At 42.0% G+C, this 72,089-nt stretch overlaps 1 protein-coding gene across 9 annotated transcripts; it reads right to left on the bottom strand.

Annotated features, from left to right (window-relative positions):
- Window positions 1-24,738: 24,738 nt before the first annotated feature.
- On the bottom strand, window positions 24,739-59,298 carry LOC147623182 (uncharacterized). Of its 9 annotated transcripts, XM_086821273.1 has the most exons (6): window positions 58,958-59,298; window positions 58,707-58,797; window positions 56,802-58,522; window positions 56,669-56,712; window positions 56,427-56,552; window positions 24,739-25,764 (listed from the first exon to the last, which is right to left on the bottom strand). In XM_086821273.1, exons 1-4 carry the CDS (start codon window positions 59,042-59,044, stop codon window positions 56,701-56,703), a joined length of 1,911 nt encoding a protein of 636 aa, XP_086677399.1. In that variant the 5' UTR covers window positions 59,045-59,298; the 3' UTR covers window positions 24,739-25,764; window positions 56,427-56,552; window positions 56,669-56,700. The 9 variants fall into 9 exon arrangements, with proteins under 9 accessions (XP_086677399.1, XP_086677394.1, XP_086677393.1 ...); XM_086821268.1 differs by having other exon boundaries at window positions 24,739-25,767; window positions 56,669-58,522; XM_086821267.1 differs by having other exon boundaries at window positions 56,669-58,522.
- Between the last annotated feature and the right edge of the window lie 12,791 nt (window positions 59,299-72,089).

The following is a 72,089-nucleotide window of genomic DNA, read 5'->3' as shown; positions in this document are numbered from 1 at the left end:
CATCACATCCATTCACATTCATCACATTCATTGTATCCCCATTCCATCACATACATTCTATCCACATTACATCACGTCCACATCTATCCACATCATATCTCATTCATTCCATCCACTTTACATCACATCCACATCTTATCTCATTCATACACATTCCATCTCATTCATCCACATCCACATCCACATCCACATCACATTCATATCTCATCCACATCCACATCCACATCCACATCACATCTCATCCACATCCACATCCACATCCACATCCACATCACATTCACATCCACATCTCTTTTCAGCACATCACATCTCATCCTCATCCATTTACACAACATTCTTTCACATACACATACACATCCACATCCATTTACATCACATTCTTTCACATACACATCTACATCCACATCACATCTCATCCACATCACATCTCATCCACATCCACATCCACATCACATTCACATCCACATCTCTTTTCAGCACATCACATCTCATCCTCATCCATTTACACCACATTCTTTCACATACACATACACATCCACATCCATTTACATCACATTCTTTCACATACACATCTACATCCATTTACATCACATTCTTTCCCATCTACATCCATTTACATCACATTCTTTCCCATACACATCCACATTCATTTTTTTCCCATCTCACCCTTTCACATATCCTCTCATCTCATTCTCATCTCATCATTGACATCCTCATCCATTTACTTCACATCTGTGATATGATATAAATTGGGATAGATGTGAGTGGATGTGATGTGATGTGAATCGGGATAGATGTGAATGGATGTGATGTGATGTGAATCGGGATAGATGTGAATGAATGAGATGTGATGTGATGTGATATGATGTAAATTGGGATAGATGTGAATGGATGTGATATGATGTGATGTGAATCAGAATAGATGTGAATGTATGAGATGTGATGTGAATGGATGAGATGTGATGGGATGTGAATTGGGATAGATGTGAATGAATGAGATGTGAGGTGAAATGGATGTGATGTGATGTGATGTGGATCGGGGTAGATATGAATGGATGAGATGTGAATGCATGTGATGTGATGAGATGAGATGTAGATATGGGTAGATGTAAATTGGGATAGATGTGAATGGATGTGATGTGATGTGAATCAGGATAGATGTGAATGAATGAGATGTGATATGATATGATGTAAATTGGGATAGATGTGAATGGATGATATGTGATGTGAATGGATGTGATGTGATGTGATGTGAATCGGGATAGATGTGAATGAATGAGATGTGATGTGAATGAACGAGATGTGATGTGAATGGATGAGATGTGATGGGATGTGAATTGGGATAGATATGAATGAATGAGATGTGAGGTGAAATGGATGTGATGTGATGTGATGTGATGTGGATCGGGGTAGATATGAATGGATGAGATGTGAATGAATATGATGTGATGAGATGTGGATATCGATAGATGCGAGTCGATGAGATGTGGATATGGATAGATGCGAGTCGATGAGATGTGATGAGTATAAATGTGAAAAGATGTGATGAGATGGAAAATGATGTGATTGAATGAGAATGGATGAAGGACGATGGGAATACATATGATTGGACTTGGATTAAGAAATGTGGATTGATGTGAAACAATGTGCAAAGACGAGAGTTCGTTATAGAAACTATATTTATGACCTGTTTTTAAATGACTGTTTCATGTCAAGAATGCTAGGGAAGCATTTTAACCGTCTTGTGAATGAGGTCGTGGAGACCTAAGTGATAAAGTTGCAGTAAATGGCGAGCTTCGGGTAGTACGGTGGATGAGGGACCAAGGAAGCGGCCTATGAGTGAAGCGCTAGGTGACCTGTGCAGGATCCTAGAGGGTGCTGACCATACGGTGCTCGGGCTCTGGGTCGCTGAAGATACCCACACGTGCATCGAGGAAGAAAGAGAAACAAGGAGTTAGAAATGTTTTCTAAAACCGGGCATGGATCTGGTTGATTGACCTTGCTGGTCCTCAACGGATGAGTCCATGGCTCTTTTATATGGATCTGTTGGTTGATCTTGCTGATCTTCAACAAAGAGTCCATCTGGATTTTTATCAGTAAATATATTATTGGGTACTATGAGTTAGGAACTATTCAAAAGGCCCCTAAGTGGATAGGTGGTGAGCGTTCTGGTTGCCAATGATGCCATAAGTACACGGATGAAGGATTGATTGGAAATTAGAATTCAACCAGATATTTTGGAGGATTATGATTAGTGATACTATGGTTTCATTAAAAGATTGTTTTAAACACAGCTGAATCTATGAAAAAGGCAATTTCATATTGGGTGTGTAAGTGGTGTGACTATCTTGAAGTTTGCATGAAGCGCCGGCTAGGGGCCCTGGGAACTCTTTTTCTTGGTACCCAAGACAAAACCTAACCAAGTTCCTAAATGGATCCCATCACTACAATGGTTTGGGCACTTGGCTATCCCATGGGAGTGGATGGGGTTAGGCTGGACTGATGGATCCCTAAAATGAGACTCAATTCTGTTATGGTACAATAGATGAAGTAAATCCCACACAGTTCTTGTTCTATCATGGAAAAGAATCAACGGTTGTGTCTCTCGATGAGAAATTACGGATTCGGTCGGATCAGTTTGGTTTATTGATGACCTTGACTACGTTAGAATAAAAATATCCTGGAGGAATCGCCCGTGCTTTCTGGGCGAGGGAAGTTTTTTCCAAGTTCGGTTTTGGAAGAACCGAGGGATTAGTCTCTTGTCCGGATATCCGTGGTGGGCGAGGCCCCGAGTGAGAGGCTCTGTCCCACGTAAGAAGTGCTACTTCCACTGCTAGCACCCCCGAATTCGTTGCGCAAAGGGGGCAGGGATCTTTCAGCTGGTATCAAAGCGAATTGGCTAAAGTGGATCAACCGAGAAGCCAAAAATGCCAAAAATTTATGAAATAGCAGTAAAAGGTTGTAATTGTGTGATGAATTTCATACAAATTGATATTCAGAATAAAAAAATTGAAAACCTCCATAACTGAAATTCTCATGGAAGAATGTTCAGATGAAATTTTCAGTATGATGGACCATTATTGTGTTAAGGATATGAATGAGATGATCTAAATGAATTATTCTCTGATAATGAGTTCTGTGTGTTCTTCTTGTAGAAGGGATGTTTATCCCAAGATTCTGTTGACCAGACTATAAGGAACCCCTCAATCAGTTAGATCTTAACGGAAAGAGTTTGTCCTCCAGCTCTGCGAGATGAGGATATCTCACTTTTCTTAAGTGGGGTAGGATGTAAGATTCCTCCCTCCAGCTTTTGAGGTGTAACGGTGTAAGAACCTCCCCTTCTGATTTTGTAATTATTCTTCCCCCTTCTGATCATGTTTTACCCTGTTTTGGCTCGGAGAGAAAAAATGTCTAGAGAGAGATAATCCAAAATTGAGATATTTTTGGATATAAAAATCCTCCTAGTGTCTAAAATGGTTTCCCTTGAAACAAAAATTCAAAAAGAACTTTCCAATGTGCAATTGGAATTAATTGAAAATGTGTATAAAGGACCTTAGCCTAAGGGTCTAGATTTTTAGAAATGTTTGGATTATGGTCCAATTGAGGTTTCTATGGGCCAATAGGATCAATCCATGTGTGGGGAGGAGATAAATCCAATGAATAAAAGAAAATACCCAAAAATAAGTAAATGCCTACATAAGATAAAAAGCTGACTCGGTACAAGGTTTATTAGTTAAAAACTATGAGATATTACTAAAAAAATGAGATATTTTAGTATAATGATACACTTTTGACACCTTGGTAAGGAGGGGGGAAGACTTCAAGGAGGCGCCTATTTCACACAGGTGTTGAGTTTTTTACTCAAAAAATTTGTGATATTTTTATCTATTCTCTCTCCTAGATCAAACCAAATCAAAAGAGACCCAAACTGGGTCCAAATCATGTCCAAATTCAGCCAAAGTGAACCTGAAAATTTCTAGAACCTAGTTCGACTTGGTTAGAGGCCTCCCTCACCTATAAATAGATCCTTAGTCTTTTGTTAAAAAATCTGTGAACTATACCATGCCAGTATTACATTAAAATAATGATATTTTTTATTATCCCTTTAAAATCCTCTACTTTTGGAAAGAGTGGAGCCTCTCTCTCTATTCAACCATCCTTGGAGCTTTCCTTTCAACACACTAACCAATTGATTGGTAAGGGGAAGCAAGCAAAAATAAGAGGTAAAGTGTAATTTTATGGTTTCTCTCTACTATTCTCAATGTTTTCACTTCTCAACCCCTCTCAAGCTTGAGAAGTTTCTAAATTAAGTGTTTATAATCCAAATCAAGTTTCTCTTAAGAGTTGTAATGAATAATCAAGAAAAGTTTACATTTATGCTTTATTAGGATTCTTTTTGTGTTTATCTCTGTCTCCCCCAAAGAATGGTCATTCCTATGACCAATTCTCTATTGAATTGATGCTTCTCATGGAGAAATTCTATTTTCACAAATCAAACTCTAGGCTTGTGAAGCTAGAGGTTAAGAAAATGGTTTTTTTTACTTATATGCTAATAAATTATGGTAATCTTATGAGTTAAATCCATAAATTGGATTTAAGGTTAAAAGATAGTTATACTATCATAATTACATTACTAAGTCTTATTCTTTTCAAAAATATTAAAAATTGTCAGTAATAGCAGCAGAGCTATGGCAAAATTTTTAAGAAATTGATACATAATTCATTCTTATGCATAACATGAAAAGAGGACTTCCTACCATATTCTAGGATGGAATATCCTAGGCTAAAAGAATGATTTTCATCACATTCAATAGAAAATAAATTTTTAAGGTTTATGTATAATTAAATAATTAGAAAAGAGAAAATTATGGTAATTTTATTTAAATGAAAAAAGAGAAATTCCCATGACATTTGGAATTCAATCATTTGAATAGTAAAAGTGGAATTCTTAGCATATTGAAATTAATGGATATTTTATATAAATTCGAAGAGAAATTTTAGATAAATTTATTTTATGCATGAGAAATATTTAAATGATAAAAGAGGAATTTTCATGACAATTGGAATTCAATCATTTAAATAGTAAAAGTGGAATTCTTAGCATATTGAAATTAATGGATATTTTATTTGAATTCGAAGAGAAATTTTATATAAATTTATTTTATGCATGAGAAATATTTAAATGATAAAAGAGAAATTTTTATGATATTTATAATTTAATCATTTAAATAGTAAAAGTAAAATTCTTGGCATACTGAATTAATGGATATTCTTATTAAAGAAAAGAGAACTTTTAGATAAATTTATTTGATGATAAAAGAGGAATTCCCATGACATTTAGAATTCAAGCAATTAAATGTAAAAAGAGAAATTTTCATGATATTTAAGATGCAAAAATAAAAAAATAAAAAAAAGAAAAATTTTTAGTATAATTCAATTTATAAATATTTATCAAAAGTGAAAATATGGATAGAATTGATTTTTGTAAATCCCATAAATTCTTTTATTCAAAAGAGGAATATTGAATATAATTCATTTGAGAAATTGAGAAAGAATATGGAAATAGTCGTCGTCGAGAAAAAGAACCTTTATCTAAGCCAAACAATTGGCAGAAATTTAGAAAAAGTCCCATTATTGATCGAAGTACTAAATGGAAATAAGATGTAAATGGGATGTGATAGAATGTGAATAGATGTGATAAGATGTAAATGGGATGCGATAAGATGTGAATGGGATGTGATAGGATGTGAATAGATGTGATAAGATGTAAATGGGATGTGATAGGATGTGAATAGATGTGATAAGATGTAAATGGGATGTGATAGGATGTGAAGAAATGTGATAAGATGTAAATGGGATGTGATAGGATGTGAATGGATGTGCTAAGATGTGAATGGGATGTGATAGGAAGGGATAGACTTCAAGGAGGCGCCTATTTCACACATGTGGTGGAGTTTTTAACTCAAAAAAATTGTGATATTTTTATCTCTCCTCTCTCCTAGATCAAACCAAATTAAAAGGGAGCCAAACTACGTCCAAATCTTGTCCAAATTCAGCCAAACTGAACCTGAAAAATTCTAGAACCTAGTTGAACTTGGTTAGAGGCCTCTCTCACCTATAAATAAATTCTAGAACCTAGTTGAACTTGGTTAGAGGCCTCTCTCGCCTATAAATAAATCCTTAGTCTTTTGTAAAAATATCTGTGAACTATAGAATGCTAGTATTACATTAAAATAATGATATTTTTTATTATCCCTTAAAAATCCTCTACTTTTGGAGAGAGTGGAGCCTCTCTCTCTCTTCACCCATCCTTGGAGCTTTCCTTTCAACACACTAACCAATTGATTTATTGGGGGCTTCTTCTAAGATAGAGAAGCAAGCAAAAATAAGAGGTAAAGTGTAATTTTATGGTTTTTCTCTACTATTCTCAATGTTTTCACTTCTCAACTCCTCTCAAGCTTCAGAAGTTTCTAAATTAAGTTTTTATAATGCAAATCAAGCTTTTCTTGAGAGTTATAATGAATAATTAAGAAAAGTTTATATTTATACTTAATTAGGATGCTTTTTATGTTTATCTCTCTCTCCTCCAAAGAATGGTCATTCCTATGACCAATTCTCTATTCAATTGATACTTCTCATGGAGAAATTCTCAATTCACAAATCAAACTCTAGGCTTGTGAGAAGCTAGAGGTTAAGAAAATGGTTTTTTATACTTATATGCTAGTAAATTATGGTAATCTTATGAGTTAAATTCATAAATTAGATTTAAGGTTAAAAGATAATTATACTATCAGAATTACATTACTAAGTCTTATTCTTTTCAAAAATATTAAAAATTGTCAGTAACAGCAGCGGAGCTATGACAAAAATTTTATGAAATTGATACATAATTCATTCTTATGCATAACATGAAAAGAGGACTTCCTACCATATTCTAGAATGAAATATCCTAGGCTAAAAAAATGATTTTCATCACATTCAATGAAAAACTAACTTTTAAGATTTATGTATAGTTAAATAATTAAGAAAAAAGAAAATTATGGTAATTTTATTTAAATGATAAAAGAGAAATTTTTATGACATTTGGAATTCAATCATTTAAATAGTAAAAGTGAAATTCTTAGCATATTGGAATTAATGGATATTTTATATAAATTCAAAGATAAATTTTAGATAAATTTATTTTATGCATGAGAAATATTTAAATGATAAAAGAGAAATTTTCATAACAATTGAAATTCAATAATTTAAATAGTAAAAGTGGAATTCTTAGCATATTAGAATTAATGGATATTTTATTTAAATTCAAAGAGAAATTTTAGATAAATTTATTTTATTCATAAGAAATATTTAAATGATAAAAGAGAAATTTCCATGACATTTGAAATTCAATCATTTAAATAGTAAAAGTGAAATTCTTGGCATACTGAATTAATGGATATTCTTATTAAAGAAAAGAGAAATTTTAGATAAATTTATTTGATGATAAAAGAGGAATTCCCATGACATTTAGAATTCAAGCAATTAAATGTAAAAAGAGGAATTCCCACGATATTTAAGATCCAAGAAATTAAATGGGATAAAGAAAAATTTTAAGTATAATTCAATTTATGAATATTTATCAAAAGTGGACATATGGGTAGAATTGATTTTTGTAAATCCCATGAATTCTTTTATTCAAAAAAGGAATATTTAATACAATTCATTTGAGAAATTGAGAAAGAATATGAAAATAGTCGTCGAGAAAAAGAACCTTATCTAAGCCAAACAATTGATAAAATTTTAAAAAAAGTCCCATTATCAGTATCGAAGTAGGAAAGCCTACTAAATGGAAATAAGATGTAAATGGGATGTAATAGAATGTGAATAGATGTGATAAGATGCAAATGGGATGCGGTGAGATGTGAATGGGATGTGATAGGATGTGAATAGATGTGATAAGATATAAATGGAACGTGATAGGATGTGATAAGATGTAAATGGGATGTGATAGGATGTGAATAGATGTGATAAGATGTAAATGGGATGCGATAGGATGGGTGTGAATGGATGTGATAAGATATGAATGGGATGTGATAGGATGTGGTGTGATGAAAATGAATGTGGATGAGATGTGAAGTAAATGGATGAGGATGTGAATGATAAGATGAGAAGATATGTGAAAGGGTTAGATAGGAAGTAAATGAATGTGGATGTGTATGGGAAAGAATGTGATGTAAATGGATGTGGATGTGTATGTGAAAGAATATAATGTAAATGGATGTGGATATGATTGTGAAAGAATGTGTATGTAAATGGATGTGGATGTGATTGTGAAAGAATGTGATGTAAATGGATGTGGGGATGAGATGTGATGTGCTGAAAAGAGATGTGGATGTGAATGTGATGTGGATGTGGATGTGGATGTGGATGTGGATGTGGATGAGATGTGATGTAATGTAAAGAGATGTGGATGTGAATGTGATGTGGATGTGGATGAGATGTGATGTGACGTAAAGAGATGTGGATGAAATGTTATGTGATGTGAATATATGTGGATGTGAAGTGATAGATGTGAATGTATGGATAGATGTGGATAGTCGTGTATGTGAATGATTGGATGGATATGGATGAATGAGATGGGATGTGTATGAATGAGATATGATGTGGATGTGATGTAAAGTGGATGGAATGAATGAGATATGATGTGGATAGATGTGGACGTCATGTAATGTGGATAGAATGTATGTGATGGAATGGGGATACAATGAATGTGATGAATGTGAATGGATGTGATGTGATGTGAGTCGGGATAAGTGTGAATGGGTGAGATGTGATGTGAATGGGTGAGATGTGATGTGAAATGGATGTGATGTGATATGATGTAAATTGGGATAGATGTGAATGGATAATGTGTGATGTAAATGGATGTGATGTGATGTGAATCGGGATAGATGTGAATGAATGACATGTGATGTGAAATGGATGTGATATGATATGATAAAATTGGGATAGATGTGAATGGATGATATGTGATGTGATGTGAATCGGGATAGATGTAAATAAATGAGATATGTGAATGGATGAGATGTGATGGGATGTGAATTGGGATAGATGTGAATGAATGAGATGTGAGGTGAAATGGATGGAGGTGGAGTAAACTTCTAAACCATCTTCAAAAAAAAGAAACTGGGAAGTTGTCTGAAGATGAGATTTTCTGGTATATTAAATGTTAAGAAGGGCTAAAGAGTGAAGATGAGAATTGTTCAAAGAGAGGGGACAATAGACAAATAGAAAATGTTCAACAACAAGAGGCAGACTGATAGGCACTTATTTAAGTTAACTGAGGGGAAGGGCTCTGAGGAGGTGATGGCAAAAATACTGGATGAGAATGGGTAAGAGATTGAGGGCATAGGTTTGATTGCCGAGAAGTGGGTGAAATTATTGGGAGCTACTCTTAGTTTAAAAGACAATTGGTCAGCCAAAAGGTATCAAGATGAGAATAAGCTAGTCAGTAATAAAATAGATCATGATAAGGCTAAATGGCTAGAAAGGTACATAGAGGTGGATGAATGCTGGGATGCCCTTAATAAATTGGGAAAGGAAAAATCACCAGGGTGGGATGGGTTATCTTTAGAATTTTTTATAGCCTTTTGGCCTTCTCTAAAGGATGTAGTTGGGAAAATATGCAGTGAAGCTTTCAGGACAGGTAACTTGGACAAAGACCTAAAGGAGGGGCTGGTAAAGCTTGTCCCTAAAGCAAGCTTCTTGTGAAAGGTTTAATCACTGGAGGCCCATTACATTGCTAACTGTCATCTACAAGGTCCTGGCCAACGTCATTGCTATTAGGATTACTCTTGTTTTGCAGGAGGTCATCTCTAAGAGACAATATGGCTTTATTAAGGGGAAATCTATATACGATAATATCTATGCTATAATGTTGGGCAGAGATCTGGCCTTGAGGACTAATTAGAAATGTATCCTTATGCAACTGAATTTGGAGAAAGCACTTTCAATCAGAATCCAAATCAACTCATCAATTCTCCACGAGAATTTTAAAATCATCTTTTACATGGAATAACTAGGTTTTGGTATGAGGATGGCTACTTGCATTTATACCCTTACATTTGGAGGTCACTCTAAATTACTTTTGAATGGCAGAGTGGTTGGGGGGTTTGATGTGAACAGGTCAATTAAACAAGGTTTCCCCCTTGCTCCCCTACTTTTTGCTATAGCCTCCCATCCCCTAATTACAGCATTGGAACATGCCACTGTTGAAGGGAAAGTAACTGGATTGAAGCTGGGTAATGGGAGGAGCAGTTGGTAATTCAATCCTTTGGTGATGACTCTCTCCTTTTCTTGCAAGCTCATAATGATAATGTGAGATTGGCTTTATGTATTATTCAGTATTTTGTTGATGCATCAGGGTCTAAATGCAATATACACAAGTCAAAAATTATAAGTAGGTCTGAGGATAATGATTTTGATTTAGGGAGATGGGGCTGTGAAGTTATCAAAAGAGGTCAAATAGTCAGACACTTCGGGGATCCTTTTGGTGTGGATGTTACTAATAAACAACCCACAGGCTGGGCTTTGGATAGGTTCTACTTTAAATTGAAGAAGTGGGAAGGTATCAGAGTTCCATTTCATGATATAGTGTCTTTATGCAACACAATGTTAAATGCTTACATTATGTTTCTATGCCCTGTGATAGAATTTGGCAAAGCTCATTGGTAGAAAATAATTAAACCCATAAGAGAACTCTTATGGAGGAATAGCACTTCTTTAAAAAAGGCCTTAGCCTGGCTGGCTGGCATGGGATAGATTGTCTCTCCCCAAGGAAGAGGGAGGTATTGGTATCTTGCATCTTCCCTCTCACACTAAGGCTAGGATGGCACTATTGCTTCCTAAGTGTCTTCATCAAGAGGAGATATGGACAAATATGTTGAGAGAATTAGTTGAAGGTGCTTGTGTATGCTTTGAAGGAAAATGGCATGACCTGGGATGGAAAGGTAAGATATTTTCTTATGCCCCCTGAAGGTTACAGGGTTATCTCTTGCAAGAATGTTGTGTAGTAATTGGAAAGAGGCTTTGGGGTTGATGCTTTGGGAGGGTTGTTCTAGAGTCTCAAGTGTTGAAATTACAGCAATGTGATGAGCTATGGTGGATCAAATACTAGAATCAACATCATTAACAAAGTGATTAGCAAATAATTAAGATGTGATTAGTGAGTAATTAACAAATAGATTAGTGTGAGTAATTAACAAATAGATTAATGTAGGCATGGATAATAAAAAAACCAGCAAATTCTCATTACGCCAATGCCTCAATTTATAGAGTTTACATCCAAGCATCTAATCCCACTGATTTCTCCTTGATTCACTCCACCTCTTTTGCTTGATTCTCTCCACCTCTCCCAGAATATCTCCACACTTCCTAAATTTTCTCATGCTACCCTTTATTCTCTCCCAGTAGATTATTCTCACCTTCTCACAGGTTCTTTCACATTTACACATTCTCTGTTACAGCCTCTAACCAAGGGCTTGTTCCCGCACACACCCTATTCACTTGTATATAGCACCTCCCCTCAAGTGAATACTCCTAGCACACCTCGACCCTATACCAAGTTTCCCTCTTACTTGATAATCCGTGACCAGTATCTAGCACACCTCCCCACAAGTTAACTTAGCACACCTGGACCCTGTACCAAGTTTCTCTCTTACTTGATAGCCCACGACCAGTGCCTCAAGTCCCTAATCTCATAGTCCTTGACATTCTCTCTCTCTATGTGTCCAAGGCTACTACAAGTGCCCGTGACCTTGACTAAAGTGCCCACACATACATCTACGACATGGCCTACATCATCGGTGGCTCAGAGGTGGTTTTACTTTGTTGGGGCAGGTTACATTGGGTTGTGGGGTCTCTCTCTCTCTCCCTCTCATAGATTTTTACATGGCTCCTCACTCTTTGGAGCCTCACATCTTCTCTTTGTTGAAAATACAAGTGAATAGTGTGTGTGCGCGAACAAGCCCTTGGTTAGAGGCTGTAAAAGAGGAGATGTAATTGTGAAAGAACCTATGAAAAGGTGAGAAGAATCTACTGGGAGAGAATAAAGGGTAGCATGAGAAGATTTAGGAAGTGTGGAGATATTCTAGGAAGTGTGGAGTTATTCTGGGAGATATTCAGGGAAAAGAGAAGAGGTGGAGAGAATCAAGCAAGAGGTGGAGATATTCTGGGAGTGAATCATGGAGAAATCAGTGGGATTTGATGCTTGATGTAAACTCTATAAATTGAGGCATAGCCCTAATGAGAATTTGCTGGTTTTTGAGTATCCATGCCTACATTAATCTATTTGTTAATTACTCACTATTACGTCTTAATTATTTGCTAATCACTTTATTAATGATGATGATTGTAGTGTTTGATCCACCATAGCTCATCATTATGCTCAAATTTCAACATGGTATCAGAGCCATGCCTAGAATCCATCAGGTTTATGAGCCCATTAGTTAATTAATTAGGATTAGTAGATAATTAGTCAATAATCAAAATTTTAGTTAGTGTTCACTTCACCCCTTCACTCCCAGCCAGTGGAGGACTCCATTCACCTTGCACACTCACAATTAGGGTAAGCCCTTCTAACACAAGCTAGCCAACTCACTTGGCTTCAAGCCCATCAAGACGGCGCAGCAAACCGCCAGCGCGAAGGAAGCAGAAATTGACGATTTGACCGGCGCATTTTTTCCTGAGTAATTTGCAGATTTCTCCTTCATCAAATCAAATGCTTCTAATTCCTCCTAGCCCAAGGTGTATTCAAGCATGCTCTACAAGCTAGTGAAGACAGAATTCAATTTCATCAAGTCTACATTGAGATCCAAGCTCTTCATCAAATCTGCAGGTGACTTTGGTAAAGCAAAGATTAAGCTTTCAATATTTGGTCAAATCTTGTGTTTCTTGGCTTAATCCTCTACTAGACTCATTGCTATTGATGCCTTTGAAAGCATTTGAGCTCATTTGAAGTGTAAGGCACCAGATCTAGGCTCCCCTCATACTCTGTTTTTTGCACACAAAACAGAGCATTAATTTGCTAATCAGTGATTAATCAATGCTAATCACTGTATTTTGGTACAATTGAGGGTTCAAATTAACCATTAGGTATCTGATACAGATCCCTATAGCTTCAGATTGAAAATCGGAGTTGGTTTGATACTCCAACCATCCCGTACAAATTGGTTACCCTTGATTTAGTGTAATTTCTGGTGATTTTATGCTGATAAATTTGTTGTAATCATCTATTAAACACCAGATTGAGTTGTAAAAGGGTAGACACTGCCCTTGAATCTTGAAATTGGATCAAGAGGTAAGACCCCCTTCACATCACAGGGATACAATGGGCAAAAGATCCATGGGATGAACTCAATAAATTATTTGGTACACAAGCAAAAAATTCAAAGATAAATCTGTTAATGCAATTCTACAAATTGGACATGAAGGAAAGTGAACCTTTAATCACACACTTGAACAAATATAAAAGCATTAAGCAACAGTTAGCTATTGGCAAAAAGGTAGAAGATGATGAAGCATTAGCTGTACTTCTGAAGAGTGTGGACAAAGGTGATTATGAAAACATTGTAGCAACACTAAAGAATGTACCTGAATTGAAGCTACAAGAGATAGAAGCAGCTCTACTAGAGCAAGAGAGCAAAGGCAAAGAGAAGAAAGGGCTCGACTCAACAGCAGGAGAAGAAAAAGCATTCTTCACCCGAGGAGGATTCTCTCAAGGACGAGGACGAGGAAGAGGCAGAGTAGGAGGAAGGACCTTCACTTGCCACAAATGTGGAAAGCCAGGACACATGGCGAGAGACTGCTAACAGCAAACCCAGTGAAGAAGGAACGACATCGGCAAACTTCATGGAGGCTCCAAAGGAAGTGGAGTCTGATCATCTTTTCTGAGAGAGAGAGAGAGAGACCCCACAACCCAATGTAACCTGCCCCAATAAAGTAAAAACCACCTCTGAGCCACCGATGATGTAGGCCACGTGGTAGATGTATGTGTGAGCACTTTAGTCAAGGTCGCGGGCACTTATAGTAGCCTTGGACACATTGAGAGAGAGAGTGTCAAGGACTATGGAGTTTAGGGACTTGAGGCACTGGTCGCGGGCTATCAAGTAAGAGGGAAACTTGATACAGGGTCCAGGTGTGCTAGGATTATTCACTTGAGGGGAGGTGTTGAAAATACAAGTGAATAGGGTGTGTGCGGGAACAAGCCCTTGGTTAGAGGCTGTAAAAGAGGAGATGTAATTGTGAAAGAACCTGTGAAAAGGTGAGAAGAATCTACTGGGAGAGAATAAAGGGTAGCATGAGAAGATTTAGGAAGTGTGGAGATATTCTAGGAAGTGTGGAGTTATTCCGGGAGATATTCAGGGAGGAAAAGAGAAGAGGTGGAGAGAATCAAGCAAGAGGTGGAGATATTCTGGGAGTGAATCATGGAGAAATCAGTGGGATTTGATGCTTGATGTAAACTCTATAAATTGAGGCATAGCCCTAATGAGAATTTGCTGGTTTTTGAGTATCCATGCCTACATTAATCTATTTGTTAATTACTCACTAATTACGTCTTAATTATTTGTTAATCACTTTGTTAATGATGTTAATTCTAGTGTTTGATCCACCATAGCTCATCATTATGCTCAAATTTCAACACTCTTGTCTTCAATCTTCTTGTCGTGGTGGCTTCTCTTCACGCTCCATGTCTTCCTCTTCTTTCAGTCTTCTTGTGGCAGCTTCTCTTCTCGTGTCCATGTCTTCCTTCAATTCTTCCTTTAGATCTTCTTCTCGGTGTGGATCCTCTTCTTGGAAAGAGATGTTCTTCTTCTTTCATGGCTGGGGTCATGAGCTTGTCCATCAGGTCTTCTTGCTCCATGTGAGCAACATATTTAAATGTTTTGTTGACAGTTCTTTTGGGCTTTTGATGTTTATCTTGTATCATTATGCAATGCAAATCCAAATTTATGCGGGAGGTCTTACCTCTTACCTTATTCTAGACAAGGGCAGTGTCTGATCCCATTTTTACACTGATGTAATGTGCCCAATACATAATGTTTAAAGCATACAAAACACATGTGAATAAGCCATAGAATCATAAAGAGCATAAGTAAAATTACAAAAAATATCTTACAATGAGCTTGCACATTCTTATGCACATTCCCAAATGCAACTCTGGCTGTGAATAATCGTGAATTTGAGTGAGATTTATAGGCAATAACTAAGGGTTAAATGCAAAATGATGATTATCACAAATTTATCTGCACAATTTTACCAGAAATTACATTAAATCAAGGGTAACCAATTTGTACGGAATGGTTGGAGTATCAAACCAACTCCGAATTGCAATCTGAAGTTATAGGGATCTGTATCAGATACCTAATGGTTAATTTGAACCCTCAATTGTACCAAAATACAGTGATTAGTACTGATTAATCACTGATTAGTAAATTAATCCTCTGTTTTGTGTGCAGAAACAGAGTATGCGGGGAGTCCAGATCTGGTGCCTTAGACTTTAAATGAGCTCAAATGTTATCAAGGCCATCAATAGCAATGAGTCTAGTAGAGGATTAAGCTAATAAACACAAGATTTGACCAAATATTGAATGCTTAATCTCTGTTTTACCAAAGTCACCTGCAGATTTGATGAAGAGCTTGGATCTCACCGTAGACTTGATCAAATTGAATTCTGACTTCACCAACTTATAGAGCATGCTTGAAAACCCGTGGAGCTATGAGGAATTAGAGCAAATTGATTAGATGAAGACAAGATCTGCAATCTTCTCAAAAAAAATAGTGCTTGATAAATCACAAATTTCTCCTGTGTCCGGCAGCGGTTTGCTGCGTTGTTTGAACTGGCTAGAGCACAAGGGTATTGGCTATTTGTGGCTAGAAGGGTTTGGCCTAATGTTGAGTGTGCAAGGAGTTAGAGCTCCTCCACCAGCTGGGGGTATAGAGGCTAGTTGAAAATAACTAAAATTTTTGATTATTTCCTACTAATCCTAAACTAGATAATGGGCTCATAAACTTGATGAATTCTAGGCTTGGCTCTGATACCATGTTGAAATTACAGCAATGTGATGAGCTATGGTGGATCAAATACTAGAATCAATATCATTAACAAAGTGATAGCAAATAATTAAGACGTGATTAGTGAGTAATTAACAAATAGCTTAATGTAGGCATGGATAATCAAAAACCAGCAAATTCTCATTAGGCCAATGCCTCAATTTATAGAGTTTACATCCAAGCATCTAATCCCACTGATTTCTCCTTGATTCTCTCCACCTCTCCCAGAATATCTCCACACTTCCCAAAATATCTCCACACTTCCTAAATCTTCTCATGCTACCCTTTATTCTCTCCCAGTAGATTCTTCTCACCTTTTCATAGGTTCTTTCACATTTACACATTCTCTTTTACAGCCTCTAACCAAGGGCTTGTTCCCGCACACACCCTATTCACTTGTATATTTCAACATCAGGGAATTCTTTACTTTGTTTAGGAATCTGGTGGTCACATAAATTTAATCCCCCCTTGTCTCTTCAGGACCCCAAAACTGCTAAAAACTTGAATAATAAAGGTTTTAAGAAACTAACTGACTATTGAGACGGGGCTTTGCTAGGGTGGAAGAATCCTTAACAACTTGATGAGGAGTTCAATCTAAACTTTAGGAAGGGACAACTAGTTAGGGTTGTGTTGGTAGAGGTGTAAAAAGATTGGTTTTCCACTGTATATGATGAATCCTATTGGATAAAAGATTGGGTTTGCCCAAATTGGATAGAGGGACTACTAAGGAGTTGTACATGAAATTAAGAAGGACTGAGGAGAATGTGATCTATTGCAACAAGATTTGGAGGACAAGTTGGGGCCCAATACTTGGAGGAAGAGATGGAAGACCATATGGAAACTGGAAATTCCTACCAAGTCTCAAGTATTTCTTTGGAGAGTATGTATGGATGCTCTTCCTTTAGGGAGAAAATTGGTGCATAGGAATTTTACTAATGGGTACTGTCCCAAATGCAAAACATCTCTGGAAGATGGGAAACATGCTTTTTGGGATTTCCCAGCTATCAAAAGCACTTGGACCAGAATTAGCAAATGGATATATAGTTGTAATGGTGTGGAGGGGCATTGGGAGGACTGGTTGCTAGGTAAATGGACAACCAGTGAAGGAGAATGTTGATTCTATTTTTAACATAGTTCGATTTTGTTGTCTTTGGGAAATATGGACCACCAAAAATTGTATTTTATTTCAAAAACCAGTTGATATAGGGATGGATGCTGCAGGATTGATGTACAAATGTGTGCATATGTGTTGGTCTATACATTTGGTTAATAAATTGAATAAATATGAAATGATGCAGATGATTCCGGTATTGCAGGCAGCCATCTCTTGACTCTCTCTTTGGAAGGGGATACTTTCAAGCATACTAGGCTGAGCCTAACCATCTTTTTGTTGTGTATTTAGGTAGTTTCAGAGCTTAAGCCAAAGGAGCAGACCTGTGAAGTTTAGTCCAAGGACCAAAAGATAGTATAAAAAAGTTAAACAAGTGGACCATACTTTTGTGGCCTTTATTGAGAACACACCTAGCACTAGACGAGTGGTTAAAGTGTGGTCAAAAAAGGGGGATGTCTTGGAGAAGCAAACACCTAAAGGATGCACATCTGAGGTCTTGATTGAAGATTGTATTCAGCTGGGATTTCAGATATCATGGAAAAATTCCTCTTTTGTATTTGAAGATGAGAGGTGGACTCTGATATGTAACTTGTTGAATGGGGTTTGATGGTTGCCAAGTTAGGATTTAAGATGTAATTGCTTTTTGGTATATAAATATATATATATTGGTTCCAAGAAAAATTTATTGAAATTAAAAGTTGTTAGGTGATCATAATACTTAACCTCCTGCAAAATATAAGTAGCTAGATCAACAACCAGTAACATGCAAACATTTAATGCTTAAGCATGAATGCCTATGTGTTCACGCATTCCCAAAATAGCATTCAATGCAAGTTTATCAAGCAACTTAATATGCATGTACCTAAGGTTAATACCATCCGTTCAATACACTTTGTATCCATCTATACTCTCCCCCATAAAGGTAAGAATGCATACTTCATCATGCTTATGAAGCATGTCTAATCACACTTCCCCACTTAGGGATGGAAGTATGTCCATGGCCAATCATTCTTCCCCACTCAGGGATGGAAGCAGGGCCAATCATACTTCCCCGCTTAGGGATGGAAGCATGACCATTCATGGGTTCCTCCAAAAGAAGAACTCATGTCTAAACATGAAGCCTTCCATGCTATGTCAGACAACAAGTCCAAGTTATATTTATAATCAAGATTCTTGATACAAGATTCCATGTACATGGTTAGGGTTTCCTACAAACACAGGTGGGTGACTACCTCCCCCCTATGTTGCAGTTGTCCTCAACTGAAAGGCATTCAAATAAGGGTTCAATACGTCTGGATAATCTTCAAGGTCTTCTGGATCCATCCACTGAGCATCCAAGGGTGGATATTTCTTAAACCTTACCAGAAATTTCCTAATAAGCTTTCCTTTGGGTCCTTTCCATTCCTTGTGATAGAAAATTTGTTCAGGTTGTTATACCTCTATAGTCTGCTCATGTACTTTAGGTGGATCTTCCATGACTAGAGAAGTAGCCACCTCTCCATGATATGGCTTTAATAAACTTACATGAAAAGCATTATGAATTTGCCAATGAGAGGGCAATTCAAGGCAAACAACTACATCATTAATCATTTGTTTGATTTTGGGTCCATAATACCTATTTGAGAGTTTAATAAATTGACTCTCTTTCCCTTTCTTCTTCTTCAAGCGTGCTTTCTCGAACTTGAGAAGCACCCACTGACCTTCTTTATAATCAGTGTCTCTTCTATGTTTGTTGGCAGCTTTCTTCTATTTGGCTTGAGATCTCTCTATGGCATGGTGCGCTTGACTTGAGTGAGCATCTGATCCATGTCTTCGACAAACTTATCAGCTGCAAAGATCTTCTCTTTGGTTTGCATTATGGGCAGCAAATGCGGCCGTCCATAGACTACTTCCAATGGTTTCCTGTAGAAGAATGTACAGTGTTGTTGTATGCAAATTAAACAAGCGGCAAAATACTTTTCCCAAGTTTCCTTCTTTTCAATACAAAAGCATTTCAAAAGATCCAAGATCTATAAGTTGACATTCTCACTTTGCCCATCTGTTTGGTGGTGATAAGAAGAAGAAAAATCAAGCTTAGTTCCATTCTCAAAGAGGGCTCTCCAAAACATGCTAGTAGTCCTTGGATCTCTATCTCCCACTATGGTCTTTGGAAGTCCATGATGTTTGAAAATTTGGGCCAAATATGTAGTAGCCATCTATTCAGCCCCCATTGTCTTCTTCACTGGAATAAAGTGAGCCATTTTACTGAATCTATCCACAATTGTCCAAATGGCATCATTCCCCTTTAGAGTCTTCGGAAATCCTGTAATGAAGTCCATGGCAATGCTTTCCGATGGCTTTTCTGGAATAGGCAAAGGTTGCACTACGCCTTATGACCTACCTCGATCAAACTTCACCTTTTGGCATGTGATTCATTCATGAACAAATGCCTCAATGTCCTTCCTCATAGAAAGCCAATAGAAATATCTTTCTAACGTTTGTGTGGTAGGAAGAATACCCCTATGTCGAACAAAAGGAGGTGCATGTCCATGACCCTTTGTGTTAATTCCTTCAATATGCAAAGCTGATCCGTTATCATTAAGAAACCTTCCCTTATTGAGAAAGGCGTCTTAATGTTTCCTTGTTGTAAACAGCACCATACTTAGGTAAAATCTGCATCTGTAGCATATAAATCATGCATTACCCCCGTGAAGTCGATATGGTATCCAATAGTAGTGACGGCACCAACTTCAAGTCTTCTAGACAAAGCATCAGCACCAAGTTTTATTTTCCCTTCATGCTCTCCATTGTGTTCAAAGTGAAACATGGACAAGAAGTTCTCCCATCTCATTTGCATAGGTGACAACTTCTTTTGGGGGTAAGAAAGTACTTCAAACTTTGGTGATTAGTCCTGACCACAAAAGTAGTGCCCAAGAGAGAATGCTCCCAGATGGTCAAGGCATGGACCAATGCAAGCAATTTCTTTTGATAGGTGGATTAGTTCTTCTCACCTTCATGTAACTTCTGGCTTTCATAGGCAACCGGTCTTCCTTCTTGCATCAAAACAACACATGAAATCAGCAAGAGGAGGAGCAATTAAACCATAACATCATAGCATAAATCAAGAGCATGAATCAAAAGCATGAAAGATCAAGAACATGAGACTGGGTACAATCTCCCTCCCCCCAACGTGAGTCGCTTCCTCGCATGGATATTTGTGATATATTCTAAAAGTAGGCTTTGAGCCAAAAATAAAGTACACATCTATATTTGGACTTTGCCATTTAATCAGCCTTTGTCCTCAAGCCTTCTCAGATTTGCACAATTTTCTAATACAATAATCTAACTTGTGCACATATGCACATTATAAAATAAATCAACTAGTGCTCGCATACACACTGTACAATAAATTGACGCATGCGCACACATCACAATGATGTCAAAATAATATCAAACGCCATCATACGACCACAAAATATTTAATGAGATATGTCCACACGCCATGGCTCAATCCACCATCCGTGCGACACCTAAATCGGTACATTCGCACTGTTAACACCTAAGTCAGTACCCTTGCACACCTCATCGCCTAAACTCATAAACATAAACCACGTCAGTAACAATCAATTAACATCGCATCAATCAATCCTAATGCGTTCATGAGAAATAAGCATCATCATAAAAAATATAAATCAAATACCAAAATATCACCAAATACACGTGGGAGCCCACCCACACATGGAAATCCATCCATTACTAAGTAGTAAAAATACTCGGACGTCCCCGTCAAATAATAAATGAGCATGACTATCGTCCATCAAATAACATGGATCATAAAATTGTCTTCAATTACCAACAAGATAAGGAAGATAACATCGCTCTGATACCAACCCCAGTTGCATAACAAACTATTCACTGCTAATCACACTTAGCTAGCTTTAATCATTACTGAATTTTGAAGCAAACCACTCAGAATTTTAACAATCGCGAGAGAGAGAGAGAGAGAGAGAGAGAGAGAGAGAGAGAGAGAGAGAGATAAGAATGGAAGAGAGAAAGCCGACAGAACATAGACCCGAAAAGACCAAACCCCTTCTTAGGAATATATATTATTCCTCCGAAATCTTTTACAAAGTGTGTTGGCTGATTAAATTCAGCATGGTATCACCATCAAAACAAGATTGAAAACAAATGCTTTGGAATCTCCTAATTTGTACATGATGGCTTACCATACACGCACAAGAGTTCGAGAAACTCACCTATCTGTGGACCACCCCAATGGCTACCAATGGGTCACACAACTGGTTGTCTTCTCTTGTGTTCTGGATGTACACAAGAGTGTAGTCCTTCAAAGAATAATTCAATGAGCTTTTCTTCAAGGGCTTTGAAACACTTTCTCGCGTACACTTTCGACATCACCTCTGCCACGATGTGATGGTCTTCTCTTTGCAAAGGAATCTCCACACTTGATAGAGTAGTTTTAGCCTCCTTGTCTTCTTGCTCTCAAGCTCTAAGTGTTGTTTCTCCTTGTCACAAAAATGATTATGAAGTTCTTTCTTCTTAAATCTACATAAATGACTTTCTTACCTCTCCTCACATATGCATAATGAGGATAGCTAGCCTCTTTTTATAGTGAAATTCTTTTGCCTTTTTACAAAAATAGAAAGGGATGGTCTAAAAGTGCATCTCCCTCTTGAAAATAGAAAGAGATGGTTTATAAAAGTGCATCTTCCTCTTGAAAATAGAAAGAGATGGTCTAATCTTCTTTTCTTAAAATAAAAAGAGATGGTGACCCTCTCTCTCACTTAAAAATAGAAAGTTATGGCTCTACACAAGTAACTTTCCCCCTTGAAGAAATATAAAGAGATGCTATGAAATATAAAGAGACTGATAACTAAACTTCTAAAATGAGTTTGCATGTTCAGCTGAAGGGAAAGTTGCTGAGCTAGCATGGGCAAGAAGATTCATCGCCATGTCATCATTTTTTTGTGTTGAATTAGGGGGTTTTCGATTGTTCTTATTCTGATTTTCGACTTCTGTTTGCTCAAAAGATGAAGGGAAAGCCCTTAAATCAGATTCCAATCCTAAAAGTTAATATATCTTTAAAATTTGTTGAAATTAAAAGTTGTCAGGTGATAATAAGAATACTTAACCTTCTGCAACATATAAGTAGATAGATCAACAACCATTAACCTGCAAACATTTGATGCTTAAGGATGAATGCCTACATGTTCACGCATTCCCAAAATAGCATTCGATGTAAGTTCATCAAGCAACTTAATGTGCATGTGCCTAAGGTGAATACCATCCGTTCAATACACTTTGTATCCATCTATACTCACCCCCATAAAGGTAAGAGTGCATCGTTCATCATGCTTATGAAGCATGTGTAATCACACTTCCCCACTTAGGGATGGAAGTATGTCCATGGCCAATCATACTTCCCTACTCAGGGATGGAAATAGGGCCAATCATACTTCCCTGCTTAGGGATGGAAGCATGACCATTCATGGGTTCCTCGGAATAAGAACTCATGTCTAATAATGAAGCCTACCATGCTAGGTCAAACAACACATCCAAGTTATATTTATCTTCAAGATTCTTAATACAAGATTCCATGCACATGGTTAGGGTTTCCTACAAACACAAGTGGGTGACATATGGCAAGCCATGATGCTTAAATATTTCAACCATGAATATCTTCGCCATATGCTCTGGCTTAATATTCTTACGTACAGATAAAGTGTGCTTGCTTACTGAACTTGTCAACAATAGTGCATATCACATCATTCCCTCCTTTTGTTTTAGGCAAATCCATGGTAATAGACTCCCAAAGCTATTCAGTATGGACAAGGGCTGAAGTAACCCTCATGTCTTATGATGATCAAACTTGATCTTCTGACACACAAGACACTGTCTCACGTGCTTATGCGTCTCTGGCCAAAAGAAATATCTCTCAATTCTTGGATTGAGGGGAGGTGGATGATTTCTAGGATCTAGGCACCTCTTCCTTGGAGGCCTATAAATCAAGGTTATCATCACACTCTAATAAGTGTATGCCACATGGCACACTCATCTTATCCGTTTATAAGAATATGTCCACACACACTACTAGAACAATAACTCTTTTAAGGAGTGTTCACACACACACACACACACACAAACAAAGATTCACACACACGACATGACACACACGAGACCCTAAATCCAAATAAACCTCCCTTCAAAACAAAGGTGGAGATGCTTGATAAGATGTTCAACAACCATGGTGATTTGAGCTCTCAACTACAACACGTGATACAAAAGAACACAATGTGCCAACAATTGAAACCCTCCGATCAAGCCTACTAGAAGAGCTTCACCACACAACATCAACTTACCAAGACATCCCCCTTGTTCTAAGCATGGTGTGACACAAAATGATGGAGCTTCTTATAAGATTCAAGGCTTATTTCAAAGATAGAACACATACGAAAGACACACTCACACAACAATTATTGCAATCATTTTTGGGAAACTCCTTGAGGAGAGGACCCATGACTCAAACTTAACAGGAATTAGTACATTTTTGAATTTTTGAAAAACACCTGATGATGTACCAATGAAGATTTGCCATTTTGCATCAGCGTTGCCAAGCGGTTGATGCTTAGGCTCCCGAGTCAATACAAAGGACGCAAAATGGCTTTCATTCGAAGTAAGAGGCTCCAATTTAAAAAAACCCCAAATTTTGGATATTGCTTGAAGCCTTAATTTGATGCAAAGGACTCGATTTTTTCAAAGCCCCAAATATCTATTTCTGCATAAGCTCTACTTTGATGAATTTTACCGTATTTTTGAAAAGCCCTAATTTTTGTTAATAAGGCTTTCCAGGTTAGGTGGTGGTTGTGGACACTGACATGGGCGCTAACGCGGTGGAGGAGATAGCGGCGACGACTGCGGTCAACCAGTGGGGGGCAGGCAACAACGTGCTGATGACGTGTTGAGGCTAGGCGCTGACGTGGACAATGACTATGATAAGCGACGAGCGCGTTGGTGTGGTTTGCAAGTCACAACCAGTGGGTTGGAGATCGCTACCGGTGGACAATAGGTCGAGGAGAAGCAGAAGCCACATTCTGCTGAGATGGAGGTGAAAGGCGACTCAAGTTTTCATGCTGCTAACGCTGAAACTGGAGCACAAGGCAACGGAGTGGTGCATGCAAGCGGCACAAAGAGTCCATGTGGCAACGCGATGGTGATAACTACTGTTGTGCGTATGCGTCAAGCTCCAAGGCAACGCGGCCAATAGCTTCTACATGGACAGGGTTGTGCGAGGCTCTAATACGAATTGCAGGTCTAGGTTTTGCTCAAGTACCAGGCCTAGCTATGGGAGGTCCAAGAGATCCACGATGTGTGTGCAAAGAGAGAGAGAGAGAGAGTGTGTTATTAAACGTCTTCAAAAGACCCAATGTGTCTATGAGACGAAAAGTGATACAAATAGTGTCCATGTATAGTACAAACGAAGAGAGAGAGAGAGAGAGAGAGAGAGAGAGAGAGAGAGAATGTGAAAGCTCAAGTGTATATTTCACGAATCAATGATGGTTGCTTAATTGATAGGAGAGTTGTTCACTCACCAAGTATAATGCTTTTGTAGGCTTGCAGCCTTATCTTTTGACCCATACAAATCTCTCTCTAATGAGTGTATGACATGTGGCACACTTATCCACTTATAGAATGTGATCACACACTACTAGAACAATAACCCTTTTAGGGGATGTTCACACACACATACGGACAACAAACAAGGATTCACACACACAAGGGGACACACACATGAGATTCCCAACCCCAACAAAGAAGAATGGCACATTGAAGCCCAACCAAGGAGGAGCCAAGTAATACTGCCGAAGTGGAATTGAAGTTCTTTGTAGCAATTGAGAAAATTTGTGCAAAGACAGACCATTCTTCAACCCTTGACGGTTCATGGATCATCAATAGTGGCATCCCAACACATGACTAATTATAAGGATTGGTATACATTTCTGCGGCTAGCAGAAGATGCCATCCTTGCAGCGTGAGAATAATGTCAAATGCCTAGTTTAAGGCACAGGCACTATTTCTTTTGTTTTGAGCAATGGTGATACTAAAGAGCTTTTGGATGCTCTCTATGTACCAGATATCAAGAGGAATATGCTCTCCGTCACAGCCATCACTTACCATGACATGAGAGTTTACTTTGATCAAACTGGTGTAATCATCTTGGATGCAAGCGGCACTATATTGGAAGAGAAACCAAGCGAAATAACCTCTGAGTTGTCAGTGTCAACGATCAAGGCTTCCAACCACACCAATAAGCCCCCCGTGTCCCATGCCTCTTGGACCTTCTCCAAAGGACCATCGAAACAGCAGGTGCCCAAAGCTGCCAGGTATACCACAGCTGCTGCTGGCTTAACTGTACCTGTTGTACCAGCTGCCACATCATCATTAAAGCCTGCAAAAGCTGTTTGTACAGCCAAACCAGTTTAATACATGGCTGTACCTCCTGCTGAATGTGGTCGATCAGCTCCTGTGAAGCCCAGGGTGCCCATGAGCACCGCAAAGACCAATACCTGCTGGAGAAAAGCATTTCAAGTGAAGAATTATACCACAAACAACATTTAAATGCAAGGTAAGTGATGAAACACCTTAAGAAGGGGTAGGGGCAGGGAAGGGGGGGGTTGGTTCCCTTAGTGCAACTGTTAAGGTCTTGAGATTATGTGGTTTCATCTTTCATGCTCAAGTGTGTTTAGTTAAATCAATGGTTAATCCTCCCAAGATCTACGCTCCCTGCTACAAATTGCATGGAACAAGGACAGGGCTCTCAAGTTGAAGCCAATGAAGAAGCTAACGCAAGAGGATGAGTTTTCAAAGTCATGGGCTTTATGAAACAAAAAGTTGATGGCACCCATTCCACACGCTAGGAACAAGTGTGTGGGTAGCATTCATCTTTAAATTCTATGAAGATTGAAAAGATGTTCCCAATATATGCTGTCACAGGCTTGATGAAGGCTAGAGGTGGACCAGAACCCTGTTGGCCAGGTGTTGGAGGTCGTGTATTTCCAGTCTGCAGCATCAATATTTATGAGTGTCCATCAAGCTCGCCGACAGCAAGTCGGCCAATTGATTAATTCCTCCAAGAGCCTATAAAAGGCATACTATTGCTCATTGTTAGTTATCTCTCCCCCCTATGGAGATTGGTCATTAGATAGACTTTTGGGGTTGCTAAGGCAACCAGAGATTAATGTACTTTTTGTATCATATGAATATATTGAATACACAGCCATCTCTCTCTATTCTCTGTCGTTCTTGCATCAAGAATTCCTATGCAGTGCTTAGGGCTAAAAAGAAGACTCCCAAAGCTTCCATATGTGACACCAATGTCACATGCTGAAAGAAGACTCCCAAGCTTCCACATGTGACATTGGTGTCACATGCGGAAGCTCTGGGAGTCCTCTTTTAGCTCTACGCACTGCATAGGAACTCTTGATGCAAGAACAATCAACATGGACAAAGAAGAGAGAGAGAGAGAGAGAGAGAGAGAGAGAGAGATGGACCAAAACCCTGTCGGCCAAGGGTTGGAGGTCGTGTACTTCCAGTCGGCAGCATCAATATATATACGAGTGTGTCCATCGAGCTCACCGACAGCAGGTTGGCCAGTTGATTAATAGAAGACTCCCAGAGCTTCCGCATGTAACACCAATGTCACATGCCGAAAGAAGACTCCCAAAGCTTCCGCGTGTGACGGTTGTCACACGCGGAAGCTTTGGGAGTCTTCTTTCGGCATGTGACATTGGTGTTACATGCGGAAGCTCTGGGAGTCTTCTATTAATCAACTGGCCAAGGTTGTCACACGCGGAAGCTTTGGGAGTCTTCTTTCGGCATGTGACATTGGTGTTACATGCGGAAGCTCTGGGAGTCTTCTATTAATCAACTGGCCAACCTGCTGCTGTCGGCAACCCTAAGCACTACATAGGAACTCTTGATGCAAGAACAATCAGCATAGATAAAGAATAGATAGAAAGAAAGTTGTATTAACGTCTACAAAAGGCCAAAATAACCTATGAGACCAAAAGGTTACATCCTATCCATGAAATACATCATAATGGGTACTAAAAATAAAAATCAAAGAAAGTAATAAGAGCTAAAATGTCATATCTGATCCCAAAACAAAGTGTCCAACTTTCATATCACCCTAAAATATCCCGCATAGGACACTGCAACATGGCACCCAATGTAGTAGAGCTGGGCTGGCGGGAGAAAGTCCTGTGGTGGTAGGAGATGATGGCTCTGATCCTCCAGTAGTGATGCGAACATGAGCGGGGACCACGAGGCCGAGGGCGTCATGGCTATGCATAGCTCAATGGCTCTGTCTAGTGTCACTCCTCTTGGCCGAGCTCCCGCATCAACCTGAAGGTCGGGTGTAGTGGGTGAATCTGCCCTCGTCACTCTGGTCTAGAAGAAGTCAGTGAGAGCTCTCTGTACTAGTCCTGTGACGGGTACCGCACATTGGGCTTTGATGCATTTGCATTATCACATTGCTTCCTGTTTGGGCATGCATTTGCAATATGCTCAATGCTACCATAAGTAGAGCATTTCCCCTCGCTCATATATTGCTTTTTCTGCTCCGAAGTGAGACCATAGTCTCTCACTTGGAAGGGACGCTTCTTGGTAGACTTATTTTCAACCTTTGGACCATTTTTATCTTGGTTTTGGCCTTTTTTAGGTGGCTGTCCATTATTTTGCATGTTTTGGACAACCCTCTCTTTGCCTTGAAATGAGGGTTTAGCCTTATTGGATTGACTCAACTTGAGTTCCAATTGCTCCGTGGCAATGGCGGCTGTGATTAGTTGGTGTAAGGTGTGACCAAGATACATTTGTAGTCCCGCTTTGTACACGGGTTACAATCCTGATTGAAACATTCTCTTCCTTTTCGCCTCGGTGAACCGTGACATGCATAAATGGAGACACCTCCAAAAGCACTTTCCAAAACATTTGCATATATGCATTCACTGTTTCTCTCTCATTTTGCTTCACCCAATCCCACTTCATTGTTATCTCATTCAATGCATTGGGAGGCAAGAATTGGGCATAGAACCTCTGCTTGAACTCTTCCCATGATCTAACAAGATTCGGTGAGAGCTTCTCCGTGAACCACCAATGGGCAGTAGTGCCTTTCATGAATATGCTTATATATTGGATCATGGATTTTTGAGTGAAATCCTCATCACTAAAAGAAACATCAAATTGGGTAATAAAAGCAAATGTCTTTAATGCATCATATTCCCCATGATATGCGTCAACTTCACGGATTTGTCTCTGGCTTTGAAGCCACGAGACTTGATGCATTGCTTGCATCTCAACATGTTTTCCCGCATGTTTTTCCATTGGGACAACCCTTGTGACTGGCATGAAACAAAAGGTAATGCATTAGGCATAGATACATGTGTCCTATAAGCATGAGGCATGGCTGGCACTTTAACACACATTGGTGCATTTTCACCCATAGCTTCCCCCTCACGAGCACACTAGAAGGCATGAGTGGCATGAGAGATACGCATAACACCTGCACCAACAAAAAATTGCAGCCCATGTTGCATGTATTGTGCATGCACATTTTCAACCGGCAATGCCATAATCATATATCCTTCACGGGCTACATAAAGTACTCCTGCATGGCGTGAAGTTACCGATGGTTCCTCTCCAATAGCATGACGATTCATCCTCTTAGACATAAGTTCTTGTTCGAGCACCTGTGGGATGGTTGCCTTTTCTGCATAGGCATCCTAGGTACAAGCCAAGTATGAACGTGCTACATCCCTCGATTGCATGTGCAACTATTGAGCAATCATTGCCATTGCATGCTCCATATAAGATTCAGCTTTTTTGACCTTCAAACGATCATGAACCAATGGATCCTCGCGACGGTAGAGCTTCAATTCTTCTTGTTGTGCATAAAGAAGAGCCTGCATACAAGTAAGTTCAGCCCTTAAGACTATGGACTCTTCTTCCTGCATTTTCTCTTTGCCACGAGACAACTGTCCCACATATTCATGTTCCCTAATGTGCACCACATGAGTTTGCTCAAATTGTAAAGCATTGGAAGCATGCATTTCATTGTCCCCGTCTCTAGTGTTAGCATCTCCAACATTCACTGTATGGCTGTCCATAGTGTTCTAAGTATAGAGCCAACTAGTGTTCGCGGTGATCATCTTTCACGATAGACGTGAAAGAGAACCGTATGCTCTGATACCAATGTAATAACTTGGTTGAACATAATGCTAATCAATACACTTAAATACACCAAGATTTAATGGACAATATGCTCAATACAAAAAGTAATTTACTGAATTAACAAGAGACACACAATGAGCCGGAACGGCCAGCCCCTCCCTCAAATAAAGTATATTGATCTTGAGAGAATCAAGTAAACAATATCATGGGCATTTCTGACCACATTTCCATACCAATGCATATAATACAGTATTGCAAACAATGTAGTTGTCGATGTAGACTTGCAGCTCACACTATCCTCTCAAGTGCCCATGTTCCCTTCCATCTGCTCTCTATTGTTCCACCAACACATGGTAGCAACACTCTGCACGAGAGCACGTAGGACAAGAGAACATTACACAGGGATGTGATCATGGAGTCCGGTTACTCCTTCCTGCTACTTGCATCCATATAGCGGAAGTCTTCGCGATGGAAGCGTTTGGAGTGTTGAAATCTTTGATTTGTTGCGATTCTTCGCGACATAAGTCTTCAAGAGGATGAAGGGAACTAGGAAAGCTTCCCCTATGGTTCAACTTGAAAAAGGAAGGCTGAAATTAGGGTATCAAAAATTACAGCAAAAATAAGAGCTGTTTTGTTGAATTTCACTCATTGGTAGTGTGTGGGAGAGTGAACATGTCACCAATTGGCCGACCATTTGGTCCATCTCCAGTTTTTGTGTCTCGTTCACTTGAGGCTAGGCCGGTGTCTCATGTGAAGAGGCCAGTATTTTGCTGACATGGACGGGAGCCAGACTGGTGCCACCCGTGTGTTAACAGGAAGGTGTCATATGGACGGGAGCCAAACTGGTGCCACCCGTGTATGACCTGGACTGTGTTCGACCCATGGGATTGTCACGCCATAGAAGAGCCAGTATTCGTGCCATGTCTTACCTATGGGACTGTCACTCCATAGGGAGGCTCGTGCCTGGAACTGTGTCTTACCTATGGGACTGTCACTCCACAGGAAGACCAGGATTTATGTTTTACGTCGTGCCCTTTTTGTGCCGACACATATTTTGTACTTGTTCCATGAACGGGAGATATGTCCATGATACTGTTTGCACATGCACTCATGTTTTGCATGTTTGAAACCGTTTTCGCATGACTTGTATTTTTGTGTTTGCCTGTTTGACGTGTCACTTATTGAGCGGGGACGCCTGCCAGTGAGTCGTGAAGTTTGCTCTGTCTTCTGACGAGTTTTGATGCATGTGAACAGGTGGTAAGTATATTGCACATGTTGATTTAATAGTTTAATTTCTAACCTTTCATTTTATAAGGTTATTTGTTCACACTCACTTAAAAGTGGACACCCCCTTTGGGCACCCACTTAGGGGCCAAGGTGGGGAGCCACACTTGACTTGTGTGTGTGTGGGGGGTGGGTGCATGGTCACCTACCCCCACACCACCTTGGAACTGGCCGCCCACATGTAAACGTGGGGAGCCAACCAACTCTATTCATGCAACTCCCTCTCCAACCCTTACAAAAGGAAGCCACCACCTCCATCGTACGATATCAGCGATCGTTTCCACCATCTATACCGGCGATCGTTTTCATCATCAATCCGGCAACCATCTCTGCGCTTCTGCTCCCAGGCAGCTGCTGAATTGTCTGCGCTGCTCCTCTGCAGGCGACTGGCCGCCACTCCAGCAGGCTGCGCATGCTGCCACCCTTAGCAGGTTTCGCTGCTTTCTCTGCAGGCAGCTATGCGCATGTTCTCCAGTCATCTGCGTTTCTGCATACTGGCAATGGCTGAGCCCAAACTAACCACTACAGCCAGTCAGTGTACACTAGCAGCAGGCGGCCTTTCCCTTTAGGCTGTGTTCCATCCTCCATACAGGCTGTGCAAGCTACGTGACTGTGCTCCTGCAGGCGGCTGACCAATAGACTTCTCCTATTCTGCAGGCGATGGCTGTACCCTGTTTACAAACAGCTCTTGCTTCTTCTCCCTCAGGCGACTGTACCTTCCACGCGTGGCTGCTGCTCTTCAGTTGGTAGCTGTATTCCTACAGCCAGGCGATACCTCTCCTAAGGCGGCTGCTCCATCTCCTTTTTGCAAGAGGTTGCACTTCCTTTCCATAGGCGGCGTCTTCCTTCTTCAAGTGGCTACATCTTGGTGTCTCTCTCAAGTAACTGCATACTGACACCATGAATTTTGGTCTTCCATCTACCATCCACAAGTAAGTGAATTTCAGATTTAAGTAAAGTACTTTGTGATAAATCTGATAAGGGATTCTCTCCACGTCAACACCCGTTCGGTGCCGAGTAGTCCAAGCTCTTGGAGAACCACGGTCCAAAGGTGCTGAGATCGGGAGAGCCAGGCATTAGTACGAGAGTGCCTGTTTGTGCGTGGTCTCAGAACACCAGTGGGGCGCTCTCCGCGGAGTCCAGTGAAAGCACAGGACCGTAGAGACTGGACCACGCTAGTGGTCATTCTACTTCAAACATCTACTTCGAGCCTTTTGTTTGGTACTGTATTCATTTGTACATGGACATCATCTGGTTCTTGGAACCCATGGAGCATTGTATTTGTTAAATACTCCCAATAAATATATCATATATTGAGGGGGGGGTCGGCCCGTTCCGGCCCCAATGCTGGTGTCCATCTATCTCATTTCATTTCAATTCAATTTCAAGTTGTTATTAAGTTGTCAATTTCAAATTGTGGTATTAAGTTGTGCTATTACGCGTGTGGGTGTCCAACGGAGTCTTTCCCACTTGACGGGATCGGTTTCATTGGTATCAGAGCACGGTTGTTTCCCTCTTCCTAGTGGGGAAACAAACCTGTGCAGTGTGTACTGGACACCCCGCTTCTAGCACACTTAACACAATGGACAGCCAAGGCAACCCTTTGAAAGTGCCTAATTCGAGGGGTCCATCTAGTGCCTCCCGTGGTTCTGATGCTCTGCGAGGAAGGCACAAGCCCCTTGAAAGAGTAAATGATAGTGAATCAAAGGAACAACTGTCTGGAGGAAAGACAGTCATGCTAGAACAAGAGCCTGATGCAATGAGAGCTGAAATGGCACATACGAGAAAACTTTTCCAGGCACAAGAGCAAGAGTTAAAATTTTTGCATGAAGATCCCCATGTGCAAAGTGCCATTGAAGCTAGGAAAGCTGATGCAATGGTAGATGTAACTTTTGAGTCCATGGCAAGGGAAGTGGGCAAGAAGGCAAGGGAGTTGGCACTTGCCTATCTCCTCCGCAAAGGTGATATCAAAGAGGGGGACGACGCAGAGCTGAAATTCAGAAATCCACCTCGCTTGAAGCATGGAGATCCCGCATCTCAAAGGCTGAAGTCTTTTATGCAAAAGGAAGAGGTGACAATCACCTCTCGTCATGCGTCTTCCCCACAAGGCACAAAGCCAGACAGATATATGTACGCTAGTGCTCATGGAGGGCATGAAAGTCACATGCATTCAAGACATGTATCTCATGGTAAGAGTGACAGATCTCCCACTAGAAGAATTTTGCCTTTTGAGTTGTCTCATGAAGACACAATGCCTTATGCAAGAAAGTCACATGCATCTGAGTTTAAGGTTCGTGGAGCACATGCCACCGTGCCTCATGAAACTTCTATGACGGCCCATGGAGCCCATGCAGATAGGGCTGCACCGTTGGATAAGGGGAAAAGAAAAAGAGAAGACCATGAGCCTCATGTGCCAGAAAGCTCAAAGAATTTAAAGCAGGTGACAAATCTGAAACCGATCCCGTCAAGTGGGAAAGACTCCGTTGGAAACCCACACGCTTAATAGCACAACTTTAAAAACACAAATTTGAAATGGACAACTTAATACAACTTGAAATTTAAATGAAATGAAATGGAAAGATGGACACCAGCACTGGGGCCGGAACGGGCCGACCCCCCCCTCAATATATGATATATTTATTGGGAGTATTTAATGAATACAATGCTCCATGGGTTCCAAGAACCAGATGATGTCCATGTACATATGAAAACAGTACCAAACAAATATGCTCGAAGTCGAAACTTGATGTAGAAGCTCGAAGCAGAACGACCACTAGTGTGGTCCAATCTCTACGGTCCTGTGCCTTCACTGGACTCCGCGGAGAGCGCCTCACTGGTGTTCCGAGACCACGCACAAACAGGCGCTCTCGTACTAACGCCTGGCTCTCCCGATCTCAGCACCTTTGGACCGAGGTTCTCCAATAGAGCTTGGACAACCCGGCACCGAACGGGTGTTGGCCGAGCGGGATGAATCCCTTCTCAGATTTAAACATAAAATACTTTACTTAAATCTGAAATTCACTTACTTGTAGATGGTTGATAGAAAACAAATACTCGTGGTATGATGAAGCCACCCAAGAGATGCGAAGTCCCCTTGATGAAGACTCAGTCGCCTCGTGGTGAACCAACAAGGCAAGTACCACCGCAAGAAAACCACAGCCGCCTGCTGTGAGAGAAGAAGCATCCACTTGCAAGGAAGAAGATGCTTGGTTGCAGTGTGGAGGAGCTCAAGCAAAGTCGCCTGAGGGTAGTGTTCTACTGGCTGGAGCACAAACGCACAGCCATAGCCGCCTGTAGGGACATGCGTAGCTTGGAGAGGTGCAGCCAGTAGAAGATGGGCAGCAGCCTGCAGCCGGTAGAGGATGGGCAGCCTGCAAGTACTGTCGCCTGGGAGAGTAGCCGCCTGTAGGAAAGGAGATGAAAGGAGAGAACACCCGCAGCTGCCTGCAAGAGAAGGCAGCGCAGCCTGCAAGGAGTAGCAGCCAGTCGCCTGCCGAGAGGAGCTCACCTGGTTGCAACCAGTTCTGGCCGCCTGTAGAGGATCACATCCGCCTGGTTATTCAGAGACGCAGCCAGCAGCCTGGTTGCTGTAGGAGCAGAGGTACATAAAAATTCAGCAGCAGCCGCCTGGGAGCATGTTTGGTTGCAGCCAGTAGTGCAGGGGAAACAGTCGCCTGCAACAATACTCAGCCACCTGTAGAGAGGCAGGCGCAGCCAGCAGCAAAGGGTACTGCAGCAATCGCCTTCATGAAAAGCATGCGCCAGAGGAAGAGGTGGTCGCCGGTTCTCACGTAAGATGGAAGCGATGATGATCCACGCTTGAAGGAGAGAGTCGATTTAATAAAATTAGAGTGGAGTTTACTTTGGTGATTCCCATGTTTGCATGTGGGTGGGGAGTACTGGTAGGTGACCATGCCCACCCCCACACTCACTTAAGTGGGGCTCCCCACCTTGGCCCCTAAGTGGGTGCCCAAAGGGGGTGCCCACATTTAAGTGAATGTGAACACCTAACCTTATAAAATAAAAGGTTAAAATAAAATATAAAAAATTACATGTGCAACATACTTACCACCTGTTCACATGCACTAAAACTTGTCAGAATACAGAGCAGACTTCACGACTCACTGGCAGGCGTCCCCGCTCAGTAACACGTCAAGCAGGCAAACACACAAATACATGTCATGCGAAAACAGTTTCAAACATGCAGAATATGTGTGCATGTGCAAATAGTAACATGGACATATCTCCCGTTCATGGAACAAGTACAAAATATCTGTCGGCACAAAACTGGCACGACATAAAAACATAAAAACCTGCTCTTCCTATGGAGTGACAGTCCCATAGGTAAGACACAGTTCCAGGTACGAGTCTCCCTATGGTGTGACAGTCCCATAGGCAAAACACGGCACGAATACTGGCTCTTCCATGGCGTGACAGTCCCATGGGTCGAACACAGTCCAGGTCATACACGGGTGGCACTGGTCTGGCTCCCGTCCATACGACACCATCCTGCTAACACACGGGTGGCACCAGTCTGGCTCCCGTCCATGTCAGCAAAATACTAGCCTCTTCACACGAGACACCGGCCTGGCCTCAAGTGAACGAGACGCAAAAACTGGAGATGGACCAAATGGTCGGCCAATTGGTGACATCCCCCCGGGCTTCTAAAGAGTTGACCTCAACTGAAAAGCCTCAAGATATGCCTGCAACAATTGCGGATAATCTGCAAAATAATCCTCATTTACCCACTTGGCATCAATAGGCAAATAATTCTTAAACTTCACAAGGTATCTCCTGGAAAGCTTTCCTGCAGGTAGCTTTCTCTCCTTGTGAAAAACAATCTGTTCTGGCTGGAGGATCTCCTCAAGCTCTTCAATCTCTGGCGGATCTTCTGTGACAGGCTCATCAGGATCTGGCCCCACATATTTCCGAAATAGACTCACATGAAAAGCATTGTGAATCTTCCAATGACTAGGTAAAGCAAGCCTGTAGGACACTTCATTGATCTTGTGAATCACCTTGAAGGGTCCATAATAGCGAGGAGAAAGCTTAGGATATGATCCTTCTCGTCCTGGCCTCTTCCGAAGCCTAGCCTTCTCAAATTTCAGCAATACCCAATCACCTTCTTTAACTTCCATGTCCCTTCTATGCTTGTCAGCAACCATTTTATGCTTATCCTGAGATCTTGCTATGGCTGTCCGCACCTGACCAAAGGCAACATCCAAGTCACGAACATATTCATCAGCTGCAAAAATCTCATCCTTAGTACGAAGGATGGGTGGCAAGACCACTCTGCCATAAATAACCTCAAACGGAGCCTTTCCCGTGGAAGCATGGATCGTATTGTTGTAGGCAAACTCAACAAGTGGAAGATACTTCTCCCATGCACTCTTTTGATCTGCCACATAACACTTCAACAAATCCAAGACGGCTGAATTTGCAGCTTCACTTTGGCCATCCGTTTGGGGATGATAAGCTGATGAAAACTCAAGCTTAGTAACCATATTATCAAACAAAGCCCTCCAAAATAGGCTTGTAGTCCTGGGATCTCTATCCCCAACAATGGAAGGCATACCATGATGCTTGAAAATATTAGCAAGAAAAAGCTTTACCATATGATCAGCTTTGATGGTTTTCTTGACGGGCAAGAAATGAGCTTGCTTGCTAAACCTGTCCACAATAGTCCAAATAGCATCATTCCCATGCTGGGATCTAGGCAAATCCATAATAAAATCCATCGTGATACTTTCCCAAGGTTGCGAGGGAATAGGCAATGGCTGAAGCAAACCTGGAGGCTTTTGCCTGTCAAATTTCACCTTTTGGCAAGTAATACATGCACGCACATAAGCCTCAATGTCTTTACGCATGCTTGGCCAAAAGAAGTAAGTTTCATGATTTCTTCTTGTTGTGCAGCACTCACTCGGTATGCGGGTTTGTTAGGTGGAGAACTACCTGGCCCAAGATCTATACGGTGATCTTCGGGTCTTTGGGGAGGTAATTCACCTGGCAACGAGTCAGCAAAACATTCGTTGAATGCATTAAGAAAATTCAGCCTATCATTAGACATAGCATCCACATTTTGATGATTTGGCACAAGACTATCACGAACAAAAACCAAGTACGCTGAAAGACTCTTTTTCATTGCTTTATTAATTTGGATGTGTGATACAAGTGGGATAGAATCCCCTTCTTTGCCAACATCAATAAAGTGCATGCGGCCTTTATGCATAAAAGAAATCATATTGGACTTGTAGTCTTTGCGGGGCTCAAGCCTATGGTGCCACGGCTTGCCCAACAATACATCACATCCATTCAGTGGAGCAACTAAGAAATGCTCATTATCAAGGTAGCCCTGGATATGGATGCGCAACTTCCCTATCAAAGGGATAACCTGCACCTCTTTACCAATAAATGCAGCTTCAGCTTCAATCTGAGGTCCCATGTTTTCAACCTCAATACCCAATGCAGCTGCCATTTGCATAGAGATGAAATTGTCAGTTGCACAGTCATCAAACATGAAGAGTGCGGGCTGATCCTTGATTTGCCCCCAAGCCTTGCAAACCATACGCTCTTTTGCATCATGACCTGTATTTCCTTGCACATCAGGAACTGCATGTACATTAGCTTTGGTGTGCTTATCCTCGTGCTTTGATTTGCGATCTGGGCATTGCCGAAACATGTGGTCTTTGCTACCACAAGAAAAGCATTTTCCATCCTTAGCATATTGCTCTCTTTGCTCCGGAGTTAAGCCGAATTTGTTCTTTCTTGGGCCCTGTTGTTTAGATGTGTTATTTTCAGCTTTACCTCCCTTGTAAGGCTCCCGGAAGTTCTTTTTAGGTGGCTGCCCACCCTTTTGCTGATTTGGGACAACCTTGTCCTTCCCCTTTGAGCCTCCTTGATCCTGCTTAATCTTAAGCACCAATTGCTCCGTAGCAAGGGCAGAAGCTGTGAGCTGTTGCAACGTACGTTTCGGGTGCAATTCAATACCCGATCTATATGCTGGTTGCAATCCAGAACGAAACTTCCTTTTTCTTTCATCCTCAGTGATTTGCATGAAGGGAGTCACTTCCAGCAACACTTTCTAGAATTTGTTAACATACTGTTGCACACTCTCATTATCTTTTTGTTCCAGCCTGTCCCACTTTTGAGTGAGAGTTTGCTCTGCATTGGGTGGCAAGAACTGAGCATAAAATCTATCCTTGAATTCCTTCCAAGTAGAAATGGGATCCTTGGTGATCTTTTCAGTGATCCACCAATGAGCAGCAGTCCCTTTCAAAAACATGCTAGCATGGCGCACCTTTGACTTTTCTGTGAAATCCTCATCGCTAAAAGCAATGTCGAACTGTGCCACAAATGCTAACACCTTAGAAGCATCATGTTCACCATGAAAAACATCAAATTTGACAGATTTATCACCTGCTTTGAATTCCTTGAGCTTCCTGGCATGAGGCTCATGGTCTTCTCTTTTTCTTTTCCCCTTATCCAACGGGGCAGCCCTATCTGCATGGGCTCCATGGGCCGTCATAGAAGCTTCATGGAGCACGGTGGCATGTGCTCCACGAACTCGAAACTCAGATGCATGTGACTTACCTGCATATGGCATGGTCTCTCCATGAGACAACTCAGAAGGCAAAATTTTTCTGGAAGCAGACCTGTCACCATGAGATACATGTCTTGCATGCATGTGACTTTCATGCCCTCCATGAGCACTGGCATACATATATCTGTCAGGCTTAGTGCCTTGGGGAGAAGATGCATGTCGAGAGGTGACAGTCACCTCTTCCTTTTGCATAAAAGATTTCAGCCTTTGGGATGCGGGATCTCCATGCTTCAAACGAGGTGGATTTCTGAATTTCAGCTCTCCGTCATCCCCCTCTTTGATATCACCTTTGCGAAGGAGATAGGCAAGTGCCAACTCCCTTGGTTTCTTGCCCACTTCACAAGCCATTGATTCAAAAGTTACATCAACCATAGCATCAGCCTTCCTGGCTTCAATAGCACTTTGCAGATGTGGATCTTCATGTAAAAACTTTAACTCTTGCTCTTGAGCCTGCAAAAGTTTTCTCATATGTTCCATTTCAGCCCTCATAGCATCAGGCTCTTGTTCAAGCATAACTGTCTTTCCTGGAGACAGTTGACCCTTGGATTCACTATCAATAACCCTTTCAAGGGGCTTGTGCCTACCACGCAGGGCATCAGACCCACGAGAGGCACTAGATGGACCCCTCGAATTTGGCACTTCCAAAGGGTTGCCTTGGCTGTCCATTGTGTTTTAAGTTTGCTAAAAGCGGGATGTCCAGTACACAAGTTCGTTTCCCCACTAGGAAGAGGGAAACAACCGTGCTCTGATACCAATGAAACCGATCCCGTCAAGTGGGAAAGACTCCGTTGGACACCCACACGCTTAATAGCACAACTTTAAAACCACAAATTTGAAATGGACAACTTAATACAACTTGAAATTTAAATGAAATGAAATGGAAAGATGGACACCAGCACTGGGGCCGGAACGGGCCGACCCCCCCCCCTCAATATATGATATATTTATTGGGAGTATTTAATGAATACAATGCTCCATGGGTTCCAAGAACCAGATGATGTCCATGTACATATGAAAACAGTACCAAACAAATATGCTCGAAGTCGAAACTTGATGTAGAAGCTCGAAGCAGAACGACCACTAGTGTGGTCCAATCTCTACGGTCCTATGCCTTCACTGGACTCCGCAGAGAGCGCCTCACTGGTGTTCCGAGACCACGCACAAACAGGCGCTCTCGTACTAACGCCTGGCTCTCCCGATCTCAGCACCTTTGGACCGAGGTTCTCCAATAGAGCTTGGACAACCCGGCACCGAACGGGTGTTGGCCAAGCGGGATGAATCCCTTATCAGATTTAAAACATAAAATACTTTACTTAAATCTGAAATTCACTTACTTGTAGATGGTTGATAGAAAACAAATACTCGTGGTATGATGAAGCCACCCAGGAGATGCGAAGTCCCCTTGATGAAGACTCAGTCGCCTCGTGGTGAACCAACAAGGCAAGTACCACCGCAAGAAAACCACAGCCGCCTGCTGTGAGAGAAGAAGCATCCACTTGCAAGGAAGAAGATGCTTGGTTGCAGTGTGGAGGAGCTCAAGCAAAGTCGCCTGAGGGTAGTGTTCTACTGGCTGGAGCACAAGCGCACAGCCATAGCCGCCTGTAGGGACATGCGTAGCTTGGAGAGGTGCAGCCAGTAGAAGATGGGCAGCAGCCTGCAGCAGCTGCCTGCAAGAGAAGGCAGTGCAGCCTGCAAGGAGTAGCAGCCAGTCGCCTGCCGAGAGGAGCTCACCTGGTTGCAACCAGTTCTGGCCGCCTGTAGAGGATCACATCCGCCTGGTTATTCAGAGATGCAGCCAGCAGCCTGGTTGCTATAGGAGCAGAGGTACATAAAAATTCAGCAACAGCCATTGAGGAGGCCAACACCATGGTCTCCTTTGTCCTCAACCATCAAAGACTTCGGCATGAGTTCAACAAGAGGTCCTGTCTCTCTCTCCTCAAATATTCCGACACCCGGTTTGCCTACAACTTTGTCATGTTGGGCTGATTGAAGGATTGTAGCGGTGCTTTGAGGGGGCTTTTCCTTAGCAACGAGTTTGTCGCCATGCAAGAGACCCATACAAACACTGGCCAAGAGTGTAGGCTACGGGCGGATGACGCCTCTTGGTGAGACCGTGTGAAGACCACAGATGCTATGGTGAGGCCCATAGTCCACCTATTGAGGATTGTAGACGCTATGCAACCATGCATAGGCAAGGTCTACGAGGCCATGGATCGCATGATAGAGAACTTGAAAGACTTCGTGCCTGACGAAGACAAATACGAGGAGATCCATGCCTTGTGTCTAGGAAGGTGGAATTCCTACTACTCTCCATTGCATGCAGCAGCTTATGTGGTGGACCCAGAAATCCAAGGCAACAAGCAGGAGAGCGACCGGGATGTGAGCGCTGGATGGAGGATCATCTTGGATCGTCTTGTGCCTGATGCATCAGGGACCAGCTTTCGATGTACAGGTCATTTCATGGCTCCTATGGCTGTCATGATGCACAGGTTGACCGCTCCAAAGTTGGTGCTGCTCTATGGTGGGAGGACTTTGGTTCAGATGGACCGGAGCCGCAGCAGCTTGCCATCCGCATACTTAGCCAGGCCGTCAGCTCCTCTTGCTTGGAGCAACTTTGGAGTACCTACAGCCACATTGCCTCTAGGAAGAGGAACCGACTCGGGGTAGAGCGTATTCCTTCACCGAGTGGGAGATGAGTCAACAAGAAGAGCAACAAGAGGATGAGGTGCAGGAGCAGCATGCCAGTGAGGATGAGACTGAGAATGAGCTTGATGCTTCTTTGGCACAAGCTACCTATGACCATGAGGCAAGCACTTCACGTGGATGATCATTCATGGATCATGATTCATGGGCCTTACTACTTAGCTCTAGCCTCTAACCTCTAGTCTTCAGCACTTTTTTGTCATTGACTCATTTGAGTCCGTCCATGTATTTTGCCTCCTTAAGGCTTAGTCCTGACTCCTGAGTCCTGACTCTTGAGTCATGACTCATTTTGTATCTACTTAATTATTAATATGACTCAAAAGCTTACCATTTTAGTGTAAATTTGTGCTCATTTTGATATACTTCCAAAGTAGAATAAGTGTAGAGTAGAAAAATTAAAAAAAATGTATTTTTTGAGTGTCGTTCCCTCCCCCGTCCCCGTTCCCTACTTATGGCCATCCCCCGTCCCGTCCCCGTCACCGTCCCCCGTCCCTTGTGACTATGTAATTTCCAAGCATGGGCCCTCAAGTTTAAAGGAGGTCGAGTGACAACTTTGAAGTTTGAACGCTCAATCCAAAATCGCATGGAGGGGACTGCCAACAGCAAACACATTCCTGTAGTAGCCCGTTTTTTTCGTTATGTTGAGAAAAGTGCCGTTTAAATGTACTTTGGTACCTTACCTAATCTATTAGGTACCTTAGGTTACCTGTAAAGTTTCCTCTGACTGACGAACACAAGAACTACCAACATCTGTACTAGAAAGTTCCTACCAACTACTACCATCAACTGGCAAGTGATCCACCATCTAGTCCGGGAAAGCCTGCACCTGCAGCGTATCCACACTTAAGTGGCCATTACCAGACTACCACTCATCACAAAACTGAGGACCTGGGAGAGAGAGTGCTAAAAGTTTGTAAACTCCATTCTCCACTCCGCCTTCCCAAACTACCTGGCCTGTTGCCTTGTCTCGGAGTGCAACAAAATGCTCATCAAACTCCATCCGTATGCCAGTTTTGCAAACCTGATGCACTGACAATTAATGAAAACCAAGTGATGAAACATACAGCACTTGGGAGGAATGTTGCCCCCCTCTGCCATCGAGAACTATCTCCAACCTGCGCTCACTATGAACTGGGATAGTGGATGTATCCCCAGTAAGGATGTGACCAGAATACCTGCAAAGATCCTCTAAAGCCGAACAGGAAGGAGTCATGTACCTGGAAGCACCACTGTCGAGAATCCACTCCCGAGTATCCGTAGCGGAGAGTCCTCCAACCTCCTCCTTGCATGAAGAAAATGAAACATCGATGTCCATAACCTCCAGGTGAACAAAAACTGGAGTCTTCACGGTTGCTGCTGAGGATTCTGCACCCTTCTTGGTGCTCCGCTTGGGACACTGCCTCCAATAGTGGCCTTTCTCGCCACAATCATTATAGGTCCTCTCTGCCTTCAGTTTCTCGCGGTTTGAGTCGGACTTCTTCTCAAAAGACTTCTCCGGTGAAGCCTTCCCTTTGCCCTTGTTGTTACGGCCTTTCAACCGTTGGCCAGTTAAGGCCTCCAAACCTCCGCCCTATGGAGGGTTCGTGAATCTTTCCTCCTGGTCCAAGACCATGGGCACAAGCTCCTCCCATGTGATGGTGCTGAGCCTGCCACTGGTAATCAACGAAGAGTAAAATGCTGAGTACTGAGAGGGCAAATGTGACAGCAACGTTATGGCCATATCCTCCAATGATATCGCTTTCCCAGCCTGGAGAACTTCCTGCTGAAAAGCCTGCAGTTTGTTGATGTGCTCCTGTATCGTCGACGACTTTGCAGGATTAATCACCCGCACCTGAAGTTCCCGGAGATCCTCTTCATGGGCGATACCCTGTTATAGAGAGAAGCCAAATGCTGCCATATACCTCTAGCCAGCGTCATATGCTTGATATGATTGATTACCTGTGGTGTGCAATTGAGGAAAATGAAAGAACGGACTCTGGCATTGACACGATCCCATAACTGTGCCTGTGCCTCATGTTCCTTCCCAATCGAGGGTAACTCCCCTTTCTCTAACTCCGGCCGTGGAACCCCAACAACAATGAAATCAGCAGGTCGTAAGACTCCAAAACAAATTCCATCATTAACTTCCATATGCCGTGGTTATTCCCATCCAACTGACGGTCCACTGGGAACGTGGGGAGTGTCGCGATCTTCACGTGCTTCTCAGCCATCTCAAGTAAATTTGCCATTACGAAGGTGTAACTGAAAAGGGTGAGTGGGTGGGAAAAAATGAGGAACTAAACCTGCAAGTGGCTGTCCAGTAAATCAGCCCACCTTCCTCTTGCTTCTTCTCTTGCCGTACGGTCCAAACCAATCGACCAATCAGCAACAAAACAGCCCCCCTCTTGCTCACACAGTTCCCAAGATCTTCCAAGAGCCTAGAGCTCTGATACCATGTCAGAATATGCAGCGGAGATGAAGACAAGATCTGAAAACACAAGAGCAAGTGCACTGCAGAAAAACACAGCAATAGAGAGGAAGAGAGAGAGGCGTGTAACTCTGCTATATACACTAGGAAATCCCAAAATACTGAATACAATGTGTGGAGGGCCAAGGTGCCATTTTATATGGCCCCTACAGCCAATCGGTCTGTTGTAAAGACAGCCGACAGCACTCTGAAGGTACCCGACCAGCAACACTCCTAGTCGGCTGCTATAAACCCTGTCGGCCAGCAACAACTGAGTCGGCCAGCTCTAACAGTCATGTTGGATACCACACAGAGGCAGGCGGGCAGCCGACAGCCGTCCACACAACAGGAAAAAATAGGGAAAAATATGGAGTGGGGAAAAATGAGAAAACACCTAAATCGGGCGGACACACCCACAACAGAGGCCCTGGTGTAAATATGCATACAGGAGATGACTGCTAACATGTACTTGTTGTACCAACCACTATACCAACTGTACCAACCACTATAAATGCTGTACCGACAAAATGGAGCATTGTACTTCCTGTACCAACTCTATTGCATGAAGACCTGTGGTTTTTGGGAAAGAATGAGCACCCACATGGAGGTATATGGATTATATTATTGGCTCGGCATTTCTACAACCTACGTTCCGGCTTGGTTGCCTCGTGTTGGGCTGTGTTATGGCATTTGTATATGGATAATCCGGCATCTCTCGTGGGGAGAGTAAGGCCCTCAAAGCTTGTACATGATATTATTCTCCTTGGGTAATAAAATACTCCAAGGGGGGAGTCGGCCCATTCCGGCCTCTATGTGGTGTCACATGTGCAAGCTCCATTTTCAGCATTTGTGGATGTTTTGTCCAGCTTATATATTTTATGCAAAGTGATGATGGATATGTGTTAAGGCTGTGGCCATGTTTAAGTGTTTTAATATGCATTGATGGTATCTACAAGTGTGTCAAAGGCCCTAGTCCCCCGCGCGCCACCGCGAGTTACATTGGTATCAATGCATAGGCTTTCTTGGAAGCGGAGGCTTCCTTCTATCAATAAAGAAGAGAAAAGATTTCAAGTGGGGACCACACTTACCAGGTATTATGGAGACTTATTTAGTCTCACCCATTTCTTTGGGACATGGATTCTTCAGTTATATTAGATTTTTGAGATTGTCTTGTCTCGCCCACTTGATGGGACATGATTATATCTTGAATATACGGCTTGAAGCTTAAAGTTGCGCACAACTTTTAAGAAGCTGGGGAGGATGTCACCAACCTGGACGTTTTCCAATATGAAAGGGGTCTGGTGGACTCTAGGATGTCTAAATATTTGGAAAGTATAAGCTTTGGGAGTGCGGGATTATCCTAGAATACTAAGGACCACTGTCATGGCCCTGTGAAAATGGAACAGCACAAGTGTGGGCATGGTGGTTGCAGAGTCAGAATATTGAATGATTCACATGGGGGGTGCCCGGACAGAGTTAAAGATGTGTGGACATCCCTAGGTGTGAAGGGGGGAACTAGAACATTAAACTTTTAATGTTTATTAAAGTTGCCCCTAGGCCTTAGTGGCCCCTAGGGACTTTTAAAGTTTGGGGGCCCTAGGATTTTTATGGGGAGGAGGGCCACTCCACTTTTGGAGTGTGCTTCTCTCTCCTCCCTCTCTCTCTTCTTTTTGGGAAAAGGAGTCGTGGAGCATCCATGCGTTTGTTCTCAAGCGTGGAAAAGCAAGGGAAGCTTTGGTCGACTGCTGAAGGGTGCTACTGCTGAATTCTTTGTGCTGGAGCAGGCCGTACAGCAGCCGTACAGTGCTGTACGACAGCAGGTACTGCTGTGGACAGAGGCGGTGCAGGCGACCAGCATCAAAATCAGCAGGCGGCCACTTCTGAATACTGCAGAATACAGTCAGTACAGGCTGTACGACTGCAAGTACAGTTCTGTATTAATGCAGGTACACTGTACGGCCAGATCTGGTGCAAGTACAGGTACTGGGCAACACTGTTGAAGGCGGCGCAGGGACCAGCAGCAAATCAGCAGGCGGCTACTACTGGCTGCGCAGGTACAGGTGTGTACAAGTGCTGGCTGCAGGCAAGGATAGCACCTGGCACGTATCCCGAGGTAGTACAGACGGGTACGGGGCTGTTTTTCAGATCTGTACAGTCAAGACAGCATAGAAGTGAACACAAGGAGGAGGGTACAGACAAGTACATGCATGCGTGTGAAGCAAGGTTGTGGAAACAAGTGCCTGCAAGTACAGATTGGTACCGTTGCTTCCTCCATTGCTGTTTCACGAGCTGATTTTGGTAAGCTCCTCATCTGTTCATCTATCTCTCTTTCTATTGCTTGATGTCTGTTGCAGATATGAGCTATCTGGCCCCTTGTGAGAGGAGGGGTATGGCAGATTGACAAGGGTTGAGACAGAGTTTGGACAGTACATGTATGTATGAGCTGAGATGTTGAATCATGTACTTGAGTTATGCCAGATGTATGCTCATGGCTGCCCTGCCTAGTGGTCTTGGCTGATCAGAGGGAGGCACAATGTGTTATTTGGAGACACAGATCTATGTGCATAGATCCTCTGTGCTAAGAGGTGTTGTGGGCCGTCAGATTGGACATACAGGTGTAATCTCTTGGCTGATTTTTGTTGTACTCAGCCATTCATATTTTTGGAATTGAATAAAGGGCACCAAGCTTTGGGGCCAACAGGTGTCGCCTTGTTTTCAGATTTGGGCACTCTAGCTCCAATCTGTTTTGTTTTCATATCTAGACTACAAGTGGACGGGTGACTGCTAGTCTACCGCACTCTGGTTTTTATCAGAGGCCGGTTTCAAGGTTCCGTCCCCGGGACCAATCATCAACTTTCTGAAGGGGGTGAGCTCGTGGTTGCTTTGAAGAAAGCCATCGCTGAAAATTCAGCAAACATGTCTGATACAGAGGATGAGTACTTCTATCATGAAGAAGAAGAACAAGAGACTTCTCCTGAGAGAGATGTATCTGAGGATATTTTTGCAGGAGAACAGGCTGCAGATGTTGAGCCTTATGAGGATGTAACACAGCCAGAAGATGTGCATGGTAAAGAGGATGATGATGCTCGGTTCAAAGATTGTTTGGCTAGTGTTATGGATACTTTTATGCAGCTCACACAGAGAGAGAGATTTGCTGAATTTATGAGATCCCGCACAGAGCCCCGCACAGAGCCCGAGAAAAAGAAGAAGAAGGTTCGTTCTAAGAATCTTCTACAGGGTCATAGTGGTGCCATTCCACAAGAACCATCTTTTGGCCAGTTTCCGAACATGCAGCATGCTTATAGAGCAAACTCTCAGAGTTCCTTCTATGGACAGCCACCTATTCCTCAGCAGAATATGCATCCATATGATAATCTAACGTCTATGGGAAAGGCGAAGGATTACAAGGAAGGGGGAGCTGCAGTGAAGTTTGATACATTCAGTGGGGCCAAGGATAAACTTAAAGCACTTACCTTTTTACAGCAGTTTGATGCTGCTTTTTCTGGTGGGAATTACACAGAGTCCTCTAAGGTGAGGAAAGCTGCCACTTTTCTCAAGGGCAATGCTTTGCAGTGGTGGTCTACTCTTCTTTTGCAGGGCATAGCACCCACCACATGGGTTCAATTTAAACAGGTTTTCTCTTCCGTATGGCTCACATCTACATTTGAGGTGGATGTTATGACCGCATGGCACAAGCTGGATGCTTCAAAGTGTGTGAGTTTGGAGGATTATAACAAGAAGTTTTGGGAAGCTTTACTCCCAGTGACTTCTTACCGTGCCGTGCCATTATCTGAGCGGGTAGAGAAGTATTGTTGTGGGCTGCTCAAAGAGGTACGAGATTATTGTATAAAGACAAGAGTAACGAACATGTCACAGATGATTGAAAATGCTATGACAGCTAATGCGTTACTCACTGGTGGTTCATCTGGGTTTAAAGGTAGTAAGAAATTGAGCAAGAAAGCTGAAAAATTTGGGCATGCTTCTCGTGATGCTAAAGGGTCTTCAGAGACGAAGTATAAGAAGTTGCCAATGCCCAAGAGGACTTCTGAGGAAAGACAGGTTTTGAGAGATGCTCATAAGTGTTTTTACTATACTGAAGAGGGGCATATGTCATTCAATTGTCCCAAAAGAAAGTCCCAAAAGGACTCTGACAATAAAGGAGAGCCCAAGTCAAAGAAACCAAAACCTTCTGGAGGCTTAGTTCCTGATCTCGTGGGGAAAAAGCCAGGTGGTGAAGCTACAGAGTTGTGCAGGGCATGGGGCAAAGTGAGAGATCAGAATGCCTTGATCTTCTTTGACACAGGTGCTAGAGCCAACTTCATTTCACCAGATTTGGCTGGCCGATTGGGGATTCGCGCAGAGGAGATGGGGCCGTTACATGAGGCTAATATGGCTTGTCAAGGGTATGCAGAACCCGTTACTCCTATCATTGGGAAGCTTCGGCTTCATTTGCAGGGTTATGTGGACAGCGAAGAGTTCTTCATCATGCCTTTGGATGGCTGTGATGTTTTGTTGGGGATGGCATGGTGCCACAGGGTACATGCGGTGGTGGATACTTACAATAGGAAAATCACTCTGACTCATAGAGGGAAAGAACATGTATTGGATGTAAAACTCAAAGGGGAATCTGTTCCTATTGTATCCGCTATTTCATCAGTAATGAAAAAGCATCTTTCCGCGTACTTGATTTATGTAAAGGATGCACAGGATGATGAGTCTAAGTCTAATTTGTCTATGTTAGATAAGGACAGGACTGATTTCTTATGTGGATTTCAAGACTGTTTTTCCCAATCATTGCTAGGAGAACTACCTCCTGAGAGGCCAGAAGATCATGCCATAGATCTAATTCCTGGTAGTACTCCACCGAATAGACCGCCGTACCGTGTTAGTGCAGCCCAACAGGAAGAGATTATGAGTCAGGTGCAGGAGCTTTTGAATAAAGGGTTGATACAGCCTAGCTCATCACCCTTTTGCTCACCAGTACTCTTGGTGCAGAAGAAGATGGTTCTTGGCGCATGTGTATTAATTACAGGGCGCTGAACAAGAATACCATCAAGAATCGATTCCCCATACCGAGGATCGATGACATTTTGGAACGCTTACAGGGCTCCGCAGTCTTTAGTCGTATTGACTTGAAAAGCGGGTATCATCAGATACGCATTAGACCCGAGGATGTGCACAAGACAGCATTCCGAACCACGTTTGGGTTGTATGAGTTCTCGGTTATGCCCTTTGGTTTGACAAATGCACCTGCCACATTTAATAGAATGATGGACAGGATTTTCAGGCCTCATAGAGAGTTTGTGGACACATTCTTTGATGATATGATTGTGCATTCACGAACTGAGGAAGAGCATAGAAGGCATTTGGCCATTGTGTTTGCAGAACTCAGAAACCATAGGCTGGTTGTTAATGGCAAGAAGAGTGAGTTCTTACAGGAGATACATTTCTTGGGGCATATTGTGTCTGCGCATGGAGTCCGTATGGATCCAGCAAAGATGGAAGCAATACTTAATTGGCCAGCTTTGAGGACCGTGCATAATGTACGCAGTTTTCTAGGATTGTGTTCCTATTATAGGCGGTACATACGGCACTTTGCTGAAATTGCTTCACCTCTTCATGCTTTGACGAAGAAAGCAACTCCGTTTCGATGGGCTGATCGGGAAATTACAGCATTCAAAAAGCTCAAAGAAAAGCTTACTTCGGACCCAGTATTGGTGTTACCGGACCTCCGAAAGGCTTTTGTTGTCCAGTGTGATGCATGTGGAAGTAGCATTGGTGCAGTTCTCATGCAAGAGGAACATGTCATAGCCTATGAGAGTAGAATATTGCAAGATGCTGAGAAGCATTTACAGGTTTATGAGAAAGGGATGTTGGCTGTAATTCACGCTCTTTCTACATGGAAACACTACTTGCTTGGGGCTGATTTCACTGCACAGACAGATCATCAGACCTTGCGTTACTTCCTCACGCAGACTAAGCTTTCAGAGAAGCATATGCGTTGGGCAAACTTTTTGTCAATGTTTCACTTCCAAATTGTGCATGTGGAAGGCAAAAAGAATGTAGTGGCAGATGCTTTGTCACGCAAGCCACAGGTCTCTGCAGTTTCACTTGCTTATCATCATGAGCTTGATGAAATGAAAGAGCACTATGCCCATGATGAGGACTTTGAAAGGTTGTATGATCAGATGTCTGAGGGTCAGCGGCATGAGCACTATACTCTCAGAGATGGGTTTTTATTGATGCATGGCAGACTGTGTTACCAAGCCATTGCAACTCAAGGTTATGATTGAAAGTCATGCTCCACCGTATGCAGGTCATAGAGGTATTGACGCCACAGTCAAAGCAGTGGAGACTTTCTTTTATTGGCCAACCTTGAGAAGAGATGTTGATGCCTTTGTGAGGCAATGCATCGTATGTCAGAAGGTAAAATTTGACCGTCAGAAGACACCAGGGTTATTACAGCCTTTACCTATTCCAGATAGACCTTGGGAGAGCATTGCCATGGATTTTATATTTGATCTTCCACGGACACAAACGGGAAATGATGGCATCTGGACTATCATATGCAGGTTCAGTAAGCAGGCACATTTCATTCCCGTGCGAAAGACGATCAAAGTGGATCATATGGTGAAGTTGTTCATGGCGAACATCTTCAAGTATCATGGCTTGCCTACGTCTATCATTAGTGACCGTGATCCACGGATGACGAGTTTGTTCTGGAGAGGGTTGTTTGACAACATGGGTACAACTCTCAAGTTTTCATCGTCATTTCATCCACAGACAGATGGTCAGTCAGAAGAGGCTAACTCTACAGTGTTGGATCTTCTCAAGTGTTATGTGTCAGAACACAAGCAACAATGGGAAAAGTATCTTCCTTTGGTGGAGTTTGCATATAACAACACTGTATATACCTCGACAGGCAAGGTGCCTTTTGAGATTGTGGAAGGAGGGAAGAAGGTACCACCCATGTTGCATACAAAGGATAAGATCTTTGAGGCTGATCAGTATGTGGAGAGTTTGGATGAAGCTTATCGGAGGGTTAAGTTGGCACTCTAGAAAACTCAGCAGAAGCAAAAGAAAGCCGCAGACCGTCACAGACGTGATGTACAGTTTGCATTGGGTGATTGTGTTCTTTTGCGCTTTGAAAAGGCTAGACTCAAGAAGATGAAGGGTAAAGAGCACTTTGAAAAGGCTAGACTCAAGAAGATGAAGGGTAAAGAGCGCTTATTCCCTAAGTTGAGCATGCGTTATTATGGGCCTTTTCAGGTTTTGGAAAAGATTGGTGAGGTAACTTATCGTTTGAAGTTACCTAATCACTGGAGGATTCACAATGCTTTTCACGTGAGTCTTCTTAGACCTTTCCGTGGGGATGTGCCTGAGGATGTATTAGATGAGGCTTAGCCGGAAGTTGAGGAACTTGATGAGGTTCTGATTCCAGGGCAGATACTGGCACATAAAGAAAGGAAGGTACGAGGTAAAGTTTCCCGTCACTATCTTGTGAAGTTCAAGAACTATTCACCGATGGATGCGAAGTGGATGGAGGAAGGTGACTTAACAGATTCACCTCAGGTTTTGTAGCTTTATCTCGATGCCTTTGAGTTAGAGCCGACTCTTATTGTGGCTCGTTCAGGTTCAGCAGAGCATGGGTCTGGAGCATTACCTGATGCTCAAGAGGGGGGTAGCACCTCCACTCCCTTGGTACAAACAGGCTCAGATGACATCTAGAGGTCGCTTGGTGCAGTTTTTATCTCACCCGAAGGTACTGAGGCTGACAGTACATCTGTTTATGAGACTTCTATGATATATGTGTACTAGTCACATGGAATTTTGTGGATATGTATGGTTCACAGTGGTATACAACTTGGACTATTACTATGCCATTGGTTTGCAGTGAATGTTGATACATGTGTATGGCTTAGAGAGATTGGGACGCTGATCTTGCCATATTGTATATTTCACTTTGGATATTTTGCTCTATCACCAGAATGCAATCGAGGACGCTTGCCACTTTTCAAGAGGGGGTATGTCATGGCCCTGTGAAAATGGAACAACACAAGTGTAGGCATGGTGGTTGCAGAGTCAGAATATTGAATGATTCACATGGGGGGTGCCCGGACAGAGTTAAAGATGTGTGGACATCCCTAGGTGTGAAGGGGGGAACTAGAACATTAAACTTTTAATGTTTATTAAAGTTGCCCCTAGGCCTTAGTGGCCCCTAGGGACTTTTAAAGTTTGGGGACCCTAGGATTTTTATGGGGAGGAGGGCCACTCCACTTTTGGAGTGTGTGCTTCTCTCTCCTCCCTCTCTCTCTTCTTTTTGGGAAAAGGAGTCGTGGAGCATCCATGCGTTTGTTCTCAAGCGTGGAAAAGCAAGGGAAGCTTTGGTCGACTGTTGAAGGGTGCTACTGCTGAATTCTTTGTGCTGGAGCAGGCCGTACAGCAGCCGTACAGTGCTGTACGACAGCAAGTACTGCTGTGGACAGAGGCGGTGCAGGCGACCAGCATCAAAATCAGCAAGCGGCCACTTCTGAATACTGCGGAATACAATCAGTACAGGCTGTACGACTGCAAGTACAGTTCTGTATTTCTGCAGGTACACTGTACGGCCAGATCTAGTGCAAGTACAGGTACTGGGCAACACTGTTGCAGGCGGCGCAGGCGACCAGCAGCAAATCAGCAGGCGACTACTACTGGCTGCGCAGGTACAGGTGTGTACAAGTGCTCAGCCATTCATATTTTTGGAATTGAATAAAGAAATACCGCAAGGGGCGCCAAGCTTTGGGGCCAACAGGTGTCGCCTTGTTTTCAGATTTGGGCACTCTAGCTCCAATCTGTTTTGTTTTCATATCTAGACTACAAGTGGACGGGTGACTGCTAGTCTACCGCACTCTGGTTTTTATCAGAGGCCGGTTTCAACCACACTCCTAAAATTTAGGAGTTTAGCTATTTTTGGCCCGACTCCGATGAAAATTCTATTCACATCATTACATCTGGAATTGAGCAGATACCAAGAGTTGGCAAAGTGCCTATGACAGAATGTCTACTAGTTGGGATATTTTTAAAGGTAAAGATTATAGGAGAACCCATCTCTTAGATTGGGACATGTGGCAAGAAAGTGGATCAGAGTGAGACAAGTGGCCTCACACTTGTCACTCTAGTTATTGTGTGGCTCTCCACTTGTCATCATAGCCTTCTCTTTCCATTTTCACTCGTGGGAGCTCCAAATCTATAAATTGGAGCCCTCTCTCTTCATTAATAGAGACTCTCTTGCTGCACACTAACCTCTACCACCGTTACAGGCTGCCCTAATGATGGCTTCTCTCTTTCTCTCTCTCTTGAAGGCTGCCCATGAAAAATACCGACTGTTGGGGACTGTTTTAGAGGCTTCCATCACGAAGAAATATTGAAGGCAAGGGTATTTAATCATTTATTATGATTTCTAGCCATTGTACTTGTTGTACCAGTCCTTGTACCTACTGTACCAGCCACTGTACTAGCTGAACCAATCCTTGTACTTGTTGTACCAACCATTTACCAACTGTACCAACCATCATACTTGTTGTACCAACTTTTGTACTTGTTGTACCAACCACTGTACCTACTATACCTACATGTGTACTTGCTGTATCTGTTGTACCAACCACTGTACCGACTGAATGGAGCGTTGTACTTACTGTACCAGCTCTATTGCATGAAGACCCGCGGTTTTTGGAGAAGAATGTGTAACCACACGGAGGTATATGGATTATATTATTGGCTCGGCATTTCTACAACCTATGTTCCGGCTTGGTTGCCTCATGTTGGGCTGTGTTATGGCATTTGCATATGGATAATCTGGCATCTCCCGTGGTGGGGAGAGTAAGGCCCTCAAAGCTTGTACATAATATTATTCTCCTTGGGTAATAAAATTGAAACCGGCCTCTGGTAGAAACCAAAGTGCGGTAGACTAGCAGTCACCAAATCCAATTGTAGTCCAACCAATAACAACTAAACAAGAGCTAGAGTGCTCCAAAACAAGAAAGAGAATGACACCTGTTGGCCCCAAAGCTTGGCGCCCCTTTCGGTATTTCTTTATTCAATTTCAATGGAAAAGATTCAGATGATTACAACATGGCCATCCATGGCTCGTATGTCTGCAAGTCCAATCTGCCAATCCTCAGGACCTCTTAGCATAGAGGTTACACAACCTTGTGTCCCAAGAACACCACATTGTTATCTTCTCTAATCTGCTAAGTTTGTACATCCATGAGGCCTTGAATATGCATCCGACTGAACCATGCACATAGCCATAAACTCAGCCATGAAAACCAATCCACAAACTCATCCAAAACAGCCCACAATCTTGTCCTGCTTCCACCCTCTGAACTGCCAAACTCTTGTCTTGCAGCCAGGAGAGAGAGAAAACTAGTGAGAGAACCTGCTGTCCAGCCTTGTGTTCCCTTCTCACAGTTCACACTTCTCAGCTAACAAACAGTTCTTATCCAAAAGCATTGGAGAGAGAAAAAGGAGAACCTGTAAGTGCCTGTTTGCTCTGCAGCCAGCAGCCAACCAGCTCTTCAAGAACTAAAGAGAGAAAGAGAGAGAGAGAGAGAGAGAAAAGAGACCTGTATCTCTGTTCTGTAGCACAGCCAGCAACCAGCCTGTTTCAAACTCTTAATAGCATGCATAGAAGAGTATTTGACTGCCTCTGTAGCCTCAGCAATACAGCCCGCCTGCAGCCCTTCCAAGAAGCCACCAGTGACCAGCAGCGCAGGTTCTTTTAAGCTATCTTTCCCACACCTGGATATCAGAGCTGCCCGCCTACTGTCCCTCCAAAAGCAGGAGTAAGAGAGAGGCGCAGCCTGCAGCCTGTGATTCAGTTTTTTTACTCAGAAAAACTCCCATGCCTGCAGTCCATGCTGCCTGCCAGCCTCACGTTTTTTTCCCCAAAAAGCTAGAGAGATAGAAACGGGGAGGCATGTACTCGTAAAAGTGGAGTAGCCCTCCCCATAATTATCCTAGGGCCCATAGAGTTTATTAAAACCTTTCCTAGGTGCCACTTAAGGTTATAAACCTTAAGAACTTTAATTCCCTTGGCACCAAAGGTTATAAAACCTTTTGGCTTTAATTATCTTTGTCCCCTTCACACTTGGGGTTGTCCACACATCGTACCTTTTTGTCCGGCCACCCAAGTATGAACTTTAAAATATTTATCTTGCTCACCGACCACCATGCTCACACTTATGCTATACCAATTTCACAAGGTCATGACAAAAATACTCCAAGGGGGGGGTCGGCCCATTCTGGCCTCTGTCTGGTGTCACATGTGCAAGCTCCATTTTCAGCATTTGTGGATGTTTTGTCCAGCTTATATGTTTTAGGCAAAGTGATGATGGATATGTGTTAAGGTTGTGGCCATGTTTAAGTGTTTTAATATGCATTGATGGTATCTACAAGTGTGTCAAAGGCCCTAGTCCCCCGGGCGCCACCGCGAGTTACAGTATCAGAGCTTTAGGCTAATTCTGAGATAGTGTTGTTGTCGATGCCCCTGGCTCCCTCCCTCACGCATGGATGAAACCATTGCCCGTGTCTTGATCTTCTGCCAGCAAACATTGTATCATCATCAAGCTCAACTAGGCTAAGTGTTGTTGGTGTCCCATAAGAAGTGCACAAGTCCAAAGAGCAAAGTGTCAAGACCCCCAGAAGCTGGTTGATGTCAGGCAAACTCAAGGGGAGGGTTTCATGAGAGTTGGTAGGAAACATTGTATCACCATCAAGCTCAGCTAGGCTAAGTGTTGTTGGTGTCCCAAAAGAAGTGCACAAATCCAAAGAGCAAAGTGTCAAGACCCCTAGAAGCTGGTTGGTGTCAGGCAAACTCAAGGGGAGGGTTTCATGAGAGTTGGTAGGCTGCCCCATAAGCTTTTATGGAGCACTCCAAAGAATGAAGTTCATCCAAGGGGTAGAGTCAAGGATGCCAAGATCAGATTCAAGAACAAGGATGTTTGTGTTCAGGGACAGGGCAAGAAAGCAAGGGGACAAAGCGGCACAGATGCAGAGATCTCTACATCAGATCTATCTGGAGTGGATTCAAAGACCTAAGGCAAGGTTTTCAGTGAAAAGGTTGCCATGAAAAGGTTGCCACAAAGGGAAGGATGACAAGTATGGGAGACCATATGTGGAGACAGGGGAGGATGAGAGTCATTCACGGTCAAAGGTTGGAATCCCGTCATCAAGTTTCACAGTAGGGGATGTTGTGTGCGTGCACATGGACATGCTTAATCGCAGGATAAACATCAAGATTGGGCAGTATACGCTATCATAGGCTTGAGGAGGACTAGAGGTGGACCAAAACCCTATCAGCCAGGTGTTGGAGGCCGTGTACATGCAGTCAGCAGCATCAATATTTATGAGTGTCCATGGAGCTGGCCACCGACAGCAGGTCAACCAGTTGATTAATTCCTCCAAGAGCCTATAAAAGGCATACTATTGCTCATTGTTAGTTCTCTCTCTCCCCTATGGAGAGTGGTCATTAGACTAACTTTTGGGGTTGCTAAGGCAACCAGATTGATGTACTTTTTTGTATCATATGAATATACTGAATACACAACCATCTCTCTCTCTCTCTCTATTATCTGTCTATGTTGATTGTTCTTGCATCAAGAGTTCCTATGCAGTGCTTAGGGCTGAAAGAAGACTCCAAGAACTTCCGCATGTGACATTAAATGCTCTTGAAAGCAACCAGTTTTACCTATAGGAAGTATTGGACGTTCACAAAGCCCCACTGATTAGGGAAAACGGTACAATATCTCCTCTTAAGAGTAACTGTCCGTTCGTGATTCTAAAGGTCCCTCGAAAAGAGTGTAGCGCCCAAATTTATTGAGAGATGAAGAATATTAAGGCTTTGGGGAAGGTGAAAAAAGTGGACTGCCCTAATGGGGCGAGCAAGCAGTCCATATCTTTTATTCCAAGAAGTTACATATCCATACCTTGTCATGGTGCACACTGCAACAGAACTGTTACCAAAACAGATTCGCCTCCATGTTGGAATTTCCCACTGCTCTGTAGCACCAGTAGTAAGAGTCTCCGTTAGACCCAGCATCCATCCATACTTGCTACAGCAATTGAGGCATGTGTTAGTGGCTGATGAGGCACCAAAAAGAAAAAAAAAATGCATGCTTTACGCTTCACTAAAACTTTCTGTTTTTGATTGAGAAGTGATTGCAAATACCTGGGTCCTGATGCACATGGGGAAGACAAAGATCAAAGCATTTCCTGCAAGAAATATTTTCATAGAGTTTCAAAGTTAAGAAACTACATTAGCCAGAGCATTCTGCATAACCTAAAAGTTGCATGTCCTCCACCTTTTGGGCCTCCTCCAAACAACCTGCTTTTCTCAAACCATAGCATATAATTTTGTAAGTCCAGGTGTCCGGACTATAGCCAAATTCAGCCATCTTCTTAAAATATCCATAAGCATCATCTGCACGATCTGCCTCTACCAGGTGCTTTAGCATTACTTTAAAAACATCTGGATGCAAGTGTAGGCCATCTTGCAGTAACTGTGTAAAGACCTCACAGGCCTGTGCAGTTAGACCTGACTCCCCATACCCAGCAAGCAGACACTTGTACGTAGTCCAGTCGGGCCCAAACCCTCTTGCATCCATCTCCATCATCAATGTCTTTGCATGTTCCGTTCTACCAGCCTTTCCACAACCATACACTAAAGTATTGAAAATTATGGCATTAGGAGAGCATCCAATCACGTCCATCTCTTCAAAGAAACACAATCCATCTTCAAACCTGCCTGCTTTCAGAAGACCACTAATAAGAGAATTGTATGTCCTCACATCAGGCAAAAGGCCCCTCAATTTCATCTCCTGAAAGTAACCAAGTGCCTCGTTGACATCACCATACTTGCTCAGTGCTGTGATCACCGCTGTGTAAGTGACAGCTGTTGTCATAGCAGGCATTCTCCTAACCTTATTAAACAAAAACTTTACAGCATTCAATCTCTTTGCCTTTCCAAGGCTATCTATAAGTATGACAAAGGTATATGAGTTGGGATACAGCCCCCCCTCAAACATCTTTTCTACAATCGTAATAGCTATATCTATGTGACTCGATCTGCCTAAAATGTTCAACAAAGTATTGTAAGTTATAGTCAGTGGTGTTATACCTTCTAGCCTCATCTCCTTCCACAGCTCATAAGCTTCATGTGCTAGGTTTGCCCGGCCTAGGTATTTTATCAAAATATTGTATGTTACAAGATTAGGATTGGGACCAGATCTCTTCATTTCCTCATAGACTTTCAAAGCCTTGGCAAGGTCTCCACACTTGCCAGCTGCCTCTATGAGAAAGTTGTAGCTCCGAATATTGGGCTGGATGCCTTTGGCTGGCATCTCCTCAAACAGCTTAACAGCCTCTGCCAACCTTCCTTCCATGGCAAAACCTTTCATGACAAAATTGAAAAGGTTGGGCCTTGTTACACAGGCCCTTGTAGTGAGCTCCTGAAGAAGTTGGTGTGCCTCATCAACTTCACCATTGAGAGCCAATGGCACAATCAGAAGATCTAAAACTACTGCATCCGGTTCCCTACCCTTATCTTTAAACTCCTTGTATATAACAAAAGCCTCCTTGTACTGCCCTGTCTTGACAAGGCTTTCTACGAGGGTTGTAAATACTACCCTTGTAGGACGCAAGCCTCTCTCAATTGACTCATCCCAAAACTTACGGGCCTCTTCAATATGTCCTGCTTTACTAAGGTTAATAATCAGTGTTCCATACATCATTTTTTTATACATACCACCCATACCCTTCATTGCAACAAATATTCTACAAGCCGTCTCTACTTGCCCTAATCTGGCAAGGCCGCCTACGAGTTCCTCATGGGCCTCTACAGTGGCCAAGATCTCCCTACTTTTCATGTCATTGAAGAGCTTGAGGGCGTCCTCCATTTTTCCTTTCTTGCAAAGCAAGATTATTGACATGCTTTGATATGCAGCTGCACTGCCAAATCCATTCTTGTTATCTTGCAAGTGGAAAGCCGGTGCTCCCCTTACATGCACAGCCTCCTCTGGTATACCTGCACATTATCAAAGGACTCCCTTTTGTATGTTATGTTCTAAGCCTCTTCTTTGCAAGGGGGAAAAAAACAGCTCTACTCAAGAAACATTGCACCAAAGAGAAATCAAACAGGTCAGCTAAAGATTTGCAGACTTGTTTGGCTCACCATCAAGAAGTATTGAGAAAGGAGAGAAAACCCACACCTGTCTTTTTGGAGGAAGAAGAGAACCTTTGGCAACTGTATCTTACAAAAAGTACAACCTGAAGAAGTTTGGAGATGGCACGGGTCATCTGCTAAAACACAAACCATCCGACAGTTCTCTAGATAAGAAAAAGTTAACTATACCAAACACTAAAAGCCTATTCAGTCGCTAAAGACAACGCTTCCCTTACATGATAATTTTCAGATAGCTGCAGCGAAGACTAGTACAAATGGTAGAGATATAAGCCACACCTGTACTTGTAAGGAGGAGTGAAAACTTCCGCAACTCCTCCTTCCAAAAAGTACAACCTTGAGATGTTTACAGATGGCCCAGATCATCTGCCACAACACAGCTATCCACGTTCTTCAGATACCCCCAAAAAAAAAAAAAAAGGGCACAAAGTTTTGCAAGGGCAAACTCTTCATGATTCTAGCAGCACGAGCTTAGATAGAAAAGAAGAGAGGTGATGAAAGAAGCAACGAAGGGGCCTGGTCTTGCTGCCAAAAGCATGAATGCACTGTTGAAATCAGGGATGCACGTAGATGTGGGGAAGCGTGAAGGCCATTATATAACATCCTCTTGACCCAAGTAGAAAGAAGAGAATCACCAAAATTTTATATTTTAAAGTAAAATTAAAAATTAAAAAAAGCTTAATAGAGATACTCAAAAAATAATAATAATAACTTACAAAAATAGACAAATATATAACTAAATCACACACCCCCACATACACACAAACAAATTTTTTATTGAACCACAACAAAAAAAATTCTAACAAACAAGCTAAATAAATTTTTAATAACTAATTAGCAAAAACAAACTTTAAATGACTAATTTACTTTAAAAAACAAGTAAATACAAAAATACAAAAAGTGCAAACTTTACCTCAGAGATTGTCCAATCATGAAGTATAAGATCATCAACTTCATCATGCATAGCATGGACTAGGTGCTACGACAGCCCTACTCGCGTCATCATCGCTCGTCGAGAGTAGGTGCAGGTTTACATATTAAAAAAATTGTCGTAACCAAGAGGACACATTTTTTATACAGAGACCAATAAGCTGAGTTTCTATCACTTCTCCGGAGGTGAAGGGCAGACTTAGCAAAAAAGAACAATGGTCATTATTTGCACTACAGTTAAGTTCACAAAACTCTTTGGGATAAATTTCTCCACCTAGAGAGGTAGGGTTTAAATACATAAAGTCTTGGAAATCAAGAATATTGGGAACTAAAAGATCATCAACAAAACATCTCACTTGACAAAGATTGTGAAGAAAGACAGGACACGTATCAACAGAAACTAGGCGTTCCATAAATTTAAATTCATATGTAAAAAGATGAATGGCCCAAGTAGTTGGCTAACCAGTAGGTCACAAGTGTAACATGCTATCTATGCGGAAGCGTAATTAATTAATGCTTTTCAACTTTGCAATAACAAAATAAAGACGACTTGATTTGACCTAATCTATTGTATATTGCTAAAACATGCTTACAATGAACTGCTTTGATCCCAAACTAACATGCTATACAAACAATGATGTATGCATGAATTATTGATTACTTGGTGATGAACTATAAAAGAGGCTTGCTGCGAGATGTCATGTCTATTGCTTTGGGAAGTTGTAGCTGCTAACACATGCTTCCCATATGCAAGAAGGCCTATGAATCAACATGAATTTGCCTATAAATATGATAGGTTGGTCATATGTTGGTCAGCCAACCCTTTCCAAACCCATAAATATCATTTAAAATGTCAGTGTACATGTGTATATTGTGTACAATATATGTCCCAACTATTGGTGCATGACTTCATGGGCACTTTTGGTTTGCCAAAACTGCTCCACTCTACCCATATCTAGACTCTGAACTTACCCTTTAGGCAACTACAAGTAAGATGCATGTCCACATGGCACTGGGTTAAGGTGTGCATCTGACATCCCCTCCTCCTCAACTTGGAGCACTCAGATGGATGCACCTTTGCTCCATCCTTGGTTCAATCCAACGGAAGGAGCTCCGCCGGACTTTGTGGCTCTTTCTTTGATGGGAACTCCTCTAAAACTTCTACCACAACTGATTCCACAGCATTTACCTCATCTTCCATGGAATTCAAAGAGGTACACCTGAATTGTTGGTATTTCCACCACCTCGAAAACCAACTCAATCTCACTGGTTTTGAGACTGATGTTGGCTTTGTTGATTAAGACATTTGCACCTCTTAATCAACCTTGATCTGTGGAGCCCAAGCTGTCCTAGGCGGCATGTCACTCCTATCCCTTTGCTCTCAGTTTTCAATTGCAGCGCTCTTATCAATTTCTCTTGCATTACCGCCACTACTTTCAATAATTGTACTTGGCCTCAAATAAGCTTCCAACAGCTCCAACCCTTGTGGAATTTAGCTTGACGCTCTTTTTCTTCCCATATGTAATTGAGCTTGATGCCTTTAATATTCCTGAAAGCATCCTTGGTCTCAACAATACTGCTCCTCCAAGATCTCCCATTCTTGTTAGTACCAAACTTCTACGGAGTCCATGTTGTTGTTTGCCCACTAGGCCTAAATGTGATTGCACGCAAACTAACCCTAGTGTAATGACCTAGCTAATTGTGCAAAAACTAACATAACTTGTGCTAGACTTAACTCGATAAATTCTAACACAGTGACCAATGTGAACCTTGGACGCCCACAAACCCTCAACACGAATGTTTATGCAAAAACTACCTTGGAATACTAATGCAAAAACTACCTTGGGATGATCAGATGCAAGACCTCGTAGAAGGCAACCTAAAGCTCTAATACTAATGTAGCATGCTAACTACCTTGGGATGATCAGATGCAAGACCTCGTAGAAGCAACCTAAAGCTCTAATACCAATGTAGCATGCTAACTATGCGAATGCATAATTAATGACAATTAACACTAAGAAAAAGAGATTAATTCTAATCAACTTTAAGATAACACAATAGAGAAGAACTAACCTGATCGAAACTACTGTATATTGCCAAACATCCTTACATACAATGAATCACTCAATCAGATCTCGAGACTGACATGAAATGCTATGCAAATAATGATGCTATGTAAACAATGATGCTATGCAAACAATGATGCTATGCATGAACTATGATTACTTAGTGATGAATTACTTTCTTCTATTGACACATGAGATAAACGAGGATGTCTAATGTTGAGATGTCTTATCTATTTGCCTTGGGGAACTGTGGAACAAACGTCTCCCATATGCAGGATGGTTTATTAATCAACATGAATCTACTACAAATAGGCATTTTAAACCCAAAAGTATCATTAAAAATGTCATTAAACATGATCCCAAGTTCTACACATTCCAGGTAATGAGCTTGTACTTGTTGGGCAAGCAAACGTGGCACAAGCATTATCATTAATATCAGCCAAACTATGTGTGCCTTATATACATACAACTCAATAGTGATTCTTGCACATACTGGCAAGCATCAACGGTGGCAAATGCACTTCACCATGTGACCTAAAACGCACGTACTTGGTAAGCATCAATGGTGGCAAATGCACTTCACCATGTGACTTGAAATGCTACTGTGACACTTGCATGCTTTTGAAATTCAGAGCAATGCACAATGTTCAAAACTGCAATAATACTGTTTTTGATGCACTTTGGGCAGATTTACAGCAAAGAATACACTCATACAGACTATTCTATCAAAATCATTGCTTATGTGGGCTACCCCACTAGACACATTGCAACGGGTTTCATAAGAGAAGTAAACATGGCATAAGCAGTATCATCAATGTCAACTGAGCTCTATGTGCGCCTCATCTACATACAACTCATTTGTAGTTCTTACACTCGGTAAGCAATGGTCGCAATACACTTTCCCATTTGACCTAGATTACTACAATGACACTTGCATGTCGTGAAAATTTAGAGCAACGAGCCACATTTGAAACTCCAAAACTGCTCTTGATGCATTTCGGGTTGATTTACAACCAAAATACACTCATCCAAACTACTTTGTCAAAAAAGCTATGCCTTTATGAACAACTAGGTATGCCACATTTCCTCTCAAAGAAAGAAGCATTGAATGAATGTCAACAGCCTCTATATGCCAATCATGAGGCACACCACTAGCTCTAAATGCAACTGAGCACCTCTTCCCTAGCCATGACCATGCCCCAGTAACATTTCTTTTCGAGAAGGAGAATTTATGGCAGAGAAAGAGCTCTTTGCATGCTCAAAACATTGTCATACCTAGTAGTAAGTGAAAGTCCCTTTTTGGGTGGAAAGTGACAGTCCATATTTTAAGACCCTTGTATAGACAACCGAGACCAACATGCATACAAATGCATAAAGAACACAGGGAAAGAAATTGACAGACTCACCAGCCTAACCATAGGCCCAACTCCTCCGCACTAGGAGAACCAAATCACTTAAGAGGGGGGCCTCCACACCTTGCCCATAGGCTGCATCACATACCATGCCCAACAACCTTCAGGGGGATTGGCACTCCACTATCCCATTGTTAAAGCTACACTAGATCCAAGACCACGCATTGTTGGCTCCAACACTCAGTTATGTGCACACCCAATCATGTATATAGGCCCCATGCCCTATTAATAACCCTAATTTTAAGGGATGATTAACCAACTCTCCATTAACCAATTCCCAACCCATGTTACCACATGGCTCACGTAATATTAACCATGCCAGGAATGTAACACATTCTCCTAAAAAGGCAAAAATGTCACTCTTAATTGCTTGACACGTGTTACTCAAGGCTCCTTAAAAGTTGTGCACATTTATCATGTGACAAGGGTGGCAAGAAGACTATGCTGATGGTTTCATTGGCAACAGAATTGCTGAGAAGTTACAACACTAATATTAACACACCTGAAAGAAATTTGAAAACACCACACCCTCTCTAGTCCTAATGTCATGTCCCCACCCCCCCCCCACACACACACACCTTCCCTTTGTCTGATGCCTTGCAGAGTATTTGCTATAGTAGTAGAATCAATGGTGGAAAGGTGTCAAGTGGTGCGTGAACACTTTAGGTGTGACTACCCTCTTTTTAAGAGGACATAAGATAGAGCCTTGGTGCCTATATATTGTGTACACGATGGAAGATTATCATAATATAATCAATGTTGTGATGTGCAATCTCTCCCTATTATTGGCTCTCACATCTCTCTCTCTCTCTCTCTCTCTCTCTCTCTCTCTCTCTCTCTCTCTCCCCCATTCTTACTCTGTCTATCACCATCTCCATGGCTTAAACCTCTATCTCCATCTCTCTTTACACAAGATCTACTCCTACACTCACATCATGGATCCGCGGCCTGCCACAATGCCATCCCTAGTGTTCCCAAGGGCACATTTGCTCTTGTTGTCTAGCGTTTGCGACCGCTAGTGAAAATCCTAAATTGGGAGATCCCAAAAACCACATATGATATTCCATCATTTGTGGGCATTTGTCAGACATATTCCACCCACGTTGATAAATTTTTTGATGTCTCGGCAGCTCTCGCTGATTTGCTTAGAGGTGTCAAGACTCGGAGGTAGCACATTCACACGACCCCTCGTGGATTACAGGCTTTTAGGGACCTTATAGTTGCATTATCTAATACTCCTTGCTTAGAACTGGCCTCATGGGATGACCCATTCCAAGTGATCATTGATGCAAGTAACATCGCTATTGGAGCAGTCTTATAGCAGAATGGGCATCCAATCACTTACGTGTCCCTTAAGCTGATTCCTGCTAATAGAACTACTCGGGAGATCCTCGTGGTTATACAGGTACTAAATCATTGGAAGAATTTCCTCTATGTGCGTGACTTTGAAATTCGCATATATCAAACGATTCCAAGTGCGAATTGGATTGACCGACAACATCGCTGAAGCTAGATTTTCTAGCAACTTAGTGGAATGATTGAGTACCTTCCAAGCAAGGCCAACCCAATGACTAATTCCCTAAGCAAGAAAGGAACGTGTCCCACATCCAATCCACACGGATGGATCTCATTGTTGGTACAAGGCTGGATGAGATGAAGCACAAGTATGTAAATTTTGTGGAACTCAGTACTCAATGGGAATAGGCGTTAGACACCACGACCATGCCACTTCTTGATATGCGATGGTTGGCTTTTTTACAAAGGTTGCGTCTGTGTCTTGAAACAATTTTAGGCAACTCTTATCCATGATGGTCACGATGCCATTACTAGCAATCACAGGGACATGAACTCAACTTTGGAGAAGTTAGAGAGGCCATTTTATTGGCCGAGAATTAGGTGAGATGTGTTCACACATGTGCAGCATTGTTTGATTTGTTAAAAGTTGAAAGCTCCTCGGGGGAAGCAGGTAGGGTTGTTACAACCATCACCAATTCTTGAAGGACCTTTCCAAGAATATCTATGGATTTTGTGACAAATCTATCTCCCACTTTGGATGAGTGTAATACGTAGTGTTTAACGATCATTGGTCATTTTAGCAAGTTTGTTATGCTTATTCTTTTTAGGGCTAACATTACTATGGAGGATATTGCTAGATTGTTCATCAGTCTTTGGTACCCCATAGGTTGTTGCATGCATAGAGGCCTTGTTGTACCGATCCACAGCCCTAAGCCTGATTAAGAACAAGATGCTAATTAAATATGATTAAGACAAAGGAAGAGAAGAAGAGAGAGCTTGGTGTCTGGGTTTTTCTATATTAATATGGTATAAAAAGGTGGCTGAATTTATGTACATGATGTAGGCTCTTGGTCAGCCCGCCCCAGAGAAGTGACCTCTGGCCTCTTACATGACTCTACTGTTGAAGGATGAATATGACTTGATGATTGCTAAATTATGCCTTTTGCTTATATATACTTGTGGGATGATGGTCGGCCAGCAAAACATGCTGCTGTCGGCCTGTTGCATGGATAAAAAACCCTGGAAAATACTAACAAATGCTGCGCTTTGTTTGTTGGTCTTGCCCACACCTACTGCCTATTGTAGTGCTCCTCGCTACGTGCTACACAGGGTTCTGCTGCCAACTAGCAAGGGTATCGTTGGTTGCGGATAGGCCCCCATGCCTTCCCATGAGTTGCTAATGATGCTACTGCTAATGTTTTTGATGATGATGATGATGTGCTGATGCTTCTGCTGATGATGATGCTAGGACTAATGGTGAAGATGATGCTATGATTGATGCCTATATGCTGTCCTAACTATTGGATTAATTAGGAATTAATACTGTTCATGCAGATGATTAGCCATGACACGGGCGTGCATGTGACATAGGTGGCATACCTAGGACCATTGTGTCAGATCGTGATACCAAGTTTACCAGTCATTTATTGAGGAAATTATTTAATAACTTTGGTACTTAGTTGAGTTTATTTTGGCATATAGTTTATGCAACATGATGATGGTATTGTGATGTTGTAGTCAAAGTACATACAGATATTGCTTACACTGTTTGGTCTTGAAGATTGTAAGCATGTTGCTACACCCATAGAGACAGGTGGTAGGCTCAGTCTCTAGGATAAATGTGAACCATTTGATGCATCACTTTATCAGCCATGATGTCGGGTACCTCATTTATTTATGTAGTACGAGGCTAACCATTCAATTGGGGTCTCCCAGTTGAGCAAATTTATGCACAATCCCGAAAGTAAGCATTCGCAAGCTACCACGCAGGTATTTCGATACTTACATGACATTTAGTCCATTGGCCTAATCTATGCTAAGGGGAGTGATATTCAGCTACATGCTTTCTGTGATTCTGATTGGGTTGGATGTTATGACATGCGAGTGTCCACTCTACTCGCCTTTGCTTTCATCTTGGTGATTCATGTATATCATGGCTCCACGGACGAGAAGCTGCTAACAGTGGCACTTCAGGTTGTGAAGTTGAGTACAAGTGATTATGGAGTGTGTATGGCTCATACACCTTTTGGCAAATCTTGGTATTGGACAACAATCCCCCACCTCCAACTTCACTGACAACCAGAGCACATTAACCATTGCGAGGAACGCAGTGTTTAATGCTCACACAAAGCACATTGACATGAATTATCATTATGTCATGGGGAGGCTCATTGCAGGAGAGATTAGCCTGGCTTATGTCTCTACACATGACAATGTGGCAGATATGTTCACAAAGCATAGTTACCAAGGAATAGGAATGGGGGAATGTTTCGACCCTAGCAAATGGGACGTTTTGAGGGATAGGGGAAACAGGGGAACGCCACATCATATATTCACTTTTGAATAAAAAAACAAAATATAGATGTACAAAACATAATATACTCAAAGAACAAAATAGATAGATGAATCAATAACACATGATAAATCAAAACTACATAGTACAATGATCAATCATGGGAATGATAGGTCTCCATATATGGCATTGGCATAATCTGCATCAACTGTATCTCCCTCTACTCTATGACTACCAACTGAGTCATCATCACTATAAGACCTGATGTCACTTGCAAAAGCTCTGGGAGTCTTCTTTTAGCCCTAAACACCATCTTAGAACATGCTGCTGCAAAACACATGCAGAAGAAAGAGAAGAGAGAGAGAGATAGCTGAGTATTCAATATATTATAATGTACAAAAGGTAGTACAATCTTTACAGCCATAAGTTGTCTTCTTGAAAAGGTAGATAAACCAATCTATGCCTAGTCTATGACTCATCCCTTAGTTGGACTGAATGATCTAAAATGATGAGCAAAGTTGTCTTTAATAGGCCTTGGGAATTATTGATGGACTAGCCGACTACTAGTCGAAATACTTTGTTGCAGTTGACAGGTGCCCTTCTTATTCATGCACTGGCCGACAGCATCTTTTGTCCACCACCAATTCTTCCCTGCCAATATCAGCAACATCTACTCCAAAATCAGGTTCTAATTTGTGTCTTTATGTTGTCGCCTCTTTAGGATTAGCCATGGGATTAGCCTGTGCATGTCTTGCACATGACATCCCCCTCTGCTAAACTTGATGACGGGATTCCAACTTCTCTTCTTGGATGATTGTCATTATCCCATTGTCTATTCATGGAGTCTCAAACCTGTCATCCTTCCCTTCATGGCAACCTTTTCACTCAAAGCCCCATCCGGTCTCCAAATCCACTGCGCTCTTTGACATACTCAATTATCTTTGAAAATGTTTATGTGGTCTTGTTGGTCTCCAAAGGAAGGTGATACCAATCTTGTCAGAAGTGACGAGAAATGACGACCAAATGCTGCCTCGTATGGAGTTCGGCGACCAATGCTAGATCAATGAGTGTCATTGAGGATGGCTTGAACCAAAGAAAGATAATGCTCCCATTTTGACTGCCTGTCTCATGGCAATAGGATTTGAGAACATCAAAAGCTAGCTGATTGTATATTTCTATCTGGCCGTCTATTTGTGGATGGAATGCGCTGGACAAATGCAACTTGGTCCCAAAGTTATCGAACGATGTTCTCCAAAAATTTGAAATAAACTTGGGATCCATGTCTGCTGATGTTATTATCCTCAACAAACCTTCGATGGGGTACCAAAGGCGACGATGTCTTCAATTGTGGTCATTTGCTTACATGGGATTAACATGTAGAATTCACTGAACCGGTCCACAATAGTCATGCACTATGTTTTCTGAGATCTAAATGCAATGAGAAGAGGTCCAACAAAGTCTATATTGATGTCCTGCAAAGGACCCTCTGGGACTGGTGGCAAAGGTTGAAGTAACCCTGCCTATTTTGTATGAGGTATCTTCACTTTTTGGCACATTTGACATGCTTGGATATACTAATAGACATCTTGTCTCATCTTTGGCTAATAGAATGATCGCCCAAGTTTCTCCAATGTACTGACACCACGATACTCTCCAGCGAGAGAATCATGAGCATCATGAAGAAGTTCCTGTTGCTTTTCCTTGAGAATGCACAACAAGTTCTTGTAAAATAACTAGCCATCATGAATGGTGTAGTGACCCGATTTTGACTGCATGGTCAATCTAAATTAAGTCCCAAATTCCAAAGAATCCTCGCATTGTGCCTTCATACTGTCAAGATCTTTCCCCTATATTTCAAGCACAGTGGACCCCAAAAAATTTTGAATTGTGCTTTTTCGATTAAGAGGATTGGCAATAGGGTTATTTGAGCTAGGGATGTATTTAATCATACCTCCGAATTGTTGGAAGATTTGACTCCATCTGGCTTGTCTGTCACTCCACAGGGCACTAGGCATGGTCTGTAACCATTTCAGTGCATGGTGTCTATCTTAACGGTAAATTCTCTCTTGTATAAGAAGTGTTTTCAATGTTCAAATGTTGTCATCACCCCTAATAACTCCTTCTCATACACATAATAATTCTTTTTTGCATCATTTAATTTTCGACTGTAATAAGCCATTGGACACCCTTCCTGCTCTGACAGGTCCTATGGCTAAATTGCTGGCATTGTGATGATTACCTCGAAAGGATCATCCCATGACTCCAATTTTAGAACCGGAGATTCCGAGGCTACTTTTTTCATTGCATCTCAAGTGTTTTTCGTGTGTGACGACGGACACTGTTTGATGACGCATCTTCACACCCTTAAGAAAATCTGTGAGAGGTGCTACAAGGTCGAAAAATTTGTCCATGTGGGTACTGTATGCTTGGCAGAGACCCACAAAAGAGAAGATCTATTGCGCATTCTTGGGAACATTCCATTCAAGAATGGCCCTTACCTTTTTAGGGTCTGGGCTAATCCCGTTTGAACTAATGAGATATCCTAGATAATGGATTTCTTCTACCCCAAATTCGCTCTTTTTTGCATTGATGTAGAGTGCATTGTCTCACAGAAGTCATAAGACTTTCTTGACATCTTGCACATGTTGCTCTGCAGTATCATCTAAAAAGATGAACACACATTTTCCTATGAGCTCCACAAATACCCGAGACATCATCTTGTTAAACGTTATAGAGGTACATTGGTGAGACCGAATGGTGTCACCACAAACTCATAATGGCCGTGCTTATTAGTCCTGAAGGTTGTTTTTGAAATGTCAGTTTTGTAAAGATCCGAACTTTTGAGATCTATCTTTGAAAAGAACTTTAAGATTTATCTTTGAAAATAACTTTGCACCTTTGAGTCGCTCAGGCATTGGGAACCTATTCTTCACTGTGTGAGCTTGTTAAGAGCCCTGTAGTCCACGTATAATCGTGCAGACTTGTCTTTCTTCTACACAAACAAGATAGGTGCAGCACAAAGGGTGCAGCAAAGGGCAAGGATGATGGCTGGATAAATCCAGACGGAGTACCTGGGAAAGCTGTTGCTCCAATTTGCTCTCTAGTGCCTTAGAAAGGTGATAGGGGAACTTACTGGGTGGTTTTGTCCCAGGGACCAACTCAATGCAATGATCCTCATGACTGGGTGGGAGATGTGGAAGATCAACCTTTAGCATGATGTCTTGAAACTGTGCTAGGAGACCATCCAACTTTAGCGTTAATGGGATTGCTGATTGAACAACACACTGTTGGCTATGGTCTGAAAGAGTGCACAAAGAGGTAGCAAGATGAGCACTAGAGTGTGTTGATCTGAGAAGTGCAAGAGAGAAAGAGATATGAAGCCAATAAGTTGAATATACTACAATGGAAGTAATTCCGAGCAAGAGACATAATAGTCTCATAAGTGAAGGATACAAAAGGTGAGAGTATGTCAACACATGAACCACACCTCAAACAAAACAATGAACGAAAAGGGGAGAGGTTAGCCCACCTATATATAGGTCATATGGGGCCTACCAGAGCAAGACAACCTGGCCGACTGGACATGAAGAGTTGGTTGACTTGAAATGCATCACCCAACCTAGGAAAAATACCAAGTAAATGGGTAAAAATAAGGAGCAAATAAGGGTGGCCATCCCATAACCAAGGGCCATAAAAGGGATCAAATGTGGGCACAATACATGGGAAAAATATGGGGATGAATATGCTAGCATGGACACATATCAATGCACACTTGGCTCCTTTTCTAATAGCTTGTTAAGCTTGGATTTGTGAAATTAGGGGAATACTTGGAATGCTCCTATCCCCGCAAATTAGGACAGGCTTAGGAACACCATCAACAATTGTGAAAGTGTCCTACGTCCAATCAGGTATGGGTGCATACTCCCTAAACCACTGAATGCCAAGGATTATATCACACCCCAAAAGAGGCGAGACAATGAAGTCTTGCTAAAATGTGGCCTTTTGAACCATGAATGAGAATTGTTGAGCCTTATGAGAGATGTATGTGCGAAGACCAGGTGTAAACTCGTCTCCGTCTAGATGATGGGTTACAAGAGTACAACTTATCTTTCTAGCCAAAGAAATGTCATCCTCAAAGCTTCCCATATCAAAGAGAACGATGAATTGTTATCCATTTTGTTGTGCCATAAGCACGAATGAGGGCTTTCTTTTGATCTTCCACCACACCCTCATGTTTATCATCATATACCACTATGGGTACGGTGTTTAAGGCAGGCAAGAGTTGGATTGCACTGGTGGCCAATATGCGGGAGGTTTAGCTGTAGCTGTCAGTGGCTACTCTAGAGGCACAGGCTTTGGCTACTTGTGCAGCCTGCCACTTGGTACAATCTTTCTTACCATGGCCCACCATGGTGTGGTAGAAGAAACATCTATTCTCCCCCTTATACCATGTTTGCCCTCCTTAGCATTTTCCTCAAGTGTTTTCTTAGGTGCAAAGGGTTTATCCTTCTTACCTCCTTAAGTGCTCTATGGTTCTTTCTTATTATCGTTGCTATTCTGAGCCCCCTTCCCCCCTTGAGATGATGACTTTTGGGTTGTGGATGATTGTTGTTTCAAGCCGTTTTGGGTGCATTTTGAGGCTCACTCACATGCTATAAGTTTTTTGCAAACATCCCAAGGGAGTGTCAATTTGAACTGTCTTTATTCAATTTGAACTGTCTTTATTCAATTTTAGGTTTTCAACATTGTTGTAGCATTTGGTGTGTAGATAGGGCGATTATCATCCCTTCATCGACTTCAAATCTCCAAGCTCATCATTAACATCTTCATCAATATCATCATCATGGTCTCATCGATTTTTGTGCATCCTTGTTGTTAAGAACATTTCTACACTCTACACTTTGCCATTTTTCATACCCTTTGCTGTAGGTTTCTACTGGTAGAGCCATCTTGGTTGCATTCAGTGGGCATTGATACTACCTATAAGTTGTTGGTATATTTGCATTTTGTGTCAGACTGAAATGGCAAGAGATGATGTATTTGGGATGCTTTCCAGTGAGTATAAGCTTGACGAGACCAACTTTTTGTGGTTTGAGCCCTACATGATACATCATGTAGGGCTTTGGAATGTTGTTATTGGCATCGAGGCACATTATCTTGCCAGTGTAGGATAATACAAATAATTTGGATTGTGA

Source organism: Cibotium barometz, chromosome 27 (genome assembly GCF_041138505.1).
Source record: "Cibotium barometz isolate CiBa-2024 chromosome 27, ASM4113850v1, whole genome shotgun sequence".
Lineage (NCBI taxonomy): Eukaryota > Viridiplantae > Streptophyta > Polypodiopsida > Cyatheales > Cibotiaceae > Cibotium > Cibotium barometz.
This window is presented reverse-complemented; position numbering and strand designations above follow the sequence as displayed.

Excerpts from the sequence above, each read along its gene's own strand:
- LOC147623182 (XM_086821266.1), bottom strand. The coding sequence starts at position 59,044 with ATGATCTGGGCCATCTGTAAACATCTCAAGGTTGTACTTTTTGGAAGG. Across the intron at positions 58,798-58,957 it reads ACTCCTCCTTACAAGTACAG|CAGATGACCCGTGCCATCTC; the intron begins GTGTGGCTTATA and ends TTTGTGTTTTAG. Across the intron at positions 58,523-58,706 it reads TTCTTCCTCCAAAAAGACAG|GTATACCAGAGGAGGCTGTG; the intron begins GTGTGGGTTTTC and ends GATAATGTGCAG.